The sequence below is a fragment of the Sciurus carolinensis genome, chromosome 4 (assembly GCF_902686445.1).
Source record: "Sciurus carolinensis chromosome 4, mSciCar1.2, whole genome shotgun sequence".
Lineage (NCBI taxonomy): Eukaryota > Metazoa > Chordata > Mammalia > Rodentia > Sciuridae > Sciurus > Sciurus carolinensis.
Window position 1 is genome coordinate 152403569 of NC_062216.1, and position 60948 is coordinate 152464516.

Sequence of the window (60948 nt, forward strand, 5' to 3'; positions counted from 1 at the left end):
TATATAATTTGTGGGGGGAAAAAGATTCAGAATAAATGTCTCGCAAAGCATGGGAGAAAGGATGAAGAGCAGGACAGGGGTGGGGGGTGTCCCAGGGAAATGTCTCTATGATGTGTTTTGCAGGTGGGGGCAGAGGAGACTCCTAGTGGATGCGGGTGCCATCCTTCCTGCAATCTGTGCAAAGAAGCTAAGCCAGTTGGCACACCTCACTCCAGCACCAAGATGTCAGCATCCACAGAGCTCAGAGTCTTCTGGATGTCTGGTGCTTTTGTCAGTCTGTGATGGGCACTTTTCATTGGAACCATTCTGTTTCTGGACGCTGGCAGAGGGAAGCATGGTACTCAGCACAGTTTTTGAATGCATTTGGAGAGCCTCCTTCTCAGCCTTTTCCAATCCCTGCTTCTGCGGTGGGATTGCCCTGTGGAGGTACCTTGGGAGGATGAGTTGCTGGCACAGGGTCAGGCAGGGAGGCTAGGCTGAGAGGGGTGTGTCCACGTTGAGGAAGCTGAGAGGAATGGCAGGCATGCTAGCACTTCCAGCACCCTTCTGCCCCGACGGGCCTCCTCAGGCTGCTGCTGCTCAAAGGGCGAGGGAAGGGCAGCTCACTGGAACACTTGCTGGGGCAGAGCCAGGGAGGATCCGCTGGTCCTGGGCAACGCATGGGCTTGACCTGGGACCCACGCCCACTGCCTGGGTTCTCTGGTACTCCAGTATGAGGTACGTGGCCATCGCGTCGTCCTTGAATCTTCGACTTGCCATGGACACCCAGGTATTATAGGGCTGGTAACCCATGTTGACCATGATTTTCAAAACTGCGGGATCTGGGAGTTTGGGGGGGTGCCTCACTCGAAGGACTAGGGGGAAGCTTCCTCCCCTGGCTCAGCCATGGGTGCTCCATTACCTGCTCTAAGGTGGGCCTCTGCGTGGAGTCCACCATCAGGATCTCATTGATGAGGCTCTGTGCTCCCTTGGAAACGCGTGGGGGAATGTCTGTGTGCTCCCTGCATGATCAGCTTCTTCAGCTGCTTATTGCTGGGTACCACAAATGGGCATCTCCCCATAAGCATAAAATAGAGAACGACACCCAGGCTCCAGACGTCTGTTGGGGGGGGCCCTCGTAGTCCTTCCCGGGACTTCAGGGGCAACATAAAAGACTGCCCAGGACCTGTTCAGCCTTTTACCAACTGTGAATCTGGTGCTTAAGCCAAAGTCAAATGAGTTTGACGGTGCTGCTGGCATCCATCAACGTGTTCTCTGGCTTCAGGTCAAGGTGCAGATACCTATCTCGTGGCAATACTGCAGGGCACACACAATCTGCCTGAACAGTCTGCGGGCCTCCTCCTGCATGCTGTCAGGTTCCAGGATGAGGTCCCATAGCTGTCCCCCACCTGTGTGCTCCATAATAAGGTAGATGTATTGGAAGGTCTCAATGACCTGGAAGAGCTGGATCACATTCCGGTGGTCCGAGGCCACCATCATAGCCAGTTCAGACAGGATGGGGAAGGTCCTGGCCTCTTTTGCCAAGACCTTCACTACAGCCTCTGTCCTGGTCAGGAGATGGCAGGCAAGCTTCACCTGGGCAAACCCCCCTCCCTGATGTCCTGTAATATCATATCATGGTTGGCGATGGCGGGCTCATAGCAGGAGCCCCACCCCTGCAGCACTGCACTGCTCTGACTACTCTTACTGCTCTTCCTCCAGAAGGAGGATGCTAGCTTAAAAAAAATAACAAACAAAACAAAAAGTCAAAAAACAAAAGCAAAAAATAAGATATATTTTTTAAAAACCCAAATTGAAAAACCAATATCCAAACACTACAACCATCAGCAACCAACCACCACCAAACATGCTAACTATCTGGGACTCTGACAGGAGCTTCCTGTACTTATAGACAAAAAGCCCAGCTGCAACCACCTTCTTAAATACCTGTTGTTTGAAATTCCCTCCTTATGAGGTCAGAGCAAGAAATGACCCAGTCACCCCTGTGCATAACCCCCAGTGGTCATCTAACTTTGGGGCCTCCAGGATCTTTTCCACTTTCATAACAAGAATAAGAAAGGACTCTGGAAGTGTTTTTTTTTTTTTTTTTTTTTTTTTGCTTTAGTGGATTATGGAGACTGGTATTTACTTGTTTAGAAATTAAAATTTGTAGGATACTTCAGGAGTCTTTTCATTTTGAGTCTGAAAATCTGTGATAACTTTGTGACTTTGAAAGACCTCATCATAGCTGCACTCAAGGTGTCTGCTTCTTTGCTGCCCTGAACTGAGCAGTTTTCTTCCTTGGGCCCTTCCCTCATGATGGACAGCCTCACCTTGGGCAGAGGAGTGGAGTCAGCTGTCTACGAACTAAGACTTCTGGAACGTTAGCTCTAGAGAAACTTTTCATCCTCCAAATTGTTCTTGTTGGGTGTTTTGGTCACAGAGACAAAAAAGCTAATTAAAACAGCCACACATCATTGTGCCACCTTGACAAACTGACAAATGTGTGTGATGCTGGAAACTGGACCAGGTCCTTGCACATGCTGGAGAGCTCTCATTGTGGGATCGGAGCTTCCTGGCCTAACCAGCTCTCAATAATGTTACATTGAGGCTGAACTGTCAACAGGAATTTTGGAGGGATACACACAGTCACACCACAGCATGTGATAAACAAGAGCCCAGAGAGTTGGTCCCCACTAGATGTGCCCTGTGTGAGGGGAGTCCTTCAGGTTGCACTGAAGGACATTAGATAGGAGCTCAGATCTTGATGAGGACAGAAAGATTTCTGGTAAAACAAATTTATGACAATTATAAAATTTAGGGCTACTTTTATTTTCTACAAGATGTAAAAAGAATCATATATCAAAACACCCCAACTTTATCCTATGGTATTGAATAAATATATGTAACACTGTAACATCAGTAACTGAAGGGGAGGGGTCGGAGAGGTACAGCAACAACTTCTGAAGCCATGTTGCTATAGATTCACACCAGAGTGTCATCTCTTTCCCATGTTAAATGGAACCCCTATGGAATCCACAAGGAAATGCTTGTAGAGGTAAGGGAATTAAAATGTTTTACTACAATCATCAATTAAATAGGAGGGAAGGTAATCATATAAGGAAGCAAGTCACATTGAATCAAAGCTTATGCTGTCTCCTTATAAGGACACGAGGCACAGTGAACCAAGGGCCCACCCTGTTGTCCTTATAAGGCCACAGACCACATGGAATCAAGGGCCCTATCCTCATTTCCTTATATGGACACAAACCATGGAGTGTTCTAAGTCTTTCTAACAACAACAAGGAAACAAGGAAAAGAGTTTGCCTCACTAAACCTATGTCCTGCTAGGAATTATTGCATTTGCAATGTGGTCATTTCCAGCCAAATCACTTCAGGTTTAGGTGAATGGATGCTTTGCCCATCCTAGAGCAATTGATAGTCCAGTATGCTAGTTTTCCAATGGTTAAACCCGAATCGTAGAAAGTCTCTTTGAAAGTAGCTTATGTTCTCAACCAGGTAATTAAAGCATTTCTATCTGTGTTCTAAGAAAAGATTTAAAATAGGTGACCTGAAAAGTTTTGTTGAATCAAATTGGATTGCATTTCTCTTTTTCCTAATTTGCTATTAGTAATCACAAGGAGTCTTCTACCCGTATGTTTAAAAAACAGTTTTGGAAACTGGGAGAATAGTTCAGTGGTCGAGCACCTGCCTACCATGTGCAAAACCCTGGGTTTGATCCCCATCTGTGGAATAAATAGTTTTAAAAATCCTTTTATAATCCTACTATAGAATTGTGAAAATTTTTTAAAAATCAAAAGCATCCACCTTCCAATTATACATTCAAAATATTTCACTTATTACCATCACAGATCAGTAAGTTATCCTTTATAACTGTAAAAATTGTCTTTTATTACCAACTATGTACTATGTTTAAAAAAAAAAAACTCAATTTACCACATATAGTAATAATGATTCTTAGTGCTTTTTATCCAGCTCTACCATCCCTCACTTTTATTTTTTTATTTACTTTTTTTAGAAGAACCCTCATTTTCATGTTACAATGAGAACCAGAGCAAGTGAACAAGTGGGTTAGTGGCTCAGTTTCCCTCCCTTCCCTCCCCGACCTCTCTTTTTTCCTTTGGTACCAAAGATGATTTAATCCAGGGGTACTTAACCCATCCCTTTCAGTTTTTTTATTTTGAGACAGGGTCTTGCTAAACTGCTCGGGGCCTCACTAAGTTGCTGAGGCTGGCCTCAAACTTGTGATCCTTCTGCCTCAGCCTCCTGAGTTGCTGTGTGTGGTGTTTGCCACTGTACCTGGCTCAGTTTCTGGTTCTAATCTAAGACCATGCTTCACCTTTAAATGTTCCTGGCTTCAACTTCCTTATTTGGAAATAAAGAAACTGAAATATTTTTCAAGTATATTTTGTGAATACATAAGTTATAGATACTGATTTCTGAACATATGAAAAGTACACAAAAATGGCTCATAATCTTATCAACCCAGATAAAGCCACTGTGAACATCTTCTCATAGTTTACAAAGAAGAAAATAGAGAGGCAGGAAAATACACATATGCAAATTTGAAGTAAAAAACAACAAATAGAAGAATACTTATAATACTTATAATTACTTCAGCTCAAGAATAAACAGCAGAAATCCTGAATAGGCCTATAACAATGAAAAAAAGAATATCTGAAAACATTTGTGAAATTTGCTTCCATGATACAGGTATCATTACAATCCTCATTTTACAGAATGAGAAACTTGAAAGTTTACACAAATAATTGACAGAGCTGGGACTTGGCAATAGTTTCCATGCTCACAATTGCCACGCTTTTTGTGGGTCTGGTCCCCATTTCGTAAAAGTTCACAGTGACCACATAGTAGTTAGGTAACAATCAGTAACCCACTCCTACTCTGCCAGGCATTGTTCTGGGTGCACAGAATGCAGTGATGAATGAGATGTGGTCCTTGTATTCCAGGAGCCTCTAGTTGGGTCAAGACTGACAAATAATTAAATCAATGTTCATTGCTCTAAGAGGTAGAAAAAAATGTCAGAGCCTAGAGGAAAGAGGGATGCCTTGGGAGACAGGAAAGAGGGCATACTGAATGTCCTGTTTGGGCTGGCTCTGGAAGAGGAGAGAAAGAGGTCCCATGCAGAGGAGAAAGCATGGCAAAAGCAATATGCTGTAGATAACCTGTATGTTGCCATCTCCACTAAACCGTTCTTTAAGAACAGTTGCACAGAGATGCTACGCTGCTTTTGACAGAAGGCAACAGTTCTCAGCAGTGTCTTTTCCTTCTACCAAGGCAGAAACTGCTGTTAGGTCACATTAAGATGGCAGCGATTTGGCAGAAACCTACTGTATCCTTCCTTAATGAGTTGTCAGAGGTTCTGCCATGCCATTTGTCTTCTGAGCACGTTTTTATGAAGGCTGTCAGTAAAGAGCAAAGATGGGGATAAACAATATATTCACAAGTCGGCAGGAGGTTGAGAATCTGTTCATTCAGAATCAGCAGGGGACCGTGGGAAAATGCCCATTCTTTCAGCATGCCTGTGAAGGACTACCATTCAAGGGAGCTAAGAAAGTCTTCCTCTAATTCAGACTCACAAGAGCCTTCTGTAGGACCCCTGTCTGTCTACAGACAGAGAATGAAATACGACATAGCAGACATCCTAATTGAAGAGCACAATCTTAATTTTGACCACTTCCCCAAAACCCAATTCAGTGACAGATGAATCTGATACTATATAGAGAGGGTCACCAGTATGGGGAATGAAGTCAACAGTTACATATCCCGAAGTAATTCCCACTCAAACTGCAACATAGGAGTTTCCTTGTCTCACTGAGGCTATTATTAACTACATGTAAAATTTAAAATCAAGGTTTTTTTTTTCATTTTGCTTTTTTTGGTGGTGATGTTTGTTTTGTCCTGAAGTTCCTATAGTTTATGTTAGAAGATCTAAGGAGTAAAGTTTGAAGACAGACAGATCTTGGCTTATTTCTGTGGGGCTTTAAGCAAGTTATTTGCAATTCTAGTTAATAATACCTACTTCACAGAATTGCTATAAGGATTAAATGAGACAATGTATATAAATGTCAGTATAGATGTATTCAATAAATGACAGTCATCATGCTTATGATAAATATTTTATAGACCCAAGATCAGTTTATAATTTCCCCCAAAAATCTAAATAATTATGAATAAATGAATTAAAATTTTATACCAATAGTTTTTTATATGGTCAATGATACATCTAACCTGTTATGTGTGATTGAACAGGAAGCAGAATCAATTTTTATTGTCCTTCTTAATTTATCAAATTTCTAGTTGCTCTACTATATTTTGAATTTAAAATACAAGTGTTCATGTGATTACAAATCTTGTAATACAGAATATAGTTTTAAAAATAATTACGATTTGCTATCTAACCTCCTCAGTATACATGGAAAACTGAAAGTTTTATCTACAAAAAAGGTTACTTAAGCCAAAAAGCTAGCCTGTCCTTTATTTTAGGACTATTTGTATAAACTTTGTAATTTAAAGCATAGTATAAATCAAGGAATATTCTTTATTTTAATTTTCATTTTTCTAGTTATTAATTTACACTATCAGAAAATAGCATTATATTAAAGATGGGAAGGTTGCTAAGATTATCTGTTTGATCCCTTCATCAGACAAATATAAAACTAAGGCCTGGAGAGGTCAGAATTATCTCATCTTGACATACATATATGGTGGTTATCATCAACAAGACAATATAAATAAGCATTTGAAGGATATATTAACTTCCTGCTAGGAAACATGAAATTTTCAAAGCTGAATTGACTTGACCAAACAGCAACGGTACCAAGCTTAATATTTTAGCATTTTTTTGTCTTCAGAATTGCAGTAACTATAAATAATATAGCCTAGTAATTACTAAAAATAAATAATAGAGCTAAAATTTGGTATGAAGTAATACTTGATTTTTCCATCTTAACTGGTCTTCCACACCAAAGGATAGATAAATATCAGTTATTTAGAACATTGGGAATACCACTTGATGCCTCATTTCTACAATTCTTTAAGTAATAGCTCACATTGCTTCTATAATGCATGGAAAAAACGTTGTCTAGTGCCTTAACATGAAAGTACTTCTGAGGGACCCTCATTTTACCTGCTGTATAGCATTGGTTGCAGAATCACATATGGTTTGGGGAAATTTCACATTCACTATTTTCCTGCAAGTCAGTTGATGTCACTGCATAAAATATGTAGTAATTATGATAAAGACACAACCTTATACCTCCAATAAATTTTCAGCTATACACAAAGTTAGGTGAATCAATTGTTTCCAATCTAGACTATATCTGATTAGTCAGCTGTTCAGAGGCAATGTCAATCAGAATCATTATGTTATCATTGTTCTGGTGATTAAATGCTCTATTTGTTCACTACTGAAAGCTCAATTGATCTAGAACATAGCCATGTTACACTTAGTTGTGTGTCTCCAATGCTCAGAATGCATTTTTTTCTAACTTATTTCTTCAAAGTCAAAACAATTTACAGTAAAAATTTAGAACAATTGAATAATCTGTCTCTTGGATGTATTCAATTGGAGAATCTGTCCCTGGGTATTTGTACTGAAACCCAAAGTCAAAACATCACACTAGACAACATTTTCAGGAAAATGTTCAATTTTGTGAAAAAGATTCCTTTCAAAGAGAGGCCCACGATGATTGACACTGTCAGTGAATGCATTTCCATGAAGAGCCATCTATACACTATACACCATCAGGGCGGTGACATGAAGAATATTCAGAAGTCACAGATAAACCAGTTACGCTCCTTTGACAAGAATGGCTGCAGCATATCTTGAAATAAAGGTGTATCTCTTGTGAGAAGTGAAATGAAAAATGTCTCAAAACCACTCAAAAAATAAAAATTTGAATTTGACCCACAGGGACAAATTGTTCAACTGATCTGAAAATTCTTCCCCTTTCAAATAAGTGTTCCTCAACTAAGGGTGACTCCCTTCCAGACAACATTTGGTGATGCCTAGAGATATTTTGATTATCAGGACACTGGGAAGAAAGTGAAGATGCTATTGAATTCTAATGCAGTGGCCAGGCCCAGGGCTGCTGCTAAACTACAAACATAGGACAGAGCCCACCACCACCCTTACCAAGAGTTAACCAATCCAAATGGTCAATAGTTAAAAGAGATGGTTGGTGGTGATGTTGCACAATGATGTGCTTACCCCCAATGAACTGTACACTTAAGATGGTTAAAATGATAAACATTATGTTTTGTATATTTTGCCACAATAAATCAACAGTGCGGAGATTGAGAGCTTTATGTTATTGGGAGTCCTTCTGCTAGGAAGGCCAGTGGGTACTCTGCACGTAGTAAAGTAACATTTAATAAAGCAAACTACTTTACTTTGGTCTTGTAAACCATATTTTGTTCTCTCTTGACTTGCTTCCAAATTTCTTTCAACCACTAGTGAATGATCCCAAACAATAGTTTCCTCGCGTGCCTAAATACTGCTGCCATAAAAATGAAAACAAAAACTAAACTTAGGGGTTTTGGCTCAAACAATTTGGACGTAGAGGTCAGTTACATGCAACCAAAAGTCTTGACAAATACAAGAGGCAAAAAAGAAATTTGGGCAAACAAAAAGTAAGGAAGCTTCATGTCACAGGGTTACGTGGAAAGGAAAGAGAGTAAGAAGCAACATGCTCCCAGTAACACTGAAGAGAGGTAAGATTTATCTTCTTTTTCTGGTATTAATCCCAAAGAAAGGTCAGCACTGGAGCCCACTCATCAGCACTCCACACAGCAAGTCAATGAAGTGCAGCCCCAAATGAGGCTTCTCCGGATCCAGAATCTCACGACTATAAATCTGTGTTCAGAGTCGGACTCAGGCATAATCACTTTGCTTACCCACAACTTAACTTTGAAAGTGTTTTTATCAGTAGCCCTTCTCTCCCAATTTAGTCAATGATAGTTAAAATATTTCTAATGGAATAATACATATTATTAATAATTCTTGCTGATGCTGAATTAGAGCATATCAGCAAAGCCATAGCCCTTTGAAATGTTTTGATAATGTCAATGAAAATGAAGCTCTGGGGCTGGGGTTGTAGCTCAGTGGTACAGCGCTTGCCTAGCATGTGTGAGGCACTGCGTTAGATCCTCAGCACCACATAAAAATAAACAAAGGTATCGTGTCCATCTACAAACTTAAAAGTTTTTAAAATGAAGCTCTAACATTGGAATACAGTGAACAGAGTCGAAAGTTCCTTCTCACCTATACAATAGCCACATTGTAGAAATAAGTCTTGTACAACTTTTACTAAAATTATTCTTTTGGTTCTGCAGTAAATTGGAAAAAATGTTTATAATCTGTCAAAAGAGTTTTATTCATTTATGAAGAAAAATCTGCCTCCCAACAAAAGAGGTGGGGAGAATATGTAGGGAGAAAGTTGAATGACATCAGGTATAGAAAATAAAAAGCAGGAACTACAAAGAAAAATATCAGTGCATCAGGAGCATTAATAGTTTCTGCCTGGCAGAGACACTAAAGGTCAAATCATAGTCTGGGATAGTGTTGCTCAGAAGCACAGAGGCAGCACCTGGGAGCTTTAACAAAACACTGGCTTCTAGGTCCTTACTTGATTGAACATATGCTATGATTAAATGATCTCTTTCTTAAGACTTTACCAAGAGAACAATCAAAGAGACACACAGGAACAAGAATATATAAGATGGTTCACAACACTTGCAATTACCAAAAAGTCATGACCAACCTGAATGTTCAACAAGAGGTCACAGCCAATGATGCAACATCGTGGACTGGAGCGTCAGGCAGTTACTGAAAGTCTTGGAGGTAGAACAGCTTGTGTTGTCACATGGAAACACTGCTAAGTGAAAAGAGTTTGACAAGCTCTAGTAACATCTGATTTTTGTATGGTTAAAACATGAGAAAAAAATTGCTGTAAGAGCAATCATTCAAAATGTTAACAGTTTTTATCATTGAATGTGGATTTTGGATGTTTTTCTTCCTGTGTTTTTTTGGTTTTTTCTGAGTTCTTTGAGTTAACTGTGTATTGTTTTTGTGGATAAAAAAAATCCCTATAAAAACAAATCTCATTTTGTTTTTACAAATAAAATAACAAATGACTTACTAGAGCATTGCTCTAGGAATGGAAAAGAGTGGTCATAATTAGTTTATGAGGTGATCTAACTAGAACAGGTGGACCTTTGTTTACACTGGAGTTACACCTTTTGATAAGGATGTCTTTTAAAAGTTAGAAAATACTCTTTGTTGGTTCCTGGGGATTTCTTCTGCATTCATGTTTATACAACTAACTTCCTTGGCAAGATTTTCTTTTCAGGGAACAATGATAAATTCAGCTCCAATGGAATTCTCATAAATTCCAAATTAGTCACGTTTATATTAATGTGGATTTATTATGATCCAGAACAAAATAAGCAAGAACAGTGTGTTCCTTTTCCCCCACAAATATATTGTCTTAGGAAAAAATGATCTCCTTTGATCTCATATGAATTCCTATTTGTCATGGATAAGACCCTCAATATTTGCTTACATTCTAAAGTCACAACTACTCATAAAACAATTGTGTGACGGTGCTGTCCTGTGTCATCCATGCTCACAGATTCCAGTGTATCCTGACCATTGCCTGGAAATGGCCCGTGCCACCTTGGGCACTGTTACAGTTAATCTTTTCAAATGGTTTGTGGATGAGTGTTTGTGAAATAGTTAAGCAGCAAATGGGCCTTGAATGGCTGTAGGGAATTCTACAAGTCTTGAATTCTTCACACTGAGACTCACTCCTTCCATGTTAGGTCCGAATGAAAAGAGGCTCTTCACCACCTTCCTCAGCCTGCCTGCTAAGGGGAGGTTGCTCAGAGATGTCATAGATGTTTGCTCCCCCCGCCCCCACCATCTCTTCCCACTTGCACCTTCTTGACCAGCAGAAGAGAATTAACTCATCAATGAATGTGGGTAAAAGCAGAAACTTTCTCAGATACAGATGAGACAATGGTGCAGGATGTTGTTATAACTTCAGAAAGCAGGGAATTCGTTGGCTTGATTTAAAGCCATTCTCCTTGCTAACTGTCCAAGTCTGTCTGCTTGTAAGTCTTTGAAGCATGCATGTGTGTAGAGACAGAGACAGGCTACATCATACATGTGGCCAATTTTTGCAGGATCCTGAGTTCTGATAATTTCGATTATAAAAAAATGGTTTGTGTTAATTGTTTAGATAGCCTAAGATATTGTTTCTACTATTATTACTCTAATATTAAGACTGCTAGAGCTGGGTGTGGTGGTGCACACCTGTAAATTCCAGCAACTCAGGAGGCTGAGGAAGGAGGATTACAAGTTCAAAGTCAGCCTCAGCAACTCAGGGAGCTCCTGAGCAACTTGGGTTCAATCCCTGGTACAAAACAACAACAACAACAACAAAACAAAAAATGGTTATCTTTAAGAACAAATACATTCCCATAGGATTATGTAATTATCTTCTCAAAGGATTATGTAATTATCCTCCTTGATGGATTCATTCTTGGGTAAACAGCTACATGTTTAACTGTAGATAATCCAAAATCCAAAACAAATTAAAATCTGAGATGTTCCTGGTTTTGAACATTTTGGATACATACTCAACCTAGAATAAGTTCTTTCTTAAGAGTTAAAGTTATAAATTTCAAACTTTTTTTTTTTTTTTTTTTTTGACATGAGTGTCTTACTATGTTGCCCAGGCTGGCCTCAAATGCCTGGGTTCAAACACTCCTCCTGCCTAAGCCTACTGAGTAGCTGAGACTACAGGTGCAAATCACTGAAGCCAGCTTGAGTTTGTAACTCATAAGGTACTAAATATATAATTTTTCAGTAAGAGAATTTTACTTTAACCACACATTTCTCAACTGATTTTTCTACCATTACTTATTCGATCAACCTGTGATATATCATTTCTTTGATCTCTTTTCAGTCATTGATGAGCTAGAATAGAAATAGAAAGAGAAAAAGAAACCTAGAAAAGAATAAAAAGAGCTCTTCCTTACAATTTTCACATTAAAATAATATCACATAATAAAACAATGAAAATAATTTTTCTTGGAATAACAATGTGCTGAAACAATTGGAAGTTGTCCAGAAAAAATTAAAATTCCTTCACATTTTTCTTTTGTGTTAGTTTCTATTGTAATACAAATTAAAAAGCTTGCTTCCACCCATTCTCCCTTTCAAAACAATTATGTCTAAATATTATTAGGTAAGGCTGAGCAAAGTAGGGATGGGAAAGGCAGAGGAGTCAAGGGAGCAGTGACCTTGGGTAGGCTGTTGGTACCAGGCAAGGCAAGAATATCGTCCAATGGAGTGGGATGGGGGAGGCCATGGTGATGAAGTTTGGTTACATGGAGGGGATTGATCAAATAAGTAAACATTGAGGATGAAGGGAAACAGTTTTCTCACTGTTGGAAATGCAGGTGAGAAAATTAGAATGAGTTGTGTGGTATTAAAATGGAATTTTCAATAGGGATAGAAAAAATATAGATGTAGTTGTAATTGTATGTATATGTATATGCACATATTCTCTAGTGGTGTCTTGAGAGAGGGCCTGGGAGCATCAACACCCCAACCACCAAGGAGTACACCTAGCATCCAGATGACTCTTGGTTTCAAAATGCCATTCTTCACTAGAAAGAACCAGCGTTCCTTGGAGAAATGGCTGATTTCCGGGCAAGGGCAGGAAACAACTTGTTGGATCAGAAAGGAAGGAAATGCTCAAAAACTGATGATTACACATCAAAAGAACACCAAAGACAGCTAAAAGAGGTCTCTCCCATCGAAGCACAGGAAAACGGAGGCACAAAAATAAATAGGAAGAGATCACAAATCCATGTAATAAAATAGGGATCCATGAGTCCTGAAAAGAAATGATGAGCATCAGCAGCCGGCCACACTGGCACACTCCTGTAGTCTGCTATTTAGGAGGCTGAGGTCAGAGGATTGCTTGATCCTTGGAGTTCAAGGCCAGTCTGGGTAACATAACAAGACCCTATTTCAAAACAAACAGGTAATGAGCATCAAAATATATAACCATAACATTAAAAACCACTAAATAAAATAGGATCCTGAGTTCACAGTCACATAAATAAGTGAGGAGGGAAAGGACAAAAAGTTTTCCCTTACAATGGAGTACCCACTAATTAGTGTAGACAGAACCATGGAGTCAGTAAGTGACCATTTGGCAACTATCATCGTAACTTGTTCAGCCAAGAAGCATAATGGCTACTAAGATGTAGGGGATAAATGTTTGATGAAGAATTAGATATCTACATAGCCTCAAAGTACTTTCACAAAATACATCTTGTTACCAAAAGGAAGAGAATAGTTTTACAATGAAAAAACCTGGTAGATAGTTTCCTAATCAAGAGGTCGGAGTTTCTATCACCAATAAAGGTTCAAATCAAAACATGCCACCTGATAAGACACGACAAGAATACAGTTCTTCTTCAGTGATTTTCCTGCCAAAAATGTATAACCTGAATTTAATCTTAAGAAAACATCAAATAACCCCAAACTTAGAGAAGTTCAACAACATGATAGGTTGGATCATGGATTAAAGGGTAGCATTGTGTCATTGTTTGTTTTCCTGATTTTGATTTTGTATAGAATGCTCCATCATGCCAAAATATTCCTTACAAACACTTGGAATATTTTGGAATATTTCAAGGAATATTTTGGTATGATGGAGCATCCCATTGGCAATTTATTTTCAAATGGTTCAGGAAGAAGAGTTTGTTCATATGCTTGCAGTGTATCTGTAAATTTGAAATTATTTCAAAATAAAACTACAAACATGAGCTTCCCTTCCATGAAAGTAATTCATTCATCCATTTTCTAGGGGCTAGGGAAAGCACATGCCAATTAATTAATTTTAGATAGAGGCAAAAAGAAAAAGCCAACACACTTGTTCAACATTGGTGAGGTTTTCATTATCCAAAAACATCATGGACATCTGCATTGAGACTAGGAAGAGCAGTGATATGTTATGCTCAACAAAGGTAGCACCTTCCATTAAGCTCCAGTTTGGAAGAAGAGATTAACAAGCACTAAAACTGCAGTTTCAAGGCTTTATTGCTTTCTATAGCATGCCTATAGAACAGTCTAGATCAGAGCTGAGTCTGCTCATTTTCTTAAGTTTGTTTATTCATTCACCCCATATTGACAAGGTGAAACACTACCTGGAACGCCACCCAACTGAGTGAAGGTCTATACAGCACAGGCAGGAATCTACCAGCAGAAGGGTCAGCAGCCACATAGCATCCCAGGGACAAACCTGCCTGAGTTTGGCATGGCTAGATACTTCAGAGATTGTGCTCCAGAAGAGCAACCTCACCTGCCCACCCCCGTGAGAAGAGTCTTGCACGTAAAGTAAAAACAGTCCCCACTTGGGTGCCAGCTGCCCAGCAGAGCCACATACCAGTGCTGGGAACACAGCTGCCCAGAACTGCCAGCACTTGGAACCCTTGGAGAGGCAAGAGGGAGCCACCAAGCCTAGCCGGTTCATTGCCAAGCCACCCAGAGAGAGACACAGGTCATCCAGCAGTCACTCTGGTGCATCTCACCACACTCAGCCAACATTTACCAGTAAACAAGGACTGAACTTTTATGCACCTTACACTTCAGGAACTAAAAATCAAATACACATAGTCATGTATTCCCACAAAGGATGATCTGTAAAAAGGAGGAAATGAGTGGTCCGAGTATTGCTGGTAAAGACATCTTTTATGTCTTCCCTTGCTTATGTCTCAGATTAAACATCACCTCCTCAGAAAAGCCTTCTGTGACTTCCAGAAGGGCACTGATTCACTAATCACACAGTTGCTGAATTTTGGATTTCCTTGAAAATTTTCATTACATGGGAACTTCACCACAGAAATTTTGCTACAGTTGTTTTTCTCCAAGGATTTGTCAGTTCAGCTAAGCTGAATATCAACTTTGAGAGTATTTCACATTAGGATATTTAACAGTAGACTTCCCATTACAAATGATTCATTTTCTTCTGTCTTTGAAAACTGGAGCTGGCCTCCACCTTTGCTGACAGTGAAATCACTACTGTTAATGGTCCCAAAACCTGCTTTAGATTTTGGCAATTTTTGGTCTATTTGACATTTGACAAATTGGTGCAAACTTAGGCAAATTAGATCTCCTTGGCCTGAGCTGGTTTTGATCTCCACCCTTCCATTTCTCCATACACTTGCCCAGTTCATTACCTTATAGCACACGGTAGCTGAAATTAGGTTTTTTTTGTTTTCTGAGATATTTTTTCCACTAAATTATACCTTCCTTTTGGAACTTTTGTGTCTATGGTCCATAAAATAGAGACTAGCAGATAGAATGAAGCCAAAATCAAAAGGAAGCAGAGTTGTCCACAATTTTTACTTAGAAAAATAGAATAAACTTGGGGTGGGATTGTGGCTCACGGGTAGAGTGCTTGCCTAGCATGTGGGAGGCACTGGGTTCAATCCTCAGCACCACCTAAAAATAAATAAATAAAGATATTGTGTTCATCTACAACTAAAAAAAAAATTAAAAAAAGAATACAATAAACTGAATGGTGCAATATTGAAAATAGAATTATTTGCTTTTATGGAGGCAGGGTAGTATAGTGAAGTCTTTATAATTTTATTTATTACTAAGTTTACTGTGCCTTGTATTCTATTAATGTGTCTTTTGAAACTTTAAAAAAATTCTTTTGTTTTTTTTTTTGGTTTTTGATTGAACCCAGGGGCTCTTAACCACTGAGTCACATTCCCAAGCACTTTGTGTTTTTTTTATTTTGAGACAGGGTCTAGCTAGGTTGCTTAGGGCCTCACTAAATTGCTGAGTCTGACTTTGAATTTGTAATCCCCCTGACTTAGCCTCCTGAGTCTCTGGGATTACAGGCATGTGCCACTGCACCTAGCTTGTGTCTTTCGAAACTTTTAGTAGATCTTAACCACGTATATACACAGTGATTTGAAATAAAATTGACAATTTCCATTTCATTTCTCATCTAGCTAACTAACCCCTTGTTATTGAATTGGTCCCTTTATCCCAGGTTATTATTTTCTTCTTATGGTGAAGAAATTCTGATTGCCTAAGTAGCATTTATTTATTATCTATAACTTTGAGGACTGATACCTTCATTTGTGAATATAATAGTCCTCTGACTTTACCTTAAGAGATCTGAAGGTGGTGAACAATTTTATATGTATTTGTATTTCCATAGTAATCCAGTTTATGGTCCTACACATATGTTGCTTACTTATTTTGCTCTTTTACATACTATTAGAGACTGTGGTTTAATATAAAGTCCCTATAACTGTACAAATAGACATTTATTGTTCACTTAGGAAAGGTACAGAAAGAATATTCTCATTCAGTATGGAACTCTCCTCCAAGTGGTAGTCCAGGGGCCAAGTATCCTTCTTCAACAAGTGAGTTCTAGACCACCTAGCTCATCTAAATCAAGTTAGCAGGGAAAAGGGCACAGAGGGTCATTCGTGAAAGCTTTTGATGGTTCAGGCCTAACAGACAGCACGTCATTTTTCCCATTTTATTATCTAGACTATAGTCACATGACCTCATCTATCTAGAATGGCAACTGGGAAATGTAGTCCAGCAGTGCCCAGTAAGAAAAGGAAATGTGAGCAGTGGTCTCTGCCATACTTGGAAAAACTACTCTAATAATTAGGCTACTTTTTATTATTTTACATGCACCTCTGATATGCTATTTTCACTCCTTCTATTTTCTGCTATATGCAGATACTATCATCAAACTTTATTAATCATCTCTTTTCTTTATCATCTTTAAGCCATAATTCCAAAACTAATATAACCACCATTAACATTTTTTATCTCTACTTTTTGTGTGCATAAGTTTGTATGTGTTTTAATATACTTGAAATAATATATAAAATTTGTATCTTCTTGCTTACTTAACATGATAGCATAAACATTTGCTCAATCTTAGGAATGTTCAGCAGTAATTTTTTTAAAGGCTGCATTATCTATCTATTTATCTATCAATCAATCTATCATATATTTAGATTTTATACCATAATTGTTGGACATTTAAAGTGTTTCTTGATTTCTATTTTAAATATTCATCTAGAACTATCCTATGTATGTATATTTGTTTCTTGTCTGTGTGTATAAAATGTTAAAATTACTACAAATTTATGAAGTCCATCAGTTCAGTTATTTATTCATTAAGATATTTGCTATTATAAGGGTTCTGTTATGTGCTAGGGAATGTCTAAAAATATCAACACAGATGTTAATGAGTAAAATCTTTTTCTCTAAGATGTAGTGTTAAAACATGATAAGGATGTAGTGCCTATGTAACAGAACAACTAATGACCTACAGAAGTCTGCAAAAGCTTCAGGTAGAAAATGCTCATTTGAGCTGGACCATGGAGGTAAGATGAGAAGAATTTTCCAGGGAAAGCAAACAGGGGAAGAGATTTCTCCATGGAGAGACTATCCTTTGTAAATACACGGAGTTGTGAAAAGAGAGTGGTCCATTGTTCAGGGGCAGGCTTTGTGGTCTAAGGGACAATGCTATGGTTTAGACATGAAGTGTTCCCCAAAAGCTCATGTGTTTGACAATGAAAGAAATCTTAGAGGTGGAATGATCGGGTAATGAGCACCTTAGCCTAATCAGTGCATTAATCCTCTCATAGGGATCAACTGTGGGCAGGTAGTGTGTGGCTGGAGGAGGTGGGTCACTGGGGGCGTGCATTTGGGCTTTATATTTTTATCCCTGATGAGCTCTTCTTCCCGATTATCAGGTCCTGAGTAGTGTTCTGCCTCACCTTAAGCCCAGAGCATGAGAGCTGGTGGTCTATGAACTGAGACCTCTGAAGCATGAGCCCCAAATAAACTTTTCCTCCTCTAAAATTGTTCTTGTAAGGTCTTTTGGTTACAGTGGTGAAAAAGCTGACTAACACAGATAGGATGGAGAAAGGGGTATGTTTCAGGCTGCTGGTAATGGCAACCAACAAGTATTGGTGAGCATCCACTAATACATCCAGGTCCTCACTTTGTTTGGCAGAAGGGAAGGTGGGAGATACCTCTGACAATGGTAACATGAAAAGGTAGAATAATGAATTTTATTTTTTAAAATTTGATTCATCAGAGACATTTAACAGATGAGGGAAGGGTGAGGGTTGTACTGCACAGGAGACTGTGGAAGAAATTCCTTGGGGTTTTGTTTTGTGTCTTAGAACAGTCCTAAGTTATACCAATTAATTTCCAAGTGCTCATGTGTCAATTTGAAATTTTACTCAAAACTCACTACTGCCACCGTGTGGAAACATGGCAAAGAACTGAACCAGGTTTAAATTCAGCAATGCTGGTCAGTAATGCTTAGTTGAATGGTTCCTGATATTTTTACCCGCAAAGGTTTCTTTGATTAGCTAGCCTGTCCTCCCAGTTGAATCTATAATTTAAAAAATTATACACAGTTTATTGACAAATAAATCTCTTATTTTTATAAATCATATAGATAAATAATGCGAATCAGAATTACAGATCTGATTCTTGATAATCAACTAGTAATTGTATTTTGAACTGATTTCATTCTAACTAAAAGCAAAGAAGCATGAGGTTTTGAAATTTTAATTAGTCTATACAATCTCCATTAAAATAAATGTACAATTTGTTAGTAGTTTGTTTTTTATTAATGAAAGTAATTTGCAAAATCTCAATACCTTCTAAGTGAACTACGTCCAGGGGCCTTTGTTTATAAACAATTGATCTCCAGTAGACAATTGTATCCACTATGGGACATCTGATATTTTTGGGCTGTCCCAACTTTGAGGGAATGGGGTTGCAACTGACATCTAGTAGGCAGAGTCCAAGGATGCTGCTAAGCAGGCTATAATCCACATAGCCACTCTCACAAAGAGGTTTGACCCAAAGTAGTACTGAGGCTAAAAACTCTGATCTAGGCTAATCCCTGCACTGTGTTAACCACGAAAACAAGAACCAGAACAGTGAAATGACTTTTCCTTTAATTTAAAAATTTTTAGTTTGATTTTTAATTAGAGAATATAGTCAAGGGTTCTAAAAACAGAACATGTAAAAACATATGTAGAACTAGAAGGGATATTTCTCCAAAGAAAATATAGTACTAGTGGCCAACAAACACTTGGAAAGATACTTGACATCATTAGGCCTTAGGGAAATGCAAATCAAAACCCCAACAGGACAGCACTTTACACGCACTAGGATGGCTCTGATCAATACTAACACACATTCCCACGCCTACAAATTTTCCCATGCCAGTACCTTGAGTTTCTATTAATATCTTCAATCCCCGTCCAACAGCATACCATTTTTCTAGTTTTCTCCTTTTCCACACTTGCAATCCCTTCTCTGGTATTGGGGCGCTTGGTTCCCGTTCTCTTTAATATGGTCCGTCCCTGTAACAAGCCTCGCGTCCTGCCACCGCCCCTCTCCTGCAAGCCTTCCTCACCCCATTTGGATCGGGACACCTGGGTTAGGTCGTCCTTCTGCATGGGCACCCTCCTCACTTCCCTTAGGCACTGGCACAGCACGGGGGCGGTGCCCTGCACCCCGGTGTGGACACCCTTTCTACCCCACTCAGGCTCCTGCATTCTATGTCAGATCACCGTTTGGGGTGATCACCCTGCTTGTCTCTCATGCTGGGTGCGAGGCTGCCCCTTGACTGTGTTAGAGTTTGGGTATGATGCGTCCCCCCGAAGCTTCCGTGTTAAGGTAAGAGCATTCAGAGGTGAAATGATGGATTAGGAGCGCTGCAGCCTAATCATTCCATCCTGGTTTGAATGGACTGAGCAGGTGGTAACTGTAGACAGGTGGGGTGTGGCCAGAGGAGGGGGTCACTCTCTGGGAGGGTTCATCTCCCCCGCAACTCCCTCCCCCTGACCCTGCCATGAGGTATGCAGCGTCCCCACACTGTGCCCTTTTGTCATGATGTTCTGCCTTATCTTGGGCACAGAGCAATGGAGTCAGCCCACCATGGATTACATCTCTGAATCTGTGAGCCAAAATAAACTTTTCCCCCTCTAAGTCGTTCCAGTTAGGTATTTGGTTACACCAACGAAAAGCAGACCAACACAAGCTACATGGCCCCCAGCCTCACCTCCTCAAGCACCAGCTTCCACACTGGACCACTACCTTGGACACTCTCCTCCTCTGATTCAGGCTCTGACACCTCTCCTGTGGATGCCCTCCTCACCCCACTTGGACCCCTGTGTCCCCCAGCATCGATACCTACTTTGCTTGACTCTTCCTAATGGCTTTGGGACTATTATGCCCTAAAATGTTCTGAACAGGGAAAGGAAAGCTTTGTATTAATTCCTATCATTCATTACCAGTCAGGGGAAAAGGAACAGTGAGCCCTACGTAGTGGGGAAAAACATGTAGTGAGGACTAATAACTTAACCCAGGTTCCCACAAGCAATAAGTGTTATATAGTTAGGATTCCAACTTAGATTCAACCCTAGTTCCAGAACCAGCACTACTAACCATTCTGCTCTCTATTGGATCACATAAAACAATCATATAGCATGTCCTATTAAATATCCTAAAACAATGTTTTAGTGACATCTCTTGCTACCTTATATACTGCCCTTTTTGTGTAACCCAGTATATAAACACATTTTATGTGTCAACTCAGATTTTTCTGTCTCACCTGTCTCCCAGTCCCTTGGTTGCTGATTCTCCTCTAGCTAACTCTGTACTACTCTGTGGCCCAAGCTTCCTCCACCTAAAACTGACACCCGAGGTTACTGCCACCCCCAGACTCCAGCAAGCTCTAAGGCCTGGGGTCTAGATTCTCCCATCTCCACCTTGGTGAAGAGGAGGCAACTCCCCACAACTGAACCAGTGGGGGTCAGGAGACAGGAGGGGTCTGGCAGATGAATTCCGGCTGTGTATGTCTCTCCGATGTGTTCCCAAGCGTATTTCTATCAATCCTGTTCAAAGAGTCCCGCGTAGCCAAGCAACTGACTGTCTTTTTGAAGAAACAGTGACCAGCCCAGAAATGTAAAACCTAGCACTTGCCTCTCATTCCTCCTAGGCTTACCTTTTGGCCTCACTCCCACTGCCCTGATTGTGCCTCCCATAAAACATTCACATTTAAATTTTTCCTTAAGGTCCATTTTATAGAGATCAATGGGGGTTCTGATACCATAGGAAGAATTTCTCTCAGATCAAAGTAATAGAAGCAACCATGCTTTTCCTGAATGATCAGAAGTGTATAAATGTGATAGAAATTGTGAATCACATGGCCAACCGGACTTCTCAGAGACAAATGTGCGGCCCTTCTCCAGCCAATGCATAAGGTGCTCCATTTTTTGTGGGTGGGTTTTTGTCTTCTAACTTTATATATGGCTCTGTTACTTCCCTTTCATTCTTCATTGTTTCTTTTTAGTTTTTTTTTTTCAATAAGTCACTTCAGATCTGTTATGGTTTGGATATGAGGAAGGAGTCCCCCAAAAGCTCTTGTATAATTCAGGAAAGCTCAGAGATGAAATGATTAAGAAAGCTGTAACCTAATCAGTCCACCCTAGTTTGAATGGATCAGTTGGATGGTAACTGTAGGCAGGCAGGGTGTGGCTGGAGGAGGTAGCTCACTGCGGGCAGCCCTGGCAGGGTACATCTTCTCTGTGGCCCCTTCTCCTCCCCTCTCTCTCTGCTTACTTCTCCTGTGATGTTTGGCCCAGAGCAATGGACTCAGCCATCTAAGGACTGCGACCTCTGAAACCATGAACCTTCCTTTAAATTGTTCTTGTCAATGTTTGAGTCACAACAATGAAAAATCTGACTAACGGCTTAGGAACCAATTTCCTCAACAAGACTCCTAAAGCACAAGAAGGAAAATCAAGAATCACTAAATGGGATGATAGCAAACTAAAAAGCTGCTTCTCAGCAAAGGAAATAATCAAGAATGTGAAGAGAGAGCCTACAGATGGGAGTAAGTCTTTACCACCTGCACCTTAGATAGAGCATTAATCTCTTGGATATATAAAGACCTCAAAAAAACTTAACACCAAAAACCAAATAACCCAATCAATAAATGGGCCAAGGAACTGAACAGGCACTTCACAGAAGAAATATGAATGGTTAACAAATATATGAAAAAATGCTCAACATCCCTAGCAATTAGAGAAATGCATACTAAAACTACATTGAGATTCCATCTCACTCCAGTCTGAATAGCAATTATCAAGAATGCAAGTAACTCTAAATGTTGGCAAGGATGTGGAGAAAAAGGTACACTCAAAACATTGCTGATGGGACTGCAAATTGGTGCAACCACTCTGGAAAGCAGTGTGGAGATTCCTCAGAAAACTTGGAATGGAACCACTATTTGACCCAGTTATCCTATACCTTGGTACATATCCAAAGGACTTAAAATCAGTATATTGCAGTAACCCAGTCACATCAACATTTATAGCAGCTCAATTCACAATAGCTAAACTATGGAACCAACCTAGGTACCCTTCAACAGACAAATGGATGAAGAAATTGTGATATATATACATAATGGAATATTACTCAGCCATAAAAAAGAACTGTGACTTTTGCCAGTAAATGGATGAATCTGGAGACTATCATGCTAAGTGAAATAAGTCAGTCCCCAAAAACCAAAGGCCGAATGTTCTCTGAGGTGTGGATGCTAACATAAAATAAGTGGGGGAGAACAGAAGTTTAGCAGACTAGGAAAAAGGGGAACGAAGGGAAGAGGGGATGGGATTAGGAAAGACAGTAGAATGAATTGGACATAACTGTCCTGTGTTCATAGCTGAATACACAGTGAAACTCCACATTATGTTCAACCACGAGATTGGGATCCTAATTAGGATAAGTTATGTACAGAGTCATGTATGCGTAATATGTCAAAATACACACTACTGTCATGTGTATCTAAAAGAACAAAAAAAGAAAAAGCTGACTAAAACAAATATTCATTGCAGTTTTTCTTTGCTGATTAAATCCTATATGATAATGTTTATAAAATACTTAGAACATGATGTCATTAAAAGAAGAAAAAGCTGACTAAAATAAAATTCTTTGAAGAATAAATCAGATGATAAAAAGGTAACTTGGTATAATGAGAAGAGCATGAAGTGAGAGGGTCTGTCCTAGGTCCGATTCATGCTGTTTAGTTACCTCCAAAATTAGGAGTTTATTCTAGACGTCTTCAGGGTTCTGTTCTACGTTTAACATTCGCTGATTGATCAATGCTGACTAATCACTGGAGCTCACCTGAATCCAGGACTGGCAATGGTTCTATTTCCATGGAGAAATCTGGACTAAGGAGATTACTGTCTCAATAAAAAAAAAACCAAACAAAAAAAACAAAAAAACAAAAAAAAACCCTCTATCTTAAATTATTTTCCAACATATTCTTGTAATAGTCAAAGGCAGTCTTTAAGTTTAGACCAATCTCTTAAATCTTGAGGAGTCCAGGCAAATTAATTTTCTGGTCTGTGGAGAGGTTGGTCTCCCAGTAAATAATTAAGGTGCTATTTTTATACAGGTTTCACATTACTTACACCAGAGTTTTGGGGGGATAGTGGTTAGATTTTGGTTGATTATAAATATAGAAGGGAACAAACATTTATTAAGCACCAACTCCAACCAGACAGTGTACTAAATGCTTTGTATATTATGTAATGTTTTTCATTTCATGTCAGCCTTAGGAAAGAGTCAGGGAAGGACCCCAGCTTTAAGTGGCAGGAAGTAAACCTCTCTATGGGTGCCAAAAGGAGACACTGAGATTCAGTGAATTGGAGCAAGATAGTTTATAACACAGTGGCACAGAGAACAGCAGGGGCATCACCACAATTGTGCTGGTTTCTCCTGCCCTCAAGTCCCCTGGGTAAAGTGACAGGCCCAGATGGATGCTACCCAGACAGTGGATTCCGCCAGCTGTGGGAACCAGAGCCAAGGACCCAGAACTTTTTGAGCAAACAGCAAACAAGCTGTCCACTTCCTGTGGGAATGGGGCAGTCCCCTGATGGTGCTGTGGTGGTCCTAAGGACCTGCTCCCTTGCCTGTGCTTAGCTACTGGAACTGCTGAGCATCAGTAGGCAGAGCCCTACAAACACTGCATCCTGCAAGCTGCCCCGTAAGGTAGGGGCCATGGTTATCATGTCCACTGATGAGGGAACTGAAGCAGAGATAACTTGCACTTGGCAGAACCAGGATTTAATCTCAGACAGTCTTGGCTTCTAACCACAATATCAGTTTCCTTTACGGTATGATTTTTTCTCTACAATGGTGTTATGTGTTTTGAGCCAGCAAAAAAGACTTGAATTCTAATATGTAGCTAGTGGCTGTATTATTTGCAGAAGAAAATGTATTTTCAAGTCTTCATTTTTTTTACCAAAAAATACAACATCTTTCAGGTTTGACATAATATGTATGAAACTTCTACCAGACAAGAAAGCACACAAATCTTGAGTTTTTTTCTCCCCTTAAACCTACTCTGACCATAGGTATAATTGATTCTGACCATAATCATAGAATGATAAGATGATAAGATTATGAGAATAAATAAAAGGAAGATCATGAATTTCAAAAAGAAACTCTAAACTCTACCCCTGTCATTCTATATTAATATTTATATTTCTCTATATTTGTACTCAAACATGTTTTGGGGTGAGACAACATTGGTGTGCAGAAAATTCGTAGGCATTGAAATTATTTAACTTTCCACATATCTTTCAGCAAGAATATGTAACCTTTCTAAATCTGTCTCACCTACAAAATGGGGATAATAATACCTCCCTTGAAATACTTTGAGTGTTTTATTTGTTGTAGTTTTGTCTTGTTTTTGGTGGTAGGGGATTGAACCCAGGCCCTCACACATGCTTGGCAAAAATGCTCTATCACTGAACTACATCCCCAGATCTTTTCATTTTGAGACAGGGTCTTGCTTAGTAGTCTAGGTTGGCCTTGAACTCACCAGCCTCCTACCTCAGCCCTCGGCTTCCCAGATTGCTGGGATTATAGGCAAGCACCATGAGGATTTAAATAAGATAAATGACATGAAGCATCCTAACAGAACATGTGAGGTACTCAATATGTATTGGTTCCCTTCTTCTCAGAAAGGTTTTTAAATTTCATAAGGGCAAACATCACAGGTCCATATTATTAATCTCAATAAATATTTCATGATCATTTGATAAATTCCTTTTTAGTTGTTTGTGTACCACTGGAATTTGGGGGTTTATACTAATCAGTGGTGAAATTTAGTTCTTACCACACTGTTTATCTTAAGTAATAACAACAAGCTGTTCTTTCAGGGTGTGCTCAAAATGTATTCTAATCTTCAAAATATATAAATAACTTTCTTCCTATATTAGAACCAATTATTTTAATAAATATTCTGTTGACTCATATACCAATATGACAATATATGTATACTTTAGACCTTTAAAATAATAATTCCCTTTAGCTGGGCTGGGTGATACACCTGTAATCTCAAATACTCCGAAGGCTGAGGCAGGAAGATTGAAATATTGAGTTCATCCTGGGCAATTTAGTGAGACCCTGCTTAAAATAAAAAATAAAAAGGACTGGCCATATAGATTAGTGATAAATGTTCCTGGGTTCAATCCCCAGAACGCTCCCCCCCCCCACACACAAGGTTCTTTAACCAGAGAATTATATTTCTAAGGACTTATGGTAAAAAATCAGAGATTCATGTGTATGTTCAATGTGTACTTTATAACAGGGAGGCGAGAGGGCTGGAACCAATAGAATGATTAATGAACACATTTGCATAATATAGAATATAATGGAGACAGTAAACTACATTTGGGAGAACATTAATTACTGTAATTATAATTACCATATAAAGATACCCTAATTTTTAAAAAGGTGCCATAGCCCAACCCAGTGGCACAGTTAATCCCAGCAACTCAGTAGGCTGAGACAGGAGGATCCCAAGTTCAAGGTGAGCCTCAGCAATTTAGTGAGGCCATAAGCAATTCAGCAAGACCCTGTCTCAAAATAAAAGAGAAAAAGGACTAGGGATGTAGCTCAGTGGTAAAGCACCCCTGATTCAATCCACAGTTTTTTAAAAATGCTGTTATAATAATAATGTTAACAGTGTTTTGATTGGTGAGATTACTCTTGACTTTAAGGTTTTTTTTAGAACTTTCTGTACTTTCCAATATTTCCACAAAATATATGTATGATATTCATAATTAGAAAAATATCAAAGGACTTATGTATCCCTAATTTTTAATAAGGTATTTGAGATTAACACTTAACATGAAGAGAAAAACCAACTTTAAACACAGCTATCTTTACATAAATCACTGTAATTTGTTCCATCTCACAGAGAAAAAAGGCTAAAAACAAAAGCCAGACTGCTAGAGTACATACTGAGCTTATGAAATGTAGCTTTATGAAGTAGAACGAGTAAAGGGTTTGGGGGCTGAAAACAAGCTGTGTATCCCTGGGCAAGTTACCTGCTAGACCGGTTTCCTCATCTCTAAAATGGGGCTGCAGCCACAGTCCCATCTCTCAAATGGGATTGTGCGGCAAGATTTCCAAAACAATGTGAAAGTGTAGGCACTCGAATCTTCATAAAAGCTAAAGCTTCATGAAATGATCGACAAACTAGGAGAAAAATCCAGCGAACCTTAGGGTAAACATTTTCAAAAACTGGTATAAACTAGTCTAAAAATTACTGTGTCTTGTCAGTCTTCTCCAACATTTACATGGACTATATTAAAATAACACCTACTGAGCCCTTAGCCAAGCAGTTTTAACCGCTTTTACGTTATTTAATTCTCACAACACTTTGAGGATGGCACTACTTTTAAAGCCAGGTTACAGCTGAAGAAACAAAACCCATCCCCACGTGAAGGGCGGTGGTTCTGAACTCAGGTTGCCTCCAAACTCTGTCTGCTCTATAATGCCTCCAGAAAAACCCCTGAATGCTCACTGCTGAAGTCGTCTTCTTCAAGTTGCAGACGGAGCCATGTTCCCCCAAGGCAGCGTTCTCCAAGAATGGCACTGGAACACTAAGATGATGGGAACAGCAAACCTAACTGTGCCGCGCTCCGGGTGGTGCAAACTTTCCCACGTCCTTATTACAAATGCTCGTAAACAGACCCGCCGGCTCGCGGCTGGCGACCAAACAGGAAGAACCACCCAGAGGCCGCCTCCCGCCTTCCAGACTCCTCTGCAACAAAGTCTGTGCCCCGCTCCTCGGAGTTTCCCCTCCCCTTGTCTAGTCTTACCCTTCTCTCTTTAACAATGGCGAAATGGGCATTCTAGTTTGGGGGGCTGTGGCAGAGGCGCCCCCAAAAACGCGGATTCTGGGGGAGATGAAGGACTCGTAAGCCTGGAACTTGCTCAGTTAGAAAAGGACAAAGTGAACCGCCATTAACCAAGCTGGCGAAAAATCACGTCCGTTCTACAGAGGACACAGCATCTCCCAGCCGGCTACTCCAGGCCTGGGAGCCCTCGCGAAACCCCAGCCACCTCGTACAGCCTCGTACTCCGCAGCGCGCTGTGGGCAGGGCACAACCTCACGCCTCACCGCTGGTTGCTAGGAGACACGGCACGCCACCTCCTCCAATCAGCACGCACCTCTTTGCGTCCAATCACAGAAGCCGGGAGAATGGTGGTGGGAGGTGAAAGGTTACGGTGCTATTTGGCGGCCATTTCTCCTGAAGCGCAGCGGTTCGGGCCCTCGGGTAGCTGCTCCAGTCACGAGGGACAGGCTACAGCTGGGTCGGCGGCGAGTAGCCAGCAGCGTTCGCCCTATTCGCGATGGTAAGGAGAAAGGGAACTGCCCAAGAGGGGGAGAGGGAGGGCGATCAGCCTCGCCGGGCCTGGTGGTTGCTTCGCGCGTTTCCCATTCATCCGCGTGAGGCGCCGCGCACCGGGTCGCCCGCCCTTTCTCCCGGCTCGGGGGTGCAGATGCGCGCGCTGCTCCCGATGCCCTTCCCCGACGAGATCCCCTGCAGCCTTCTGCACCTTTGCATCCCGGCCTGAGCTATGCTGGCTGGTTAGGATTACAGGGTCGGGGTAAAAGTGAGCGGGTTTTCACGTCTCACCTGCAGCACTCCGGAATCCGCTTTTATTCCTTGATATTGGAACTCCTATTCTGTGACCCTCTGGACACAAAGCCCAGACTTTACAACAGTCATTTATTCATCAAGCAAGTATTTATTGAGCGCACACTACCTGCCAGGTATTGTTTTTAGGCGCCAGGAGTTTGGAAGACACATACTGATGCGACCATACTTTAGATTAGCCCAGTCGGATGTGGGAGGTAGACATTAGTCAGTAACAAAAACATGTCGTTGCAATTAAAGTAAGCGCTAAGAAGGAAGCTGACAGTGTTTTGAGTGGTTGTATTGGTACATTCGAGGGCTGGTCAGGAGGGGCCTCCCTCGAAGGTGGACTTTAATCTGGATAGCAGGAGGAAGAGCGAACCAAGCACAGGGGCAGGAGCATAGGCGCTCCAGCCTGAATGCCAGCTTGGCCAGTTACTAGACTGACAGAAAGTTACAACTGCTTACAAGAGTAACGGTTATAAGGACCTCTTGGATCATATACTAAGCGTTTTGATTCCACCCCACGTGCATTCGGAAATCATTAAAGCATTTTAAACAGAGGTACATTGTTTGATATATACTTTTTTAAAAATAGTGGCTTCATGAATATTAAACTGGAGACCCTTTAGGAGGTTGTTGCCCAGATCCTCTGAGATCAGGCTGAACATGAGGGATTTAGTAGCCAGGTTTTATGGTTCCTTTGAGATGATGGAGTAGTAGATGGGGGAACTGCTGCCTGAATTCACTGGGAATATTAGTGGTTTGTAGAATAAGTGAACTTTGAAATGGCTGCATTAAGAAACACTACTAAAGATAGTCATATTAGCTCCCAGAATTAAAGTGAAAGGTTATCAAGCACAATCTGCCTCTTGCTTCCTTCTGAAGTCTTGTATTTGGAATGCTCACTGACAATACTGCTATTATTTCTTATGTCCTCTTGAGATTACCTTGTTTGACTTCCCTTCTTTTACAGAGGTGACTTCCCTTGTCTGGAACAACCCCTTTTCCCTCTGGGAATAACTTCTCATTCTTTAGAGGCATTACTTCTTACAGGCACCCTTTACATTTCTTTTCATCCCTGAATTGGTTTGGTACCCTCGTGCATGGTATTGCAATATGTAATATGATTTATTTATGTATATGTTAACATTGCCCTATGTAATATAATTATGTCTGTTTATACTACCTCCCCCCACTCCCCCAGAGAACAGGGATTCTGTGTGTTTACTGTTTTTACCTTTGTTCGTTTAGAACTTGGAACAGTGAATGATGCAGGTATTCATTGTTTCTTAAGTACCTAATGAATATTTTTATTTTATGAGTTGAAGATGAAATTGGCTAACTGGATATCTAAATTTTCCTGATGTTTTTCAGCAAATAAAAATGAAATTCTGGAATAAAGCAATAGTAATTCAAGAGTTTGCTTCATCTGAATACCATAAAATATTGATAATATGTAGAGGAGATGATGGAAGCTGAGCTAAGGGAAAACAATCAGTTAAATCCTTTTTTTTTTGGTGCTTTGCAGAGTTTACCCCTCAATCCCAAACCTTTCCTCAATGGATTAACAGGAAAGCCAGTGATGGTGAAACTTAAGTGGGGAATGGAATACAAGGGCTATCTGGTATCTGTAGATGGCTATATGAACATGCAGGTAAGCTAAAGTTATAAAGATCATAAAATTATATTTGATTTTATTTGCCTTATTTCTCAAAGGCTTGATATGACTAGTAAGAATACATACATTGAAATGGACAAACATAAGCAAAACTCAAGAATAAAGTAAAGGTTAGGGAGAATGCCTGTGATATACTAGGCGAAAGGCATGGGATTAAATCAAAATTCAGCCACAGATTTTACTCTTAGTATTAAAGAAGTGCTTTGACATTTGATTCCTAAAACCATTAATGAAGAACACTACTTTGCTGGAGGAAGCAAAACTTCTCTTAGCTCCGAAAGAAATTGTTGAAGTGAAATTCTTCAATCTTTTAATAAGTGGTAAAGGTACAACACCGGAGTAAATCAATAAAAGCACTTTTTCGTGGAAAACGTGGATCAACCAGGGGAATTGATAACCTGACTACTTAACTGTTAAATTATTTTCCATAAATGATTCAGCCAGGCTTTTTTCTTCGTAATTAATGTTCTAATTGTAGTAAAAAATAAGTCACTTTAATCATTTTCAAATGTATAATCCAGTGGCATTAAGTACATTCGTTGTTACATAGCCATTACCATTATCTGTATCCAGAACTTTTTCATCTGTACCCATTAAATATTAACCCTCCATACCTCTGTCCCCCTCCCCAGCTCCTGCTAACCACTATCTTTATGAAGTTGTCTTTGTACCTCATATAAACGGAATTGTACAATTTAATTTGCCCTCTGTGTCTGTGGGTTCCATATCTGTGTTTGCAGATTCAGCAAATTGCAGATTGAAAATGGGGGAAAATTGAGTCTGTACTAATGATGTACATTTTTCCTTGTTATTATTCCACAAACAATAGAGTATAATAACTATTTACATAGCATTTACATCATGTGAGGTATTATAATCTAGAGATGACAAGGTATATGTAAGATATGCAGAATATATGGAGGATGTGCATAGGTTATGCAAATACTAAACTTATGTATGGGACTTAAGCATCCTGAGATCTGTGGGGGGTGGATTATGGAACCATTTCTGTAGTTACCAAGGGATAAATGTATTTGTCATTTTCTGTTTGGCTTGTTTCATTTAGTGTAATATTTTAAGGGTCTGTCCATTTTTTTATGACTAAATAATATTCCACTGTATGGATATATCACATTTTAATTCTCTGACCTCTTGTTGGACACCTCGATGGTTCCACCTTTTGGCTATTTTGAACAATATTACTGTGAACTTGGGTGTACAAGTATCCGTTCAAGTCTTTGATTTTTTGGGTACACATCCAGAAGAGGAATTAACATATTGTTTCCACAGCTGCTGCATGCATGGTTTTACATTCTCATCAGCTAACAGGAGTTTGAGTTTATCCACATCCTTACCGCCTATTTTTGGGGATTTGTATTTGCTCTTTACTCAAACTGGGATGCTCTTTTCCTAGATACTCTCACTTAAGTTGCTCACTAATTCTGGTCTTGGCGTATTTCACTTCCTAGAGAGGCTATCCTAATATTGCCTGCTCTGTCACCCTTTTTCTACTTTTTCTTCATAGTGACTATAATACTTGATATCACATTATATTACATGGTCATCTTTCACCACTAAAACTTTTGAGGGTAGGGACTTTATTTTGTTCATTGCTATATTCACAATATCAGAAAAATAATGAGTACTCAAAATTTTTGGTGAGTGAACAAACTCAAAAGCTGACATCAACGTGGTCTCACTGAGTTTCTTTAGTGCCTCACTTTTGCTGAGACTGGCTTTGAACTCATGATCCTCCTGCCTCCCAAGCCACTGGGATTACAGGCATATGCCACCACCCCTGGTGCTCTTAATTATTTTTGATAGCTGTTACTTATAAACTAACTGTCTCTACAACCACATGGTTCAAATAAGTCCATATTTTCCAAGTACAGGAAGTTATTTGTTACTTTGTTTTCTGGTTCAAATAAGTCCATATTTTGCGCGTATAGGAGGTTATTTGTTACTTTGTTTTCTACAAGAGGGAATAATATCTAGCCAGTAGGATTAACTCATTAACTTGTCTTAAATCCTTTACCACACATTCTCTTAAAACTGTTTTTCTTTCCCTTGCCCATTTCCCTTCTTTATTCCTTTTGTGAGCTTTAGTTGGCCCTGGTGGTGATGTTTTCTTTTTTTTTTTAATTACAAGTAAAGTATATAACTATATGTAGAAAAAAATCTAAAAATTTTGATTTAAAATTAGAAATAGCTGCAAAGATCATTCCTGTTTAATCTCAACAACTTGATTTTCCCTGTTTACTACTAAATAAAATTTTTTTCAGAATTTTTAACTCAGTTCTTTGATTTGGTTATATTAACCTTAGCATTTGTACACCCATTTGAATATCTCAATATAATTTGTAACGTTATTACTCTGAGAAAAATTAATGTCTGCCACTTTAGAACTGAATTTTCTGAAAACTTTTTAATTAAAACTTACTTATAAATTAGAGATTACCTTCTTTGGTCACTCTTGATATTTAATAGAAATACTACATAACTTGGGAATTTAACAACTTACATTGAAACAAGCTTTATTACGTTTTAGTTCCACATCCATGAATGTTAATTTTATTGAATGTTCATATGAAACCAAAAGTACAATAGTAATAGAAAGCCCATTTTCTAATTATAGGTAAATTTGAGTTGTTGGCATAGAAAGGTCTCAGTTAATAAGTTCTCTCACCAGTATTATAAGTGTGTTACAGTATTTTTCTCCTATGCAACTAAACTAATATATTTCTTTTTATTTAAAGCTTGCAAATACAGAAGAATACATAGATGGAGCATTGTCTGGACATCTGGGTGAAGTTTTAATAAGGTAATAAACAGCAGTAGTATATGTAAAGAGTTAGTGGTGAGTGTTAGAATTAGTACCTCAATTTGAATTATGTGGTTTGAATCACTATTAATTTAACATAATATTCTACAACTAGACTTCAGAAGTCTTTGATATTGTTAACATTTGTCAAAGGTAAGGTTTAAATACTTTGGAGCTATTCATCCTTAAGTTTTTTCTAGTGTAAATATCACATTTTCTGGCTCTTAGATATAACCTTTTTCATTGACCTTATTACAGGAGCTTAGTTTTGAAATTTAGTTGAGTCTGGTTGCTAAAGATTTTTGGTGTACTCATTTTCTAGTACTAGCAAGCCTCCAAATTCTAGTAATTATTTTATGAAAATGTCATTATGACAAACACATGGTAAAAAAATATATATGTATATATAAGACCATAATTAAGCAAGCTTTTTAAAAAACAAATCATGTGAAACATTTCTTTTAAAAAAGCACAAATCATATGATGTAAATTTAGCATGCAATATTTTCATAATGAAAAAATCTAGCAATAGTAATTCAGATCATATGGTTTTTGGTTGAAACAACAAAATGGCTGTTTCTATTTACAGGTGTAATAATGTCCTTTATATCAGAGGTGTTGAAGAAGAGGAAGAAGATGGGGAGATGAGAGAATAGCACCTTTCATGGGGATTTTTTTTATATATATTTCTAGACAATAAAGACTTGTTTTTGTTTTTCAGTTTGATTTGTGAACTATTCATATGCAGATATTTACATGCAAAGCTCAAATGTTGAAACAGTTGAAAGTTGATTCACAGAACTAATGCTTTAAAAGCCACCTGACTTTATATTCAAGTTGCTTTTCCTCTGTAAGCCCAATAATTTTTTTTCTGTAAGGGATAGTTATTTATATACTTAAGAAATTTTTATGAAAGTAAATTTCAGCCCTTGTTATTATATATTAACAGACCTTTTTAAAGCAAAGTTTTGAGCCACTTAATGTGTAAAGCTAAACATTTTCTTAATATACACTCTTATTTAGTAAAATAATGGTAACTATCAGTATAAGCTAAATAATGCACATATCATAGTTGAAATTGAAACATCATCTGAAAGTTAAAATGACTGGAGATAGGGCACAACAGAAATCATTAACTGACATTTAGGTGGGAGGCATATGCTTTGTTCACTTGAGAATAAAGTTTTCTGAACAGAACTTCATATGAAACAAAAATCAGTCTCATGGTTATATTGAGACCATAATCTAGTAGATTTCTCTTTAAGTTTTAAACTCCTCAAAACTTTTCATTTATTTTAGTTTTACATTGTTAAATGTATATTCCAAAGTAATAACTATACTGTGTACTTCCCTAAAGGTATGTTGAGAAAATGCATCATTTAAATTTTCATGTTGTCAGAAACAAGCCATTATTACCCTTTAATCATAATTCATCTAATTTGGGATATATATCCTCAACTGAGACAACTCCATACTAAATATAAATGTTTAACTATATAAAACAATATGAATAATAAAAAGCTTCAAAAACAACAAGAAAAACTCATTCCCAATCCTATAGCTTGCAGAATACGGGCCTATCTTCCTCAAATTAATTAGGACACTGTGGGGCAGAATATTGCCATTAATGAAAGCCAAAATCTATAAAATTTATGTAAAACATTCTGGTAATAAAATGTCTTAAACTGCTCCTATTCAACTAAAAAAATATTCTTCTTCCAGTGATTTTGTTCTTGGATCATTGACTAAAATAAGATCATGTTTGTTACCAGATGGAGGGTTTGAACGATAGATAAGTCGTCTTCCCAGCTGAAACAAAAAGAAAAAAACTACTTAATGTTCTTTAGCATAACCATTTTCTACAGAAATATGTAAAATGCCAATATAAACTTGATTCATATGGAAAAATATCATGGAATAATGTGGGTTTAAAATGCTAAAAGATCATAGTTAAAGGGGATTTTTAACATAATGGATGTTCAGCATGTTGGGCAAAGTTATATAGCAAACACTCACAAAATGCAGACATCAAAGCAATTAGGATTTATAGGTAAGTGAGGAGATGTGGGTAAAGTCATTGAATAGCATGTGGTTCTAATATGGCCATCCTAGAAAAGCATCATGTTGGAGGCCAACATTTCATTTCTCAGTAACTGCCATAGCACTTCATGCTTCCTCTGTGGTTGGATGAGACTGCTTTCTTGCCCATCATTTAGAAAGCTTTTTGAACAAAAAATTCAGAAAGTTGCACTATCTTTTTAAACACCAGTGTTATTGCTGGTTTTTGGAGATGTTCCCACCAGGAGAGGTTTAGGGAAAATTTGAATTGTTCTAAAAGAATACATTCACATACTGATACAGCTGGACCTATTAACAGCAGAACACAGACCTTTTTCTTTGGTTGTGCTACTGCTCTTTCCAGAGCAGCTTTTAGCCTTTCTTCTTGGTACTTTTGTTTTTCTTTCATTTTTTCTTCACGCAACCTGTCACGAGAAGGAAAGAACATTCTTATATAAATTATTCTAAAATCCACGGAATGTAAAGATAATATAATTACTATTTGGTAATGAATTGTCTAAGTAGATTCCCATAACAATGGGTTTTGAATGTTCAGGTAGATCTCAAGAAGAACTCCTACTTAGAAATGGGAAGAAATTCCATTTTCTCATTTTGGAACAAGTGAAAACTACCGAGACCTTGGTCTAAAACAAAGCCAGGCGTTCTCAGCACTCCGCTATTATTGCAGCACTTTCTGTACCATAGCCACTTACAATAACTTCCAGTTATCCCTTGTCCGCCCGCTTTTAAAACCTTACTTATGTATAAAATAGAGAAGAATCTACAAATTACAAGTGTATACTTCAGTGTATTACCATGAAAATGTGTTTTCCAATTAATGTTCTTGAATGATATTCTTGATATAAGATCAATAAATCTATTTCTCTTATTCTTAGGGTTTTTGTGAGGAAAAAGATAACTTATTCAAATATCCTGGTGCACAGCTTGGTGCAGAATAGGTGCCAAGTGATAGTTGCTTTATGAACCTGTATGATTATATCATAAATGTAAGATGATATACTGGTATATCTGTATATATATTTGATATACAGAACATTTTTTAATACAATTGGGTGTTAAGTTGGGTACATTGAAACCATGGGAAAAAATCAAGTAAAATCATTAATACAAATGAAAATAATAGAAATTTGATTTGTGTATTACTGCTGCAAATAAGTTGTAATTGCACTTTAAAGAGAACACATTTGCTACTGTAGAAAACATGTATAGTGAGGTCACCTTACAGAAAGTGATCCTCCATTTATATTTTCACGTTTGCTTTATATTCAGTAAGACCCCATTAGGTTCACCTTAATGTATTCTAGACTTCATTTTTATATGAAGAAATATTCCCCATACATTAGTAATGAAGTAAACAGTGACAAAATATCTAATATTAATGGCTATATTAGACAGCCTACTATGTGCCAAGCATGTTTGCTGCTTTTATATGAATTATTCTCATGTCAACCCCATAAGTATGATTATTACTGCCACTTGACAGATAAACTAAACAGGTTTTGCTGCCTGCCTAACATCACAAAGTTGTAAACAATTGAGTCTAAACTAAGCCCAGCAGCCAGGCTTCATGGCCATGCTTGGAACTGTAGTACCATTCTGCCTCCCAACGTGTTTTTGCTACATGAACACTATCCCACTTGTAAACATTCCTACATGCCACCTTATGCAGGCAATCGTGTTATAATAATAATAATAATAATCAAACAGCATGTACTTAAAAATCCTTACTTAACTTGGTGCAGAAATTTGTAAATAAGTGTGTTTTCCTGAAAGGCCCCAGTTGGGTGTGGGATTGGGTTTCAGGGACAGGCCTCATGAGGTTGTTTTGAGGAATAAATGAGTTACTGTGTAGTGCTGGGTAAGTGCTGGCACTGAGGAAACCCTACTTGTGTGGCTGGCTCTGACTTTTTCTAGCATTTCTTTCTTAGATTATCTCCCTGTAGTTTTCCAATGAAAGGCTCTTAATTCTGTGCCTTGTGCAGTTCTTCCACATGATAGCTCTTCAGAAATATGCAGTGCATCCTGAAGATTCATGTTTTCATGCTGCAAAGACTCACTTGCCTATCCCAAACTAGGTCAGTTGCCCTTGGTGAACAGTTCCTTGGGCTCCTTTATTTCACAGTGCTCATTACCACTGGCAATAAGAACATTTATTTCCTAAGAATATGTGATGTAAGTGTCTCCCACACTCAATAATAGTTCTGTGAGGTGGGTAGGGTTGGATTCAACCCCTCCGGTGCATCTCTGTATGGCAGCCCTTGGCATCTGAGATTTGCCCAATGTGGGATCCAAGCAAAAGCTGAGTCATATAGTATACTTAAAAGGCAGTCACTATACTTTTGCCGCCGCTCCTTCTGTTTCATCCTCTCAATTGCATCCACACTTTCTTTGGGGATAGATTCGATGAGGTCACTCAGTTCCACCAGGCGAGACTCTACTTTGACCAGCTTTTGAACTGCGTTCAGGCTGCCAACCTCCGCATCTCCAATGCAGACTCTATACACTTGATTAATTTTTTTACTAAGTGAATCTATCAGTTTTTCCTGAGATTGAAAAGAAAGCAGGAAACATCACATCACTATTTGGTTGCTCATTAGATAAAAGTCAAATTCCATCTTACTATGTTACAATGAAAAATCCTTCCTATACCAGTATGTGGTTTTTTCTTGTTATCTTTATTCTTTATTGGTGCTGGGTACTAAACAGGTATGCTCTACCACTGAGCTACACACCCCAGCCCCTAAATGTTTCTTTTTTAAAGAAAAATGTTAATATGACCCAGATCAGTGAAAAAATGCAGCAGGGATATTTATATCACAATATATAGTCAGATCATTATAGCAACACCTTGGATTATTTTCTCAAAATATACTTAGGTATAAAAAGTAATTATCAATCCAGTTTGCCACATACCTTTTTTATTCTATCATTCTATTATAATTGCTAAAACTATAATCATACTATATGTCACTTTATTTGCCTATATGCAGGATCTCCCCATTCTGTAGAGACTGCAAGCACCTCAAGGGCAGGAGCGACTTCTTATGCTTTACTTGTGTCTAAAACAGCACCGTGCACATCACTATACACTTAATGTTTGCAGAATAAGCCAATGCATTCTCTCAGAGAACGGTGTTTGCAAGCAAACAGATTTTCCAGGCTGCTGACCTATGAGAGCCCTATTAGGAGGTTCATTTCTGCTCACCATTGGGAAGCTAATGCCATATTCCAGTCCAAAGGGAAGCTTGGGCCAAACCCTGCTGATCCCTGTACCTGACCACTGCATCGTTTTAACTGTTGGTTTGGGGACCATAAGATAATTGTCCTCTTTCTCCACCACTAACCTGGAATTCACAGCTAAGAGGACCTCAGGAAACCGCTGGGCAAGGTAAACCGCTCTCCAGGTACCTCCCTGCCCCAAATCTCACCTGTGCTCAAGAAAGTGAAAATCACCATAAAGCCAAAAGCAAATGATACACTCAAGACAGAGGTGGCTCCTAGAGCCCTGAAAAACCCCCACTGGAACCACAAGCTCCCTGCACAGCCACTAGCATTGACGTCTCCCACCTCCTAGTTCAGTTAGTCCACCGATGGTCCTGTTGACCAGAAAGCTCCCTTTTCTTCCTCTCTAAATACTTCTTTATATTTAAAATGATCCTTTTAGAAAACTCAGAGAAATACAAAATATAAAGAAACAAAAAAGTTCTGTTTGCCATAAAGCTCCCTTTCTCCTCTCCCTAAAGTAATGTTTCCTGTTTATGCAACAGGACATTCCATTTAGAAACCTTGGAGACATACAGAAAAATATAAAAGGAAAAAAAATAGCCTATCAGCACTGAAATACTAGCCACTGCATATGAAAAAACATTCTTGCAATATACATCATTAAAACAAAAATACATGGTACTTTAAAATATATATTGAATACTTGTTCTGAAAAAAAGCAACTTTAATATGAGAATATTGGTTGATGGACATTTCTAAATGAGATCTACAACACAGATCAAACTTAAAAACAGACGGACAGTGACTTTTCAGGGTATCTCTTGGTTTTGTTTTTTAAAGTTCCCTTATCAAACAGGAAATTTCTTTTCCTATTTGAGGAAAAAAGAAAAACAAGAAAAAAATTCTTAAAATAACGAGAACAGCATTAAGAAAAAAGGACCGAGATTAAGGAAGATAAGTTATGTGTGAAAAAGAGATCAAGGGCTTGGCTCAACAGAGCAAAAGGGCAAAAGAGTACAAGCCAGAAAGGCCAACTGGTGACAAAATGACATGTAAGCCAGATTCCTGCAACCGCCACCAGATGGCAGGCCCGGCCCAGAGTTCCTAGGAGGAGGACTCGGGGCTTGGGGGCAGGAGCTGCTCAGGCTTCAGGAGGGAGGTAGGCAGGGTTCTGCCTTCCAACAGTGGATGGGATATGTCCAGAACAAGGTTTTGGGAGGAATCACCGGATCCGACTGGCCTGTCACATTCTGCTCTGCTTTGAACTTCCCCAGCTGCTTGTACAAAAGAATAAAACAAGCAAGAACACACTCTGTAGATTGAACAATGGGTAGCTTATGTTGCATTTCATGTTGAATGAAAAACAACTGCTACCCAGAATGGATGAATCTCACACATAATGGCGAAAGAAGGCAGACGATTCCACTTCTAGAAAGTTCAAAAACAGGGAAGTTAATGGATGGTTACAGTAGTTAGGGAAGCAGTCACTTGAAGGCTGGCAGAAAGGGGATGAGGAAGGTTTCTGAGGGGGGCTGGCAACAGTCTGTTCCCTCGTCTAGGGGGTGGTGTGCACGTGTGCTCACTTTGAGAAAAAATTCCTTGAGAGGCACACTAATAATTTATGCACTTTTAAATGTTATGTTGTACTTACATTTTTATTTAAAAAAATTGAATCAAGGAAAAAATATTAGTGGGTTGAGCACAGTTAATGTGACAGTTTTGAAAGAGTAAAACATTCATTTTACAGTTACAGTTCCAAAGTAACTTATAATTTTTGAATATCAAAATTAGGTGTGTCGCTTCTATCGGCTTCAACTGGAAAGAAACTTGGTTTATTTTTGTGGTACTGGGGATTGAACCCAGTGCCTTGCACGTACTAGGCAAGCACTTTACCACTGAGCTACAACCTCACCCTTTTTATTTTTATTTTGAGACATGGTCTCACTCAGTTGCTTAGGGTCAAAATTGCCCAGGCTGGCCTAAAACTTGTGATCCTCCCGCCTCAGGCTCCTGAATAGCTGGGATTACAGGCGTGTGCCAGGACACCCAACTGGAAAAACAATTTTAAAAAAATTAAGTGCTATTATATTTACTTATAAAGGATTGTGTTTTGTACATTTTGAGATCTGAAAGAATGGGGTTGGGGAAGCAGGAGAATTCTAAGGAAGGAATTTTCCTTTTAACTTTCCTGTTCTGCCTTCCTCTTCCCCACCCCACACTTCTAAAATTTGACATTACACTTGTGACCAAAATGTTATGGATACTCTTAAAAAGTAATTTTCAGTTCAATTCTCCCTCCTCGTTCTTGGGATCTGGTCACCTCGGTGTCCAGTATTGAAAATGCCTCTTTTTTCTTAGTTTTCTTCAAGTTGGATGAAAGGTGTTGCCTTGTAGTGGGGGTGGGGTAGATACCACATATTTATCAGACTCTTTTGCAAGACACTTGGCTTTAGAATTAAAGAGTTGAAGAGTGGAAATGACCCAGGTGTCCCTCAAAAGATGAACAGGTAAACAAAATGCATAGATACCATGGATTATTTTTCAGACTAAAAGGAAATGTAATTCTGTAATGAATGAACCTAGAGATCATCGCACTATGTGAAATAAGCTCGCACCAAAGGACAAATATTGTACATTCGCACTTTATGAGCTCCCTAAAAATGTCATATTTAGGGAGACAAAGTAGAATGGTATTGCTAGGGGCTGCGGGGGAGGATTGGGAAGTTGGTGGTTAGGGGGGATAGCGTTTCACTTTTGCAAGATGAAAGAGTTCTGGAGATTGGTTGCAAGACAGGATGTGCTGAACACTACCGAACTGTACATTTTAAAATGGTTAATATGTTGAATTTTATACTGAAATGATGAAAAAATTCTGGAAATGTGGTGATAGCTACACAACAGAGGATATACCTAGTGCCATTGATGCTCACACTTAAAATGGTTAAATGGTAGATTCTGTGTTTATTTTACCATCATGAAAAATGGCTAATGAAAAACATTGAGGAACCAGAAGGTGGCCACCATTACATCTCTTCCTCTGGCAGTGATGACCCCATCCCCTGCTAACTCCTTAGCTCAGGATGTTGTAACACCTTCTGGAATGTGTGTGTAAAGGAGCCCTAAACAGTTTTTGCTTTCCGTAACCCTGCCCACCTGTAGGGAGGGAAGGATAGTCACCTATTTCTGATGCAGTTTCCCCAATTCTACCTGTCTGAAAAATCAAATCATAGCCATAGACATGACATCAGCCCTGCATGTTAGCTTTGACTTTTTAAAATTTCACTTCAGATTTTTACGAGGAAACCCATGTTAGATGGAATTTGTTATGGGTTCAAAAACTAACCTAATCATTCATTCAACAAACATTTATGGAAGACAGACTTTATGGGGACACTAAACTGAGCTAAGAAGAAGATAATCCTTGATTGAGGAATGTGCAGCCAGTTAGGAGAGATGAACTTGTCAATAAATAAGTGTACCAGTCTGAGTCACAAGTGCTGTGATAATGAGCTTATCTGAATTCTGGTACAGGCTCAGTGTTGAGCAAATTTCCCATTCAGTGTTGATTCACTGCTTTCTCTATTAGATACACTTGCTCCTTGAATTGCCACCAAAATGATCACAGGCAGTGAACTACTTTGTTATGTAAATTGTCTGACTTAAAGAAATGTATCTATAGGGGAAACCTTTGATATCATTTTATTAGAGCAACATTTTAAGTGAAATTCAATGCCACTTGGAATGATTCCTACCTAGTAAATTGGCATGCTGGCAAGATGATTACAGAATAAAATTCCCATAGTCTAAGAACAATTACCTGATGTTCCGAATTAAATTCTCCAAAACTAAAGAGCCTGGACCTCAGTTCCAATTCTGCCGCTTTTTCCTCTTCTCTTACACAGTTAGCCCTAAGCATTTCCTTGTGCTCCACCAGGAAATCGATGTTGCTATTTCTATTGCAAAAGAAGAAAGAGACCCTGGTCTGTAACTTGTGGTTTGTGAGAAAACCATCAGGGGCTTTGACACTTTCTTTTTTTTAATCATCATCCTGTGCTTAGCAAGCCAAATGGGAGTCCATGCTTGAAGACCTTGCTGAGTTTACCCAGCAAGGTTCAACGAGGAGAAGAAATGCCCCAATGCTGCTTTCAGAATCTAGGCATTTTCTTTGCCTCCCTTATCTTTGTGGTTTTCCTCTGGTACTACAAAAGAGGGCAGCAGAGCCCAAACTGTGGTGTGACCTGCTTTCCAAGTGTCTTCAAACCTGAGACCTTCAGCACCACGGGGAGACCGGGAGACGTGGGGAGAGCAACTCCCGGCTCCCCTGGTTCTTAGGATCTTACTTCTGAACGAATGCATTTGTTCTGAAGTTAAATGCAGTGTGACCTATTGTTTAAAAAGATTACCATCTTCAGGCCCAGAAAAGCGTTCCAAGAAGGTTCTGCACATTTTTATAATGGGTAGATAGAAAGATCTATTCTCTCTGACTTGAAACTCTTTATCAAAACTGTAATAATATAAAATTTTAGAGTAGGAAAGAATTTTGTGAGTTATTACAGCTATCTTCCCCTGACATAAATCCCTCTAGATCCATTTGTGTACAACTAATCGAAATGCATTCTGCTGTCATGTATAACTAATTAGAACAAATAAAAAAAAAATAGGGCTCGGTTGTGGCTCAGTGGCAGATTGCTTTCCTAGCACTGGCGAGGAACTGGATTTCGATTCTCAGCACCACATATAAATAAATAAAACAAAGGTGCATTGTCAACTAAAAAAATATTTCAAAAAATAAATAGAAATTCTAAAATAAATAAATAAATAAAATCCCTCTAGAACAAGCCCTGATGTATTGATAATGTACATTATGAAGTGATAGTCTATTAAATCACAGAAAATTATGATGTTGAATCACAGCTGAGGAAAATGTATTGATTAGCATCCAAAGCATGATTTGATTAAGTTTCGAAATGATAGCTGGCCAGATGATAGGGTGAAAACTATACTGTGCAAAAATTAAGGCAGCAGGTACCATTCTAATTGTTTTTGGTGTCTTAAACTATTTTTATTATTAGCTGGGAAAATATTTTGACAAGTGAAAGGAAGTAGGGACAAAATTTTGCTAATGCTAACCTATTCTGTGTAAATACAACCTCTGCTTTTTATGCCCACGATGTGAACTACTATTAACAATCCAGCCTGAATCCAAAGAGACCGCGAGGAAGGGCCAGCATGAAGCCTCTGGTCAGAAATTTTAACAGGATAAATCAACTCGTTTTGAATGACTTACATCTTATCCCGTATAACTTTTTCTCTTTTGTTTACATCTTCAAGATTTTCATCTACATCTTGGGAATATTGGACCAAAGTAAGATTCTGCTCTTCTAGCTCTGTGAGAACTTGAAGTAACTCTTCTGGTTCCTTGAAATAAAGCTCTGGCTCCTAACCAATCAACAACAAACAACAGAATTCACTCACAAATGTGGCCTAACTTCCTTCCCCAGCCCCACCTCTTGAAGGTTCCACCACATCCTGCTGCTCCAAAGGCCAGGGATCAAGTCCTCTGTACAAAGCTGTAGGGGACAGTCAAGATCCAATCGATAGCAACTGTTCTGATTGCGAGGGAGACATGGGTAGAGAACAGTAGGTACCTCATGTATTTCTAAGGGAGAGCTGGATCTCACGAAGAGGATGTTTGGGTATTGAGGGGAGATGAGAGCCGTTAGGGAAAGGGAGAGAGGAAGCCAGTCAAGGAAAAAAAGATGAAGGGATATAGTAGAAGAGGAGGCAAAGGCAAGGCAGGGGAGAAGAAAGAGAAGAGAGCAAATGGAAGGCTAAGTGAAGGCTACTTTCTCCCTACATTGTAATTGTTTTATATTTTCTAAATTTTTAAGAATAAGTATTAATTTAAGCAAACTTTTTTTTTTTTTGCACAAATGACTTGGTCATCTGCATACCCACGTTCATCATTATTTACAACAGCTAAGAGGTGGAAGCAACCTAAATGCCCATGGATGGATGAATAGACAAAGGAAATGTATACACATACAATGGAATATTATTCAGCCAAAAGAGGGAAAACCTGTCCTACACTACATTGTGGATGAATCTTGAGGACATTATGCTAAGTGAAATAGGCCAGTTGCCAAACACTATATGATTCCACTTACATGAGGTATCTAAAGTAGCCAATCTCTCAGAAAGAATGGTGGTTGCCAGGGGTTGGGGGAGAGTAGAAAGGGAGGTGTTCAATGGGTTTGGAGTTTCAGTTCCGCAAGATGAAAAAGTTCTAGAGATTTGCTGCACAATGTGCATACAGCTAACACTTCTGTACTGTGCACTTTAAAGTGGTCAAGATGGTAAATTTTATGTAATGTGTTTTTTTGACACAATTTTTAAAAAGGATGGAGGATTGCAGGTTCAAAGTCAGCTTCAGCCACTTAGTGAGGCCCTAAGCAACTTAGGGAAACCCTGTCTCAAAATAAAAAATAAAAAGGGCTAGGGATGTGGCTCAGGAGTTAAGTGCACCCCTGGGTTCAATCCCCTGTCCTCCCCACCAAAAAAGGATGACAGGTAAGTTGTGTTACATATTACAAAGAATAGTGTTTTTTTGTTTTTAATTCCTTTTGAATTTCTGTGGTTCTATTTTAGGTGAGGTAAGCTCAAATCAATTTTGAAGCAATAAAGAAGTGTTTTGGTGAAGGCCTATTTATTTTGTGGTTCAGCTACCCAGTATAGCTCAAGCTCCAAAAAAACTAAATGATCAAAAAAGAAAGTTTCACAGGAAAGTTGTAGATGATAGATCTCCCCCCAAATTATTACCTTCTGATACACATTTATTTCTCAAAGAGGGTCTGATGACAAAGGTAGACTATATGGCCAATTGAAGTATGGTATCAAAATCATATTTTCTTCCAGAAAATATATGGAATAGAAAATTCTAATTTCTAAAGAAGAAATGGGCATCTATAATGTTTCACAAGACACAACACATAAATAAAGAAACATAATGTGTTACCAGATCAAAGTCAATGTCATCATCTAGAAAAAATTCCAGACTGTCTTCAGAGCTGATACTGTCAGGCCGGCTGCCAAAGAAAAACAAAGAACATGTCTGATTTCTGAGCTATTTTCCGTCAATGACTTTACTTTCATTTCTAAATTGTCTTTGAAACCTAACTGTAACATAGTTCTTTTCAAGAGCCTGTTTGGCCTTTTAGGGAACTGCTTATTGCAAGAATCAGTGGATTCTAGGAGTATGCAAAGAACACTGGACTCAGTCCCAGACAGGCTCACAAATGCAGGCGGGCCACATGGAAGGGCCATACGGTATGGTACCAATTATTTGAGTTGCATCTATGAAGTAACTATTTTTTTTGGTGCTGGGATTGAACCCAGGGCCCTGTGCGTGCAAAGCAAGCACTCTACCAACTGAGCTATATCCACAGCCCTATGAAGTAACTTTTAAAAAAGAAACACATGACCACCTACCCACATTGCCAGATCTAGTCTGTCCATATCAAATAGGATCAACGTAGGATTTAGAAATATAATTTTGAAACGCGTGTTCTGGTACTCAAAACAAAACTTGTATCACAGTGTTTTGAATAGCCCAAAGACAACTGTCTTTTTAAGAGCAGATTTTTTTAAAAAATTAGAGCTCTATAGTTATACATAGTAGTGGGTTCCTCCCAACAAGCTCATACATGCATGGAATTCAATTTCAACTCATGATTCCCCTCTCATCACCTCTCCTGTCCTCTCTCCTCTCCTCTGTCCTTCTTCCTCTACTAAATTTCCTTTGGCGATCTATTTATTTATATTTGGTTCTTTTTACTTATGCCTAAAGGCGAAATTCCCTATAGTATATTTATAGATGCACATAACATGATTTTTAAAGAATTCATTCTGTATTGTCTTCCCTTACCCATCCCTTCACTCTGCTTTAAGAGCAGATTTTACTTTTTAAAATATTTTCTGACCACCAGGTGTGGTGGCACATGCCTGTAATCCCAGGGACTTGGAAGGCTGAGGCAGGAGGATCACAAGTTCGAGTCCAGCCTCAGCAACTTAGTAAAGTCCTAAGCAAATTAGTGAGACCCTGTCTCAAAATAAAAAATAAGTGGTATATATACACAATGAAATATTACTCAGCCACAAGAAAGAATGAAATCATGGATTTGCTAGTAAATGGTTGGAACTGGGGACTGTCATGCTAAGTGGAACAAGCCAATTCCCAAAAAACAAAGGCCAAATGGTCTCTGATATGCAGATGCTGACTCTCAATAAGTCAGGGGAGGGAGGAGTGGAGGTTCACCAGATTGGATGGGGAGAAGGAAGTGGGAGAAGGGGGGGATGGGAATGGGAAAGACAGTAGAATGAATGGGACATAACTTTCCTATGTTCATATGTGAATACATGATCAGTCTAACTCCACATCAAGTACAAGCACAAGAATGGGAAGTTATACTCCATGAATGTATGACATGTCAAAATACATTCTACTGTCATGTAGCACTAAAAAGAACAAATAAAAATTTTTTTAAAAAATAAAAAGGACTGGGGATGTGACTCAGTAGTTAAGCACCCCTGGGTTCTATCCCCAGTAACTCCCCGCCAAAATATATATATCCCTTTTGATCAGGGTGAGGATTACTGGTTGGGGGGATGGGCAGCAAGGAACATCCTTAAAAAATAATTATGTGACTTGGAAAGGGGAAAAATCCTTTAAGAAAAATAAATTGAAAAATAACAGGAATAGTAAAACGGCAGGGACTGTGGAGAGGATCAGTTGGCTGTGGTCTAGGTAGCTAACTAGGTAGTTAACATCTGACAGCAGCTGGGGTGGTGGGAAAGTGAGTAGGGCACGTGTAGGAATGAAATCGTTGGAACCAAGAACAGAAAGAGCCACTGGGGCCAACAGAGGAGACAGATGACTTGACATCTGTAGTCTAGAAAAAAGGAGGCAGCACACACAGAGAGAAAACGGGTTAAGGATGGGATAAGAAAGAGGTTACTGATTTGCTTGGCTCACGCTGAGTCTGAGGGGACAAAATGCCCACTGGAGCTGTCCTTTGAGCCTCAAAGGCGTGAGGAAGCAGAGGAAGGTCCACTGTAGTAAGATGACTATTTGAGAAACGTCCTCTGCAAAACCATCTCATAGACTGTCCACCCCTCCTTTCTTCTGGGTTCAGAAACACCACTTTCTAATCAATCTCTTCTCGCTTCTCAGAAACTGGTGACCTTCGGGGTTCTTCTCCTACATAAACAAAGTCTGTTGCTCCTCAGCTGTCTTCCCCTCTCGGTGAACCCCATTCTCTGTCATGGATCCAGCTGTTGCTAAAGCTCCCTCATCTCAGTCTCTTTTTCTTGAGCTCTAGCCTTCCACGTCTGTCCTCCAATTGGACATCAATATCCGCCTGGCTGTCCCGAAAGGAACTAAATCAACACATCCAAAAATCACAGTCCTCCCCTCTCTCTTCAGGCCCGCTCTTCCCGTGCTCCCAATGTCCATACTTCCTCAATCTTTACTCCTTTCAGCGTCCTGTCGACACTTCCTGAAGGCTGTCACAGCCTTTCCTTCTTCATTCCCATTGCCACTGTCTGGCTTAGAGTGTTCGTCTTCTCTTACCCGAATCGTGGCAACAGGCTTCCAACTGGCCTGCCACCTCTATTTCATTCTCCACAATACCACCACATCCACCTCTCTAAAATGCAAATCAGGTTGGATCTGTGCCACACTCTTGCTTTAAACTCTCGGTGGCTCCTGGCCCTTGGGATAAAGGCAGACTCCTTAGGATGGAATACCCACTGCTCATGGTGTGATACCCATCTATCCCTCGACCCTCTGCCTTTCACCCCAGGGCTCAGGCGTTCTGTCACCTGGGCCAGAAAGTCCTCCCCTCCCCCAACGTGTCTCCATCGACTCCTCCTCCTTGTGCCCACTCAGCTTAGCTGCCACCAGTTCTGGAGGGCCCTCGCTGCCCCTGCCCCTCCCCTCTCCTCGGCTCCAGCCTCCCTTGCCAGGCCTGTGGCACTGTGCCTCCCCTTCCAGTGACACTGTCGCATGCACTGTGAGTGACAACCAAGCTCTTGTCTGTCCTCCTCCTTCGGGGGTAACTCTTCGAGGGCAGAGATTGTCTTTTATTTATCGCTGGGGCCCCAGGTCACTCGATAAATACTTCATACATGGTCTCCATGTTGGGGGAAGATTAAAAAGTTATTTTCAAGAACAATTCACAGTTTCCAAGAGAGTTAATCAAGTATGTACTGTACTTTGTCAAGGATGATTTCCTAGGCTCGGGGTTGAGGGTGGGCTTCTTGCGGGACTTTCCTGTTCCGAATGGTCAGATGAAGTCCATGCCATTGGTGATGGTGGAGGGAAAAGAAATAGCATGTAATTAGAAATGAGTTTGGTGGAAGGTATTCATTTTCTGCACAGATATGCCCATTACTTCTTATTTTTAAACATGATTTTACTATCAGAAAGATAATCATATAGAAAATGGAGCTCTTTTATTCTATTGAAGTTGGGCTCCAAGCCTAATTATTCAATCAAAGGCACAGTGGCCGGATGGAGGGGGAGTGAATTGTCAGAAGTAGGCTATGACAACTGAAAGCCACAGACGGGGGTGGAAATTATAAAATATTCACCATGCTTCTGTTTTTACCTAAAACATATATATATGTGAAAGTAAAAATGGTGTGTGCTTCACACTATCTTGTGGAGGGATCCCCCCAAGCCACAGACAAGGCCCCTGGGCACTTGTTTCCCTACACCTGTGCACACTTGTTCCCACACATGAAGGTTTGGGCCCAAGCCTGGTCTCAAAGTAAGAAGTGGCCATAAAGGGTCTTGAGTCTCTTCATTCACTAGCCCCAGATCTCCCTGCCCTTCATCCCTCTTCCTGCTGTTCTGCCTTGAAGCCGAGAAGGGCCTCACTTTTCCCACCTTCTACCTGGAAAGCTCCTCCTATTCATTTTTTGAAGCTCAGCTCAAATCTAACCTTCCCTAAAAAGACTTCTTAATGTCTTTAGAAGATGTCACATGTTGAGTTTTTGCCCCAGAGCCTTCACCGCTATCTGTACTATGTCACCTGCCCCACTGTATCGTGTGCTTCTGGATGCATAACTATGTTGCATCCACCTTCTTGTCAGGTATTGAAAAGTTCTTGACACACACTGTATGCCTCCATAGTGAGCGAAGGGAAGGTGTCGGGGGAGTGGAAGAAGGACCCCACCACCATTACAAATCACTGCCTTAGCTTTCAGGTGATGCTGGACACGTGTTACTCAAAATATCGCTAAGTGGTGTTATTTAAACTTAGCAACCTCTATAGTCCAGATTTCAAAGGGAAGAGAACTTCGATGCCACCACTTACTCCTTCTACCCCCGCATCCCAACGCCTTACTCCAGATTCCCCAACAGGCAAAGTAACATGTCCTAAATAGGATAAGTCCAAACTGGCCTCATGAGCCAAAAGAATTGCCTTTTCCAATCAGCTGACCGAATGTACAGGCATCCTGCTCAAATGACCCTCCAGGGTCATTTCTGGGCAGGTAAATTGACTTTACTGGATCACTAAATACACCTGCTGGTTGGTACCAGGATAAAGGAGAAAAGGAGTCACCAGAGTCAGCCAGTACTGGGGGATCACACACGCAAAAGTCTATGGGATGGGGCAGGTACAGGAGGGACGGGGGTCTGGTAGGGACTAAGCCCACCAGAGAGGGAGAACCCCTTTCATGGAGAAGTTCCCACCTTGACCCGAGACTTCATGTCTTCTGGTTTTCAAGAGAATATAGAAATCCAGATGTTTTCATTGTATCTGCTAATTTTCAAGTGTTGGCTGCCAAGATAAATAATCTTAAAACCTTGGAGTCAAATCTCTGGCTTGCAGCTATGGTGGAGCAAGAAGAAAGGAAAGCCAATTCCCCAGAAGGGGCCTGAAAGAGTTCTGGGAATTGACTATGACATGGTGGCGCTGCTCTATTTTTCCCCCAAGTGATTTGTGGTTCCCCAAATCACTGGCCAACCACAGTCACTTGGTTGCAACTGGCTTGGTTTCCTGAGCCCTAAACCAGAGGAATGAGGGAGCCTGCCCTACCTCTCGTGAGGGTCACACAGGGGACGAACTGAAACCGGCAAACTACAAACCAAGGACAACTCCTTGTGCAGAGAGCTGGTAGACGCTTCCCAGCACACCCCTGGAAGCTGCTCTGCGCTGTTCACGCGCACCTCTCTGAGTTTTGTGATAACCTTGGAGAGGACAGAACTCCTGGCTCCCCAGGATAAGGATGATGGGGACAACCTCTATTTTCCAGTGAGCTCTTGAGTCCTCCACTTGGATGGGGACATGTTCTCTGGTTTACTTAGGGGAGTGAAGTTGCACATCTTGACTTTTACCTTGGCTCCCTCTTGCCGTAGAATAGTCGTCTGAAGCTAATGTCTCTACCACATCGATGCTGTCCTCTCTTTTATTTGAACCCAGCGAGGCATCTAGAAATAGAAAATAAAGAGGAGAGAGAGAAAGAAGGGGAGAAACATTTCTGAGAACAAGAGCTTTGTCTCAGTGAGAAGGTACAGTTATTGTAAAAACGTCTAGGGACAGAAATAAAAGATGGTGACAAGGTAACCAGTAAAGATACTGAGCAAATGGTCAGGGATGGTCTCTGCAGTAGGCAGAGGGATGAGAACAGAGTTTTGGGGCACTAGGAGGTCACCATTTCCAGGGTCGGTCTATAAATCCTGAAATCCCAGGGTTAGCTATCGACACCTCTGGACAGAGGCCCACTGGGCTCTGAACAGCCTCTATTTAGATGACTAGTCTGAGAGGTTAAATCTTAAGCTGTTGAATGCAAGTAATTCTCCATTTTCTTTTTTGATTGTTGTCTGTCTTGGTCAAAACTTTAACCACGTGTCATCACCTGGCTCAGCGCCTCCCAAACTGTCTCACTAACTCACACTTGGCACAGTCAGAGACGCGTGAACAGCGCAGAGCAGCTTCCAGGGGTGTGCTGGGAAGCGTCTACCAGCTCTCTGCACAAGGAGTTGTCCCTGGTTTGTAGTTTGCCGGTTTCAGTTCTCTGCTGGGCTCCACCTGCGCCTCTCCTGTCTCCTTGTGTGGTCACCTGGATGGCCTCTCCCAGGGAGCACTCTGCTTGCGGCTTGATAGCCAGTGTCTAAAGACTCTTGTCTCTTAACGTTTATCCAGTTCCTGAAATCTTTTTGCAGGCAGGAAGGGAAGTCTGTCCTGCTTACTCTAATGTTACTGGAAGTGCAAGTCTTCCGTTTTGATTAGTGGTTCCCTCTTGATCACTTATTAAATCCCTCTATGTTATGGGTCTGTTTCTGGTCCCATTGAAGCCGATCTCCTAATGCCAATAGCATGTATTCTAATCACTGACTCTGTGGCTCTGTTTTAAAGGATTAGTAAACTCCCATTATTTTTTTCCCCCCACTGTGTACTGGGGATTGACCCCAGGGGCACTTTACTACTGAACTACATCCCAGCCCTTTTTATTTTGAAACAGGGACTTGCTAAGTTGCCCAGGTTAGACCTGAACTTGCAATCCTCCTGCCTCAGCCTCCCGACTCACTGGGATTACAGACATGACCCACCACTCCTGGCTCCCTTATCCTCTTAATTCAAAGCTGTTTTTTTTTTTCCCTAGATTAACCTCAGAGTTATTGTGTAAAGTTCTCCCCACCCCCAAATCCAACTCCTTGGGTTAAATCTGTGGTAACATTTTAATTACAATTCCATGAAAGGTATACATTCATTTCAGAAAAATCAGTAATTTTAGAATATCAGTCTTCCTGTCCAAAAATATGACATATTTTCATATTTATCAAATCTCCAGGTTGCACACATTATAGTTGTATGTGTTTTCTTGGATTTAATTTTCTTGTATAGTTTCTAATCATTTAAGTCTATTTAGATTAATGTGTATAATTGACTTTGTATTCACTTTATAGAATTCTTCAGTAATAAATAGTCTGAATTTTTTAGGGAGGGTTTCTAAGGTTTCATATCATCTGCAAATGATAAATATTTTCTCTTTTTCCATGTATTTATTTTTATTGCTTTATATCTAAAATTAACCCGAGTTTCCAAATTAACAATAAATAGTAACAAAGATAATGGGACTCCTTGTCCAGATTTTGTTTCTAAAATCCCAATTATTTAAACAAACAACAAACATTGAAGCAGAGTATTTTAGAATCAAGAATATTGACTTAATTAAAATTAAGAACATGTGATGGGCACAATGGCTCATGCCCATCTCAGTGGCTTGGGAGGCTGAGGCAAGAGGATCTCCAGTTCAAAATCAGCCTCAACAACTTAGTGAGACCCTCAGCAATTCAGCCAGACCCTGTCTCTAAATAAAATACAAAAATGGCTGGGAATGTGACTCAGTTGTTAAGTACCTCCGGTTCAATCCCTGGCACTAAACAACAAAAACAACAACCACAACAAAACCCCAAAAACAAACAAACAAAAAAACATGTAACTTACTTCTTAATATTTTTGGAATGATGGCATTATTTTTTGATGAGCTTTTTAGTGCTTGCTGGATTTGCCACTGTTTTGGAGACAATTTCAGTAGAAAAAATCCATATTTCATGTACTCTCTAAGGAGGAATTCTGTTTTTGCTATTTCACTACTCAAAAGAAACAAAGATATGGTTACATGTATCTGTGTAAAAGCATATACATTAAAAATATTTCACAAAATTCATTATCTTGATTATGTAGCTAATAATGTACTTGTCAAAAACTGTACATATAGCCATAAAAATATAGGCTTCAATAAGATATGAGAAGAAAGAAACCTGTGGGAATGTCATCTGAATCGAACTTGACCAGTGATTCTCACTAAGCTGATGACAATCTTTCTCTGCTTATTTCTGGGAGAAACACATTATGCTTTAGACAGATTAAAAAAAAAAAAAAGGCACTTACGTAAGGGGAAGAAAGGATACTCACACTTTAAGAGGCAATTCGCAGGATGCACTACAGACAAAATTTCATCCTCCACTAAGTACTGAAGGCTAGGTATTATTATCACCAACTTTTGGAAGGTGGAATGGATGACTTTGCAAGTCACCTTGTGCTCACCAGAGCAAGTGCTCAAACCTGGGTCCCTCTGACTCCAATGCCCAAGATCTTGCCAACAATACCTAGAGACCTGGACAAAAGCTCCAGCTTCACATTGCTTTATCACAGTCATGCCACAAAAGGGACAAGGAGACAATACGTAAAACAAGGAAGGACGGCCAGGGTGAAAAGGAGATGATCTTTCTGAGCCTTCCTTATTCAGACCCCCATAGGCACGCTACTGATACTGCATCTTATCAATATCCTCGGCTTCTATTCTTTATCTGTCAGAGACATCCTTCAGCCCTGCTGTGAGAGGGTTTTGGAGGATGGGCAAATGGCTAGCTCGTGTTTCAATAGCTGGAAGATGATGGGATCCCTTTACTCTACCACAGCTTAACCTTTTGGATAGAAATCCTCCTGGATGTGCCACAAGGAACAGTGTGAAAGTTGGCTGACATTACATGGCTTCCTTGCAAAGGCTTCCTTTTCCCTTGGTAAATATGTCCCCAGCCCAACCTCCTGGAAGACCTCCTCAGGCCATCTTGCCCACAAACAGGAAGAGGGCCTGATCCCTGGCTCAGTCCTAAGCTTACTTCCATTATCTTTTGCACCTTTCTAGAACGAGGAAGCTATAAGAAAGTGCTTTGGCAGGTCTGTTTGGAGAGTGTCATTAGGTGGTCACTGTGTAGGAATGCAGTGCTTTATACAAACAAAGGCTGTGACTCTCATTCCACAAATATCCTTTAAATAGGTAGACTATTCTAATTACACTGCAGGGTGAAGGAGGGAAGGGAATTCTCCATTTTGGAGTAAATTCAACTAAAATAGAAGAGGCTGCTGTAACCAGAATGAATTTGAAACATATTTTGTTAGTGTACTTGGTTTCAAAGAAGCTACCATCCAGTTCATTGGAGGCATTTTAGACAAGTTATTTCCCTCCTTCCAAAAATATCTAGGATGTTACAAGTCTAGAATGAGGTCCCAGAGAAAGAGGAACATCCAGTTTTCAAAAAGAAAAAAGACAAAGTTCAGTGTTACCTGATACCCAAACTATAGTGTCTCCTCGATCATGAAATTAGTGTCCCAGGATGGTGACAGAAATTTTTTAGATGTTTCAAATTTAGTTCAAGCAAGTTTCCTCAACTATACAAGGAAACATACAGGTTCAAAAAGAGTGGTGGACAGGTAATCCCAGCGGCTCAGGAGGTTGAGGCAGGAGGATCACAAGTTCAAAGACAGCCTTAGTAACTTAGTGAGGCCCTGAGCAGCTTAGCAAGACTCTGTCTCAAAATAAAAAATAAAAATAAAACAGGCTGGGGATGTGGTTCACTGGTTAAGCATCCCTGGGTTCAATCCCTGATAGCAAAAAAAAAAAAAACAAAAAACCAAAAAAAAAAAACAGTATGTATAATATGCCAAAATACAGTATACTACTATCATGTATAACTAAAAGGAAAAAATTTGTTTAAAAAGTGGACTGTGCAGTAATATTAATTATTCTCAACTCCTGCTCCTCTAGTTTTTCTCATTATAGATCTTGACTTTTAATAGCAATGCTAGATTCTACTAAGTATAAGTACAAATATAAAAATCACTATCAATTATAATTGTAGGGCAATTGTAAAATGAGTTCTAATTTTGGAGGTATTAAAAAGTAGGGAAATATGTCTTAAGATGCAGAAAAGAAAGGGCACTTAGAAGATAATTTATTGTTTACTTCTAACATTGATTTGCTTCTTTTCAACTAATTTCTTTATTTCTGTGTCTACAAGTTAGAGAACCTTTTCAGAGAGTGGCCAAGTACTGATGCCCAGGCAGATTTAGTCCTTCATTGACAGCTTACTGATTTTAAATCTGTTCACACTTATAAAATCACCAGTGGATAGGGATTGCTCCCACTTAGGTCTAGCCAGGCATGAGCAGTTTCCAGTGGGAGGTGAGAATTTGAAAATGAGAAGATGGCGCCTGTCCTCACCTCTTCACGGCCTGTACCTCAGTGCTGGCTTTCTTTAGCTCTGCTGTCATTTGGAGTTTGTTTAGTGTTTCTTGTGCTGCACTGAAAAGTAACAGAGATGCGTCAGTTTGTTTTGGGTTGTGTTGTCTTCTGAGAAATAATGTCAAAGTGGGGACCAGGATTTGGCCAGAGTGAAGACACTAACATTTTGAGAGCATCTACAGATCTCTGATCGTTTTCTCGAAGGAACTCCTCAAAGGCCATTGCATCATCTTCGAGCTTTTTTTCTGCCTTTCTAAGTTGTCTTTCCTTTGTTGCTATGTGTTTTTCAAACTTTTTAATTGTGCTTCTTTTGGTCGACAGACAATACTAGGAATATTGAAAATGAAAATCCGTCAAGAACATTAGCACACATTTCAAATACATTTCGACAGTCTCATAACACAGGGAGGGAAATAAGTTATACAGTAAGTGATTGTTTGCATTAGAAATAATAGCGTGCCCAAATCTTGGGGTAACAGCTTTTATTTCATGAAGGAATGTTACTTTGAGGGATTGGCACAAGGGAGAGGAATTCCTCTCATTTACTTTTATGAAAAGACTCTGCTGTACCAAAATAGCTGTGCCCCACAATAAAACATAGCTGCTGCCTATGTCTCCAAAGAGGAGGGCCGTCCTATTACCCTCCCATTCTTTCTGGAGATCAGGCAACTGGCCTGTCTAAAGCCACAAAGGCTACCAGCTTCTCTTCCAGTAGGAAAGACGGTGGGAGGTAGCACTGTCAACTCCACCGTACCAGGCAAGTATTTCTCCATGTCCTTTAACCGGACCCAAAGGGGCCTGCTTGGATCCCCAAGGACAATTTGATATCTACCTATTTTTTTGGTACAGAATATAAGAATATGCTTGGGTTTCTGATGCCGCACATGAAAAAAAAATGGATTATAAAACAAAGCCACATATGTGATAATATGCAAGAACTTAAAATATTGAAGTGAGTTAATTTGCCAGACACAATGGCACATGCCTGTAATCCCAGCAGCTTCAGAGGCTGAGGCAGGAGGATCACCGAGTTCAAAGCCAGCCTCAGCAACTTAGCAAGGCACTATCTCTAATAAAATATTTTAAAAGGGCTGAGGATGTGGCTCAGTGGTTGAGCACCCCTGGGTTCAATCCCTAGTACCAAAAGAAAAAAAAAAAAGAAGAAGAAGAAGAAGAAATGAGTTAATTTTAGGAAATTACAACCAATAATAAGACTCTCCAAGTTTATAACGAAAAGATTTCATCCATTAATTTACTCATCAAGGATTTATAGAGTGCCTACTGTGTGCCAGTACTGTTTTAAGCACATCGAGTGGTGAACAAAATAAGCATAATCGCTTCTATGGAGCATCCATTGTGACAGAGGAAGAGTTGATAAAAGGAGAAACGAGTGCCAGAGGACAAGAGGTGAAGAGGGGAAATCTGTGGCGAAATGGTCCCTCTGAAAGGAGGAGCCCCCAGTGGAGCGGCCTTGAGCAAGGTGTGTCTCAGGAGCAGCAAGGAGCCACTGTGGCTGGAGGAGCGAGGAGGGAGGGAGGGAGGAGCAAGTCGAGAGCCAGGAACCCATGGGGCGCGCCAGGGCTTCGGTCGATGAGGGGCATGATCTTCCTACTGTGGAGAAGAGGCTCTAGGGAACAAAAGTAGGAGGAGGCCACGGATCAGAAGCCACCACAACCATGCGGACGTGGCAATGGCTGGGACAACAGTGGTACCAGCAGAGTCTGGCGGTGGATCTCTCTCGAACACATCTATTGGAGGTGGACTCTGACAAGAGCCAAGGAGAATGCCAGGGTTTTGGCCTAAGCACCTGGAAAAGTGGAACGGATGTCTCCTGAGTACAGAATAGATGAGGTTGTGAGGGCGGGGAAGAGGATAGCAGGAGCGAAGTTTTAGGTGCAAAAAGCCCATGGAAAGTTCAATTTCTTTAAGGGACATAAAAGAATTCAGCTAATTTGTGTCTTAGTCAACTTTTTTACTGCTGTGACTAAAAGAACCAGAACGATTGTAGAGGAGGACAGGCTTATGTGAGGGTTCACAGTTTCAGAGGTCTTAGCCTGTAGGAGGCTGGCTCTGTTCCTCAGAGCTGCAGGTGAAGCAGGACACCACGGAGGAGGAGTGTGGTGGAGAGAAGCAGCTCACATGGTGATCAGCAAGCAGAGAGAGACTCCACTGTGGGATATAAATATGTACCCCGAAGCCACGCCCCAATTCCCACCTCTTCACCTCATCCCACCCTATCAGTCCCTATCCGGGGATTAATTCACCGATTGGGTTAAGACTCTTAGAAGCCGATCATTTCTCCTCTGAACCTTCTTGCATTGTCCCACACGTGAGCTTCTGGGGGCGACCTCACATCCAAACCATAACAATCTGTTTCCTGTTGAGTAAGCTTTGGTAGTTCACATCTTTTAAGGAATTTGTCTATTTCATCTATGTTCTCAAATTTATTGCCATCAAGTTGTCCATATCTTGGGGTAACAGCTTTTCATAAAAGTAAGTTCATGATACGTTAACATTTACAGTTTTTAGAGGGGTACTTCAGGTCCCAACTCTGCCACAAACAAAAGAATGAAGAAAAGATGGAAGAAACAAAGAAGGAAAGATGCCATGAAGCCAATCCATTTTTCGAAAATTATTATAAGTGACTCAGAGGTAGTCAAACTGCAAAATTGAAGGGCATACCCAAGACTGCCCTCACTTCTGACACCAATTGCAAGTTCAAGGAGTTCCTCAAAACACCCTCAGTTTGGGTAATTTTGCAGAAGGATTCATAAAACTCATAGGCACAGTTTAATACAAGGAAAGAATACAGATTAAAATCAGCTACAGAAAGAGACACATCAGGTAGGGTGTGGGGGGTTCTAATTGCAAAGCTTCCAGGATTCCCTGTCCCTGGAATCAGGATGCGTTACCCTCCCTGCATCTACACATCCATAGCACACAGAGTGTCGCTGGCTAGGGAAGCTCCACTGAGTTTCAGTGTCCAGAGTTTTCACTGCGGCTTCATTAGGTGGACGTGATTCACTGATAGACCATGTGGTTGATCAGCCTTCAGTCCCCAGTCCTGTCCCAAAGCCCCCGCTTTAAGTCACATTGTTGGTTTTTCTGTCAGTCACGTTAAGACTGTCAGATGTGACCAGCTTCACCTTAAAGAAAGACATCCTTATTTATAATCGCTGGAAGTCAAGAGCAAAGCCAGACTTTCTTTGGACAAAGTCATTTTTTAAAAAAACTACATACAAGTCTTTTTGATAAAGGGATTCCACTAAGTCACTTTGGGACTCACCAAACTGGTTGTGAGGAAAGGAGGAGATAGTAAAGAAATGGAATGAGGCACATTTAATACAAACGACCTATAATTCTGGCAAATCTATCAACTGCCCTCGATGTCAAGTTATGTCAGTATTATTTTATGATAAAGGTCCAAATCACACCCAGAAAATAATAATTAACAAACAAAGGCATCAGGTTTATATTTATAACTTCAAGTGAAATCTTTCACGTTGACTGCAGTTGGCAGTCAAGTGGTTTATGTTCTAAAATGTGTGATGGGAAGTTATGAAAAGTCAAGTACGAGTTCACTTACTCATTCACATCAAAGACCCTAATAAAGGCAGATGATCTTCCTCCAGAGCATTAGATACTTGACAGCTGAAGAGTAAACTACATTCAATTAATTTCTTTTGTAATTATTCTCCCATTGTTAAATGTTTGGTGTCTCTGCTTCATTTGTGGTAAATGAATACGGACAGGACAATATTAAATAACCATGTTTTCATTTATATAGCCTGCTAGCTAAAGGTTTTTGATGGTAGGATAAAGCCTCTGTTATTTTTATAAGACATTCTCCCATGGGGATCTGGCATGTCCTTCTGGCACAAGTGGGTATAGTCAAAGCTGTAAGGATTCCAGACTTCTTTGAAGGCCAAGTCTTTGTTTTCTTCACTGTTTGGCACACAGAAGGCACTCAACAAACATTTTTCAAATGAATGAATATAGAAATGAACTGATCTGTTCAGTCAATGATTTGTGACAAGTAATGGAAAAATACAGGTATTTAAGGTAAATATTTAGCAATGCTATGCAGGAAGTCTTCTATTTGGCTCCAGGGAGAAAGAAATTATTTTTACTACCTCAAGTAGAAACCTGTCTCTCTGGTCATTAATAAATTCATGAAGAGTCCTTTTTGCATCTGGTCCTGTAAAGAAAATTGAAATAGACTTGGATTTAGTACATTATCTTTCAAAGATGTTATATGGAATGAAAGTGTAAGTTATGACATATAGTATGTGGGTATTGTTTTTAAAACACTGTAACTTCCAAAAAACTTTTCCTAACCAAAAATGAAAATTAGTAATAGTAGCTACCATTTATTTTATTCCCACTTATGGTCTGGGAACTTTATTAAACACTTTAAATATAACATTTAATCCTAACAACAACCTGAGTCAGCTATTTATTGCTATCTCATCCTGTGTCCTGAAGCTTAGAGATGTCAAAAGCCTGGTCCCAGATCGCAAAGTTAACAAGCAGTAGAGAGAGGGGACATGTCTCCCAGTTTAGGTCTCCCAAACCTGGGTTGCACAAAATAAGACTCAATTGGTTTAAATCTTATGGGTAGACATTCTAGGCATACAGAGTCCTCGGGTAAAATGTTTTTGGGGACCCCAAACCAAATTTATAGTAGGATAATTTTACCATCATCAAATTAAACAAAAAATACCAAAAAATTTCCCTTCAAGTTTTCTTCATTTTGGAAATTTATACATACACTGTATTTCAATGTTTGTTTCATGAAAAACCAATTAAACATTGGTTTTTCATGAAAAACCAATGACACAGAATAAAGTCTCTCAATACAATGTAAGTAGAAGTGGAAATAAAATAATATTTCTTGAGTAACCACTGAGCCTGTGCAGCATCAGGAGGCCTAATCTCTTCCTGGGGTCCTGGAGTCCCACGGAGCCTTCTCTAACTCGCTGGGGGAACGTGTGTAAAGTACTCACCCTATCTGCACCTCAGTTTCTTCATCTGTCCAATGAGGATACTAATATGGTAGACTGTATTACTCAGATATCAGCTGCTTCTCTGGGAGGGGATTATCCCCCGCCCACTTGATGTCAGGTTGGTCACTGACTCAATTAGGCCAGGGAGTGGGCATGGACATGCTCTATGTTGCTTCCAAGCAGAAGCTTCAGGAACCACCACCCATTTCTCTCCTTCTCCCTTTGCTGTAACCCCAGCAACATCCTAGACAGGGATTGTTCCTACAGCAGAAGAACCAGGAAAAAAATACCAAACTTGAAAAGTGAATTAAATCTCTGGGACTGGAAGCCACTGAAATTTAGAAGTGACTAATTAACAAAGCATAACTTAGCCTATGTAGGAATTTGACTATTTCATAATGGTGTTGGGAGAAGAAAATGAAGCAATAGATCATAAAACAGATAGCAATTTCCCAACAATTGTTAGCTGCTATTAAAAATAATGCACTTGGAATGAGGAATCATTTAACTTTTCAAGGTCAATACTGATGGCAATGATGATTATTTCAGTCATTAATAAGCATTGGTTGGGTGGTAACAAACAACAAACTCTGGAGCCACCCACACAGGTCTTGGTTTGAATTCTGCATTCACTTGGAGATTTCAGGTGACTCAACCTTACTGAACTATTTCATCCGATGCAAGGAGGAGGTCAAAGTATCTAACAGCATTTTGTGGAGGATTAAATAAATGCATATCAAAGTCATCAGTGCTTAGTGCACAGTTATCTTCTCAATACTTTTTTCTTTTTATTTTACATAATGGAGATCACCAACATTCATAAAAGTTGAGATGTCTAATGCACCCCCTTGGACCTATCAGCTACCTCAACATTGTCAACCATTTGCCCATCTCATCTGTCATCCCCTCCTCAA

General features: G+C 39.7%; 2 protein-coding genes across 3 annotated transcripts; one reads left to right on the plus strand and one right to left on the minus strand.

The window, feature by feature from the left end:
• Positions 1 to 27700: 27700 nt before the first annotated feature.
• Snrpf (small nuclear ribonucleoprotein polypeptide F) lies at positions 27701 to 33347 on the plus strand. Its single transcript, XM_047551712.1, has 4 exons — positions 27701 to 27841; positions 29657 to 29782; positions 32563 to 32627; positions 33217 to 33347. Exons 1-4 carry the CDS (start codon positions 27839 to 27841, stop codon positions 33281 to 33283), a joined length of 261 nt encoding a protein of 86 aa, XP_047407668.1. The 5' UTR covers positions 27701 to 27838; the 3' UTR covers positions 33284 to 33347.
• On the minus strand, positions 32309 to 60056 carry Ccdc38 (coiled-coil domain containing 38). Of its 2 annotated transcripts, XM_047551709.1 has the most exons (13): positions 60035 to 60056; positions 59162 to 59226; positions 55192 to 55355; positions 55008 to 55088; positions 52448 to 52593; positions 50335 to 50427; positions 48204 to 48261; positions 44947 to 45016; positions 43219 to 43370; positions 41749 to 41884; positions 37044 to 37249; positions 35017 to 35110; positions 32309 to 34436 (listed from the first exon to the last, which is right to left on the minus strand). In XM_047551709.1, the coding sequence occupies exons 3-13, from the start codon at positions 55248 to 55250 to the stop codon at positions 34323 to 34325; spliced, it is 1209 nt and encodes a 402-aa protein (XP_047407665.1). In that variant the 5' UTR covers positions 55251 to 55355; positions 59162 to 59226; positions 60035 to 60056; the 3' UTR covers positions 32309 to 34322. The 2 variants fall into 2 exon arrangements, with proteins under 2 accessions (XP_047407665.1, XP_047407666.1); XM_047551710.1 differs by lacking the exons at positions 59162 to 59226; positions 60035 to 60056 and adding an exon at positions 58615 to 58661.
• Positions 60057 to 60948: the final 892 nt, after the last annotated feature.

Bases quoted from the DNA above. Each gene is read 5' to 3' on its own strand.
- Snrpf (XM_047551712.1), top strand. The intron at 29,783-32,562 runs GTAAGCTAAAGT...TTTTATTTAAAG, and splicing joins ATGGCTATATGAACATGCAG to CTTGCAAATACAGAAGAATA. The intron at 32,628-33,216 runs GTAATAAACAGC...TTCTATTTACAG, and splicing joins CTGGGTGAAGTTTTAATAAG to GTGTAATAATGTCCTTTATA.
- Ccdc38 (XM_047551709.1), bottom strand. From the start codon at position 55,250: ATGGCCTTTGAGGAGTTCCTTCGAGAAAACGATCAGAGATCTGTAGAT. The intron at 41,885-43,218 runs GTAAGTCATTCA...CTTTTGCAATAG, and splicing joins AAAGTTATACGGGATAAGAT to AAATAGCAACATCGATTTCC. The intron at 37,250-41,748 runs GTAATTGTTCTT...TTTCAATCTCAG, and splicing joins AATTTAATTCGGAACATCAG to GAAAAACTGATAGATTCACT.